Source organism: Lithobates pipiens, unplaced genomic scaffold (genome assembly GCF_037356315.1).
Source record: "Lithobates pipiens isolate NorthernLeopardFrog02 unplaced genomic scaffold, aLitPip1_a1.2 Scaffold_13, whole genome shotgun sequence".
In the NCBI taxonomy this organism is placed as follows: Eukaryota; Metazoa; Chordata; class Amphibia; order Anura; family Ranidae; genus Lithobates; species Lithobates pipiens.
This window is the reverse complement of record NW_027507718.1, coordinates 328,847,788-328,919,876: the sequence shown is the minus strand read 5'-3', so window position 1 is coordinate 328,919,876 and position 72,089 is coordinate 328,847,788.

The window sequence follows — 72,089 nt, the reverse complement described above, 5'->3', positions numbered from 1 at the left end:
CCTTTTCCTTCGATTTCCTTTCTAAATGTTTTTTTTCTTTGTCTGAATTTCTCACTTCCTGTTTCTCCTCATTAAACTTCACACCATCATCCGAGCGGTGTTTAGTCAGCCAGAACAGCTTACTGAACAGCTTACTGAGGAGGAACAGGAAGTGAGAAATTCAGACAAAGAAAACAAAGAAAAAAACATTTAGAAGGGAAATTGAAATAAAAGATAAGTGAACCAACAATGCACTAGCTTAAAGGAACCTATTTAGAAAATAAAAAATAAACTTTTACAACCCCTTTAATTTTAAAAGCTACCGCATTTCCTTGTCTAACTGATGCATTTAACTTTAAGCTTTTTCTAGAGGGGCATACATCCTGTGAAACTCAATAGATCCAAAATCCCACCTGACCTTTCTGTTTTAATGAGGATTTGATAGAAAAGATTACGTGTCTGAGAATGTTTACTCAAATTGTATCACTGTGATGAGAATAAAGGTTTAGAAAAAAAATTTAAATTAAAAAGTGTAAAAAATGAAAGCTACGCCAAAGCACCTAAACCCCCCCCATAACAAATAATTTTGAACCCCCCCATCACCACATAAATGCCAGTATGAGTGTAAATGCACATGTTGTGGATGCTTACTCAGCGCAACGTCATCTTTTATATTTTACCCAAAAATTGGGTAATGTATTGCATTAACCTGCCCTGAAATTAACTATCCTATGCTGTGGAGAAGGAGGGTGGTGTTGCGCTCCTTATAATGTATTTATCTTGTGATGTGTTACCACAATATTAAAAAAATATCAATTATATACCTGACTGTTCTTTATCACGATTATCGATAAAGTGTATAAGTGCAACATCAATAAATAATCTAAATTACTTGGCAACTATGTTAAAAGAACATAGTGTAGCTATGGGTGGTTATATCGCTGTGCAAAATATATAGAACATAGGTGAATGGTTCATAAGTGACTGGTATACAAACAAATAAAGCAAAACAAAATATAGTTAAAAAAATATATAAATGACCTATACAAAAAAATATATTTTAAATCATCTAACTAAACAAATGTTCAGTGCGGTTAGTTGCAGTTAGATGATTTAAAATATATTTTTTTGTATACGTCATTTATATATTTTTTTGACTATATTTTGTTTTGCTTTATTTGTTTGTATACCAGTCACTTATGAACCATTCACCTATGTTCTATATATTTTGCACAGCGATATAACCACCTATAGCTACACTTTTTATGTTGATAATATTTATATCACTTAGATATTGTTTATTTTGCTTTTTGCTGTTTTTGCACAAGTGAAAAACTACTATGTTCTTTTAACATAGTTGCCAAGTAATTTAGATTATTTATTGATGTTGCACTTATGCACTTTATCGATAATCGTGATAAAGAACAGTCAGGTATATAATTGATATTTTTTTAATATTGTGGTAACACATCACAAGATAAATACATTATAAGGAGCGCAACACCACCCCCCTTCTCCACAACCTACACAAATTTGGACACGAGTTTGGTCCATACGGTGGATGCAGCACCTATTATTTGAAGATATCAGAAATTCCTTTTAGCGCAGGAGTACCTACCTTACACTATCCCTATGTTACTCTGCTTTCAGAAAATATATGTTTTTGGGGTTTTCCATCATTTTCAGGCCTAAATGATTAAGTCAGTTCTTAGACTCTCCTATAAAAATCTCCCTAAACTAAGGCTCCCAAATCTTAAGGGCCGGTTCACACAGCGAGGCGAGGCGAGGCGACACGGCTCGCCTCGCCTCGCTCCCGCAAGTCGCCCCCATTCAGTACTATGGAACCGTTCTGAGAGGAGCGACTCGAGTCGCTCCGACTCAGAAAAAAGGTTCCTGTACTACTTCGGGGCGACTTCGGGGGCGACTTGCATTGACTTCTATACAGAAGTCCTCTGCAAGTCGCCGCTGAGCTCCCCGCAGGTCGCGGCGAGGTAAGTCGGAGACGCCTCGCCGCGCCTCGCTGTGTGAACCGGCCCTAAGCCTTTTAGAAGAAAGTCTTTAACATTTTGAGCCCTCTCAACTGAAGTGCCTCACTTTAACCACTTCAGCCCCAGAAGGTTTTAGCCCCTTAATGACCAGGCCATTTTTTGCGATAACGCATTGCGTTACTTTAGCTGACAATTGTGTGGTCGTGCGACACTGTACCCAAATAAAATTTGTGTCCTTTTTTTCTCTACAAATAGAGTTTTTATTTTGGTGGTATTTGATCAAACAAAAAAAAGAGCGTCAATTTTGAAAAAAAAAAATACCATATTTTTTATAAAACATATGCAATAAAAAAAGGAAAATAAAATAGAATTTCTTCATCAACTTAGGCCAATATGTATTCTGCTACATATTTTTGGTAAGAAAAAAAACAATAAGCGTATATTGATTGGTTTGCGCAAAAGTTATCGCATCTACAAACTATAGGATATTTTATGGCATTTTTCCCATTATGCGACATTGCGGTGGACAAATTGGACACCTGTCTGACACTTTTGACACTTTCTTGATTAGTGCTAAAAATATGCACTCTTAGCCCTTGTACACACGGTCGGACATTCCGATGGAAAATGTCAGATCGGACCGTGTTGTCAGATAATCCGACCGTGTGTGGGCTCTATCGGACTTTTTCCGTCGGAATGCCTGACCAACAAAGTTTGAGAGCTGGATATAAAATTTTCTGACAACATGATCCGTTCGGACTTTGTCCGATCGTTTGTAGAGAATTTCGATCAGACAAAGTGCCACGCATGCTCAGATCAAATTTTGAGACCAAAGCTATTGGCTACTAGCCTGAACGCAGTCCTGTCGTAATGAACGAAGGCCATCACGTTCCGACCGTGTGTATGCAACACCAGTTTCGGGCAAAATGCGTCTGAAAAAATCAGACGGATTTTGTTGTCGGACTGTCCGACCGTGTGTACAAAGGCTTACTGTACTAATAACACTGGCAGGGCCGGGGTTAACATCAGGGGCAGTCAAAAGGTTAACTGTGTGCCTAGCTGGTGCTTGCTAACTGTGTGGGGGATGGTCGGACTGGATGAAGACAGCTTAGCAGGAACACAAGACATCTATTTTCTCCCCTGTCAAAACGGCAATCTGCCTTGTTTACATAGGCAGATCGCCATTCTGCCTCTCTGGGGCATGATCACGGGTGGTCGGCAGACATCAGGTCCCCTGGATCCGCTGATTGGCATCCCCTGTGTCCAATTAGTGCGTGATTGCGCCTCCGGCAGTGCGCGCGTGCCCCCTAGTGTCTATTGTATGAAATAACATACAGGTACATTGTTTTGCGCAATAGAGCCGACCTACCGCAGTAAAAGTGCGGTAGATGGTCGGCAAGTGGTTAATATCTCTTAAACCTCTACCACCCCTCACTTAACCATCTAAAGCCCTCAACCTGTAAAATTTTCAACCCTTATTTCCTCCAAAACTCAAGTTCACAACCTTAAACCCCCTGAAAAAAATCTTGAGAATGAACCTTGCTCCCAGTGCCTGTGCTGATTTCTCTTGTGCAAGAAAGCACACGAATAGTATATTTGCTAACACAGCAATTCATATAGTACCATAGTATGAAGTGAGGACATTGATGTAAGTAATCAATGCCCTCAGTTTACCTTCTCATTTATTGACAAAGCTCTTCGTTGGATTTTGAATTTAAAGGTGAACTGAGGACATTGATACTCCTTCATTTCATACCAGAAATGCCTGGGTTTGCATGCACTCCAGAGATGTGTGCATGGCATTCCTCAGGGCAAGTTTCCTGATGGTGACAACTGTGAACCATGCCTGTGTAATGTACTGTATGTTCAGTGGCCACTTGTGATCTCTACTAAAACCCTATGTGACTGCATAACATTACAAGACAAGAGCACAATTTGTAGACAGGGACTGAACATTGTAGCCCTAGAACAGGAAGTGCCTGAACAGTTGGCATGATCACCAGTATTTTTTTTAAAATATAAACATTAACGGATCAGTGCAGTAAAAAATGTTGAGGGCAGTAGGGCAGTCTACAAAGGCCATTTGTTTGTAGGACAGTGTACAGTGGGTATCAGAGCAGCGGGCAGTTTGCAGGGTGTCAGCAGGGGAGTATGCAAGAGTCAGCAGGGCAGTGTACAGAGGGTTAGCAGAGGACAGGGGTCAGCAGGGTGGAGAACAGGGGTTATCAGGTCAGCAGGGCAGTGAAAAGGGGTGAGCAGGGCAGAAGACAGTGGTCAGCAGAGAAGAGGACAGGATGACTGCTGGCGGAGCACTCAGCAGATCTCTTCCTCCTATTCCCCCCCATAAAAATCTCCTCCACCCAAAAAAATCACCCCCCTAGCACTCATGCTCTTTTCCCTCAAATTTCTCATCCTAGTACAAATCCTATCCCCCAAATCCCCCCTCCTAGCATACCTCTTCCAAATTACTCTTCCAAGCACAAATGCTCCCTCCCCACCCCAGTTCCCCCTCTTAGCACAAATCCTCCTCAGCACCCTCCTCAACTCAAAATCTCCCACCCCCACTAGCAAAATGTTTCATCCCCCCCAATCCACCCTCCTAGCACATACCTCCCCCCAATGCCCCTCCTAGCACACATCCCCCCCACCCCCTCCTAACACAAACTTCCAAATTGCCCCTGCTAGCATATATCCCACTTAAATCCCACTCAAATACCCCCGCACATGGGAGAAGTAACTTATCCAGCCAGGGATATCAGAGTGATATTAGAGTTTACCTTTCATTTAAATCTTTCTGTGTATGCTTTCAACATGTTCATATTTCTAAGGTATTTTGCCAGCAAAATGAATGATGGTTTATATATGGCTTATTAGTTTAGTTTATGCAAACGTTCTGAAATTAATACCAGTGCTGATGTACAGGTGCATACAGCAGTTTAAAGTGCAAGCAAACTTTGTATTGCCTGGGGAGCTCAATGAGATCTTCCCAACCCACACTGCCAGCAAGCCCCGAATCTTAAGCCAGCCATAGATGGTGCAATTTCCTCGGGCTTTCACACTGGAGACAATGGTGCAGCAGTTTGAGGGCGGATTGCAGGCGCTATTTCTAATGCTATAGCGCATGCAAAACGCCCTTGGTGTGAAAGGGGTCTAAAGCAAAGGGTTAGCATAACCAACAGGCTTTTTCAGAACATTCAGCAACTTTACACAGCTGTCTAATTGGGACCTGCGGCTGTTTCTGTGCAGTTGCTGCATCCCAATAGACATGAATGGGACTGACTGTTTGTGGATGCACAAAACATCCATGCATTCCATGCAGGCAAAGGCGGCCCTTCACACGAATGCATAGATACATAGAATGCATTAAGGTGAAAAGCCTTGAGACTTTAAAACTTTAAGATAAAAACTTTCAGCCTTTACAAACACTTTGAGAATGTATTTATTTGTTATCTTATAGTGCCATCTAGTGGCTGTCATATATTACTGATGTATAGCGTACGGGATTTACGTATGCATTTATATTGAGTTATGGAAGTACTTGTTATTATAAGGTTCATAGAATTTCCTTTTTTATTAAAATAATGGTACATAATTGTTTAACTGTTTAAGAGTGTTATAATTGCTGGTTTTTGTATGTTTCTCAGTGTCTACACAGTTATATTAAGTGATTTGTGAACTTAACTTAGCTTCCTTCTGGGACTACAGCCATGCAGACCAATTTGATGCAGTGTGTGGTGTATGGTCTGAGAAGGGACAGGCTGACCCCCCCACCCTTCAACCTCTGCAGCAATGCTGGCAGCACCCATACATTTATATCCCAATGACAACCTCTGGATATGACGCTGAGCATGTGCACTCAACTTCTTTGGTCGACCATGGCGAGGCCTGTTCTGAGTGGAACCTGTCCTTTTAAACTGCTGTATGGTCTTGGCCGCAGTGCCGCAGCTCAGTTTCCGGGTCTTGGCAATCTTCTTTTAGCTTAGGCCAGTGATGGCGAACCTTGGCACCCCAGATGTTTTCGAACTACATTTCCCATGATGCTCATGCACTCTGCAGTGTAGTTGAGCATTATGGGAAATGTAGTTCCAAAACATCTGGGTTGCCAGGGTTCGCCATCACTGGCTTAGGCCATCTTTATGTAAAGCAACAATTCTTTTTTGCCACCGGTTTAGACATATGTGAGTTATTTTGAAGGGACAGAAAATTGACACTGTTATACAAGCTGTATACTCACTTTACACTTTACATTGTAGAAAAATTTAATTTCTTCAGTGTTGTCACATGAAAAGATATAATAAAATATTTACAAAAATGTGAGGGGTGTACTCACTTTTGTAAGATTCTGTACCTCTCACTATTGCCTCCATTAGATTTGAAGGCATAATGCCCCCATTGTAAAGTCTGGAAGAGGGTAAGTTTTATATATATATATATATATATATATATATATATATATATATATATATATATATATATATATATATATACATATATATATATATATATATATACACACACACACACACACACACACACACCTTGTGCCTTTACTAGCCACATAATGCGTAACCTTGTACCTGTTTGGCAATTAAATTGCTTATTGTCTTGGATTTCTATCTGTTCCAGACATTTCAATGGGGGTATTATGTCATCAAATCTGATGGAGGCAATAGTGAGAGATATATGTTCAGCCCCTTTATTGTGAAGTCCCTTCTCTACGATTTTAAGATTCAGCTGTTTTCCTTTTATCCCACTGCCTTATAATTATTTGAGGCTTTCTCAATACTATTTGTTTGATGGATACATAATATGCAGATGACGTCTGTATGACGAAACGCCTAGGGCGTGGCCAAGCGACGTACACCTCTAGCATACACCAGGAAGCTGAGCGGGACTTTTAAAACCGTCTTAAAGCTGTAACACAACCGCATTTGCAAACTCTGCTTTTGTAAGTAGTTTTAATCTTCTTTGAATAAAAATGAGCTTTTAAACGTTATCACACTATGGATATGCCACTGAACACGGGAAACAATTTTGGAAATTATCACTTCCCTCTCCTTCACGCACGGAAGATTCCGTCACTCACCAGAGACTTTTATTTTTATTTTTATTATTTTTATATTTTTATATTTTTATTATTTTTTTCATTGTTAGTTTTTCCTGCACTGCACATATCTTCACTTTTATTTTTTGCAGTGTGTCAGTCATCACGAAATAATTTCTGATTATACTTTGCATGATATTTTGTGCAAAACACCTTATAAACAAAATATAGTCACCATATTTTTAGTAGTTCTAAGATAACACATTTTGTTTTACTCTACTTTGTTTCCATATTTTTAATTCACGTATGATAACATATAGCTATTGGCACATGTAAATTCACTGGCATTGGCACTTTAGCAGCATACTGTTTGAGTCACTTTTGGATAAGCAATTTCCACTTTATGGTTTTTTCCATGTCTTTTATTTAATTGCCAGCACGCTGAAAATTACAAAGTTTTTATGCACAGGTCTATCACTTGCACTTTAGTATTATTAATAGTAATATTCGGATGAGCATTTCCTATTTTATGACTTTTATTCTATGATTTCCGTTTAATTGCCAGCACGCTGAAAATTACACATAACAGAGTTCTCACGTACAGATTTGTAGTGGTATATGGTATAGCGCCAGGTCTATTTCCTCTCTTACCCCTTTCAGTATCTTTCCACCCGTTCGGGTGGAAATAAATAGAGGCTGCTCTTACCCAATTTTTCATATTTATATATTTTTACCTTTTGTATTGAGTGGTCCATAGCGCAATCTAACCCCCCCCCCCTTAATCTCATCTATATTGCATACCTTATGCAAATTGATTAGTTTGTTGCAGTCTGTGGTTTCTGTAGGACCTTGTAAATGTGCACTCATGCTCACCAAGCAATGGTGGCCCTGGCGCCTCCCCGTGTGCTAGTCATGATTTGATTTTCTGAGGTAAATGCAAATATGTCTCTTTTTTCAAAGTCTTCAGTACTAATGCTATTGTCTGTATTCATGTTTTTTTATTTATTATGCTTTGTGTATGGTTCTTTCTTCTACTTACCTGTGTTTCCTCTCCTGAAGAAGCGGGTAACCGCGAAACATGTTGAGAGCGTGATATCTGCATGTCCATATGATTCTTGGAGGTTTTCCTGAAGATGAGTTATCTTCCAATTGAGATTTATTACCTGTTATAGAGGATTTACTATGAACATGTTTTATGCATATACAATTAAAATTTTGACGGTTAATAAAAAAGATTTTTAGCAAAAGTGTTGAAATGTCTTGTGATGGTACCGGAAAAATCCCACTTGCCCCAACCTTTCCCTGTTTTTATTTATATTACATTTGAACATTGTATATTGAAGTAGCACTTCAATACACATTCTCTAAACAGCTATATTTGATTATATGTATACAGTATATCCTATTTACTATGTACAGTATATACCATACCTGGCTGATGCCCCTGGAAGGTGGAATTGACTAAAGTAGGCACCGCTACGCCAGCAATCTCCACTTGCTCCCAGGTCCCTACTGCATTCTGAACACAGGAGGTCAGCTGCTACGCACAAGTATGATTCAGCAAATGTTTTGCAACTGAATGAATGCAAAGCGTTTTCTGATTGGACACGTTGTAGAGAACGTTTTATCCTTTCCTGACCGGCCGCCGCAGTTGTACTGTGGCAGGTTGGCTCCCCTGGGCGAACCAAGGTAACTGTACGTCCGTTCGCCTTTTGACCACTAGGGGGCGCTTGCGATCACTCCACACAGAGACAGAACGGAGATCTGTCAATGTAAAAAGACAGAACTCTGTGCTGTCAGGGGTGAGGAGAGCGATTTCTTGTTCATACTAAGTATGAACAACGATTGGTCTCCTTACCCAGTCAGTCCCCTCCCCCCACAGTTAGAATTACTCCCTAAGGAAAAAGAGTTAACACCTTGATCGCCTCCTAGGGTTAACCCCTTCCCTGCCTTTTTATATCACTGATCGCTATGTAAATGCCAATGGTCCCAAAAAAGGCTCAAAACTGTCCGTTCTGTCCGCCATAATGTTGCAGTCCTGATAAAAACTGCTGACCTAGTTACTATGTACAGTATATACCATACCTGGCTGATGCCCCTGGAAGGTGGAATTGACTATAGCAGGCACCACTACGCCAGCAATCTCCTCTTTCTCCCAGGTCCCCTACTGCATTCTGAACACAGGAGGTTGGCTGCTCCGCACAAGTGTGATTCAGCAAATGTTTTGCAACTGAATGAATGCAAAGTGTTTTCTGATTGGACACGTTGTAGAAAAAAAAAAGGGTCAAAAGTGTCCGATCTGTCCACCATAATGTTGCAGTCCTGATAAAAATTGCTGATCACCATCATTACTAGTAAAATAAAAATAATAATAAAAATGCCATAAATCTTTCCCCTATTTTGTAGATGCTATAACTTTTGCTTAATATACACTTATTGCGATTTTTATTGCCAAAAATATGTAGAAGAATATATATCAGCCTAAACTGAGGAAAAAAATTGCTTTTTTTAAAAAAAAATAGTTTATAACACAAAAAGTAAAAAATGCAGAAATGATCAAATACCACCAAAACAAAGCTCTAGTTGTGTGAACAAAATTATACAAATTTAATTTGGGTACAATGTTGCATGACTACGCAATTGTCAAAGTGCCACAGAGCTAAAAGCAAAAAAATTGGTCTGGGCAGTAAGGAGGTAAAAATGCCCGGTATTGAAGAGGTAAAGTTACATCTATTATGCCTTTAAATCTGAAACTGAAGCATGCACTCCAATAATTAATTAAAATATCTATTTGCGTGTTTTTACTGCTCCCCCAAACACAAGGTTGAATTTCAGGCTTATGATCATCATCATGTTTTATTTTAGCTCAATATTTGGGTAGGGGGGGGCTTAAAAAAAAAACCTGTCCCCACACCATGGGAGTCTCCTGGGGATCGCTCTCGCTATGCATCGGCGTCACGCCCCCACATGCCGGCGCGTCTGATGTCACATTGACGCCACGTGCCGACGTTGTCACCTGACCATCTGGCATGCATTGTTATGGAGGCGTCAGGCTACCTATATGTAGGCGTTGGTCGCCTGCATGTGGGCGCTCTTGATTCCTCTCTCAATAGCACGACCGAGCGTGGTGTTGGTTGGGACCTCGCTGGCTGGCTGGCTCTTGCACCCCCATTTCCACGGATTTCTTACTTCTATGCACTGCGCTCCCATCACCCCTATCCTTCATATGTTCCTTTCGATACACAAGGTAACTTACTGTTGTTGAATGGTAGCAATTGGTGTTACCGGTGGCTTTAATCCTTTCCTCCCTTTCCTGCACTGTCTTACCCCCTCACACTACGCCTTACTACACATGCCCCTTCACTCCTCCTTCACCTACACCAATATCTCATCTTTCACCTTGTAGTTCCCACTATACTACCCACTCACTCACTATTATATATTATTATTATGTTTTTACAGTTGCCCTTTTGGGTTCAAGATTCTACACTACAATGCTGAAAGTTTTTTCTCCTATCAATTTTTACACGTTGCTTTTGGGTTGCCCTGCCCTGCTGCTGCTCGGTCACCTCCTCAGCTCCGGGGGGGGGGGGGGGTGCCTTACCCACCCCCTGGTGCCTCCCTTCACCAAGATCATTAGTACTTACGTTTTACTACAATTTTACTCATTTATTCATAGGTAAGAGTGGTTGGACCAGAGTTTTTGCTCCCTCTCTTCCTATTGTAATTAATTACCATTAATTACCATATTATTATTCCTTATAGGTATTCCCTGTTTAGCAGCTCCTGATGAGTGGACAAACTTCCACGAAACGCGTCGAGCATTTACACTTGATGACATGTCACAACTATCATGTGCATACCATGGATTCTGATTGTCTGAGTCATCATTTTTATTTAATATAATTTTGGTAATATCTATGTTGGGTGTACTGCTGATACTACTATCATTAATCATGTGCTAATGTATCTACTATGCTACTAATTTTACTATGATGTGATAGACCAATCATGTTTTATTTATTCTATACCTTATTTATTGTTATAATATTTGTATCATCTACTACATTGTGCCCCAATCGGATATCGAATAAATATTAACTATACTTACAATGAATGACTCATTCTACCTTAGCGTTATGTTTCATATAAAGTCCCACTGCCCTGTCTGCCCCTATTTTCCCCATTCTTTTTAATGAATATTTTATTAACAAATACAGAACAAAAGATACAAAAGATACACATAAAGATACACATAAATACATTAAAACATTTAAATGTATTTATGTGTATCTTTTGTTCTGTATTTGTTAATAAAATATTCATGTTTTTGATTTGTGTGTGGTGTTGGTGGTCCCATTTATATAGGGGTATTTTTTTGTTCAAAATGTATCAGGGATGAGACCACCACACTAGATTCTTTTGATCCACTGAGAGCCCCCTTCCCTATTTTGCATGTAGATTAGGGACTGGACTTAACCTCCCTGGCGGTACGATTATTTTGGATTTTAGGTGCTAAAAGCGGTACAATTATTTTGCATGAAAATTTGGCGTTTTATATTGTAGTCCTGTAATTCTTAGCAATAAATCTATCCAAACCAGAGTCTAGCAGACATCCCAGGTATGATAAAGTTTGAAAAATGAAATCATAAATTATAATATAATAAATAATTATAAAAAATTGTACCAAATAATAATATAACAATAATAAAAATTATTCAATAATGTAATCAAATCAAAAACACTGAAATTTGCTCAGTTGTAGAATTGTCACTGTTATTACTTTTCAATATTTGATGACGGATCTCCCCACAAATCACTATCCCTCAATTCTGCGAGTGATTACAATTTATTATCGCTGTTTTCTAGCTGGTCTAAAATCATTTTTGATGTAAAGGGACAGTTTTGGTTGCTATGGACAATCTCCAGTTTCCAGGCATAAAGAACAGTTTATATAATATAAAACCGCATGCAGGACACTGGGCAGACCACTAGGGACAAAGGGGATGTGAAATAATTTCATACAGCAATGTAATCTGTAAGATTACATTATACTGTATGTAATGTGAGTGTTTCACTTTTTGAATTTGGCGCCGATCTCCGTCCCTGTGCGTCGCAACGCTCACAGGGCACAAAGATCGGCTCCGTGATAAATCGAGCGAGACGCGGCTCGCTCGTACAGCGTGGGGACATCGCTGGATCCAAGGGAGAAGGTAAGTAAGTGCCCTCCTGGATCCAGCGATGCGGTCCCGAGTCTGGCTCGGGGGTTACCGCTTTTGGTATAAAAATTTCACCCCGAGCCAGACTCGGGAATACCGTCAGGGGGGTTAAACTTACCTGAAAACTAAGCCTTGCAGCGATTCAATGTCATCTTCACCCATCTTGCTTCTGAGTTTGCGGACTCTGGCTCTGTGACTGGCGGAGCTGTCATGCACGCGGGAACCCACAGGTCATGGCACAGGGCTCTGAAGGAACGTCCCTTCAGAGCGTTTGCGCCAGTGATGTCACTGGCTGCATGTACAGTAAATATCTCCTAAACGGTGCACTTTTACTATCTATGTGCCTATAGTGCCTTATTATAGGCTTACCTATAGGCAAAATTCAAAGATGGATTTTTCTTCTTCTTTAACAAAGTCAGCATCCAACAGCCATGTGACGCTTTGACAGAGCCAAAGAGCACCTTCTGTGCTGCGATCATCATAATGATGATGATCATAGGCACACAGTGGGGAGTTTAGGGACTCTACCTTCCTTCTACAGTAGTCAGTGTCACTGTGTGTGCCGCCGCTTGCCTGAAGCTGCGCACTGCCACCCGCCAGTGGATTAGGCATGCTGTGTCCTTACAGTCGCCCGCCCGCCTTACATCAGTCTCTCCCTCAGTCTAAGGCACTTACCGAGGGAGCGGTATACAAGAGTATATAAAGGTATCTACAAAAAGATCAAGCATAGACAAGCTAAGTTTCCATAGAGCAGTCGGCTTCTACACATGCGTGGGTGCATCATCAGAGACTGCTGCCCTTCACTGACCTCCGTACCATTGTGTGTGTTTCTGCTCATGTGCGGGTACGCTAGTGTGCAGGCGTGTGCACAATTCCTCGGCCGCGGGTCTGAGCATGCGTGGATTTGCGCTATACATTTTTACATGAGGACGCTTGGTTGCACATTTAATTGCGTCACTCCTGACGCAATTTGTGTGTGCCAGCGGCTATTTGAACCCACCAGGCGGATGTGGATGTAGCCGCACTTCAGCCACAAGGGACCCCAGATCACACACCATTGTTTTTCCTGGTAATTATACATGCTAGGGCATCTGTTATTTTTGACCGACTGCTCTATGGAAACTTAGCTTGTCTATGCTTGATCCTTTTGTAGATACCTTTATTGAGGGATCCATATTTACTAGGAGACCGCTAGGAGCCTTATTTTGGGCTTGGAGCCATGTTGTCATGAGGGCTATTTTTACCCCCTGATATCCTTTTGGGTAAGCATTATGATCACAGTATATGTAATGAGCTCAACATTACCTTCACTTCTATTGAAGTGGTGGATGTGGTCATTTTTTTTCTTGCTTGTCTGCTGTCATTTGGACTATTATCTCTGGTTTGGGTCTATATATATATATATGGGCACTTACCTTCAATTAAATTCTTTATATACACGGGCACTTACTCTTTATCTTCCTGCAATTCTGTGTCTTCTTTTTGGGAGGTCCTCTGTTTCAGTAGGGCCACTATTATATACCCTTAGTTCGTTTTTCATTGCTTATTACCAACAGGGACAGTGTATGTATAACCCGCAATACTGATTTTGGAATATTTTGTTTATGGAAGAATACGCCACCATCTACAATCTTAATTAGAGATTTGTTACTGTGGTTGAGCTGCCTTGGTACTGATTTACATTTCCACCTCGTATGGAGGAACGGTTCTAATACAGTATGTAGTGCCTGACTATGTTGTTGATCATAGGGAAATGTTTTTGACCTGCCGCGGGCGTGCAGGATCTTGCATGCAATGTGTTCCTTTTTTTTTTTTCCACACTTTTTTGATATGTCTCTTTTTTTTCCATTTTAGAGCTATCACCATATTACTTTTTCTTACTCTCCACCCCTGATGAAAATTCTTAAATAAAACTGGAAATGCATCGGGTTATGGAATATCCAATCCACATGAGAGTACAAGTGGTCTCTGTGTATGGTTTATTGTTTGTTCTCTACTGTGTATTGTATATTTTTATTGTTTAGACATAAGCTGACTGTCTCTGCTTTTATTATTTTGTATCAATAAAACAATACTTTTTATATTTATACTTGTCTGTGTTGGTGGTCTGACAAAGTCCCATTAATGGGGTTTGTCTTTGATTCATACATAGGGATGGGACCACCACACTGCCTATGTTGACACAGTGGGAGCTTTCCCTTTTTGATTTATTTCTGTGTAATGTGTACTGTCTCCTAAAATTAACAGTGATGTGGGGTTCCCCTTAAAATTCCAACCGGGCCCTTATTGATGCGCACAGCCTTGGCCACCAGGAAAGGGAGGGCAGCAAGCATCTGACTCCCTCTTCCTGTACCATATCAGCCACATGCCTTTCAACATTGGGGGTTAGCCTTGCATGGGGAGTGGGCAAGTCTCCCTTCTTGGAAGGCACCTTGTCCCAATGTTGAGGGACAGAGGTCTGTTCCCACTTGTTCCAAGAAGAAGTAGAGTTATAAGGGGGCCCCCAGATATCCGCTTCCCGAGGGAAATGAGAATAGACATACATTAGTACCCCTTAGCCCTTGTACACACGGTCGGATATTCCGACAACCAAATCCGTCGGCGTAATTCCGACGGAATAATTCTGGAAGAGGTCCGGAAGTGATGTTGCATACACACGGTCAGACTCAGTTGTCGGAAAATCCGATTGTACACAACGTGATGACGTTATTTCGTTACGACGGGACTACGTTCAGTCTAGTAGCCAATAGCTTTGGTCTAGGAATTTGATCTGAGCATGCGTGGCACTTTGTCCATCGGAGTAGGCTACACATGATCGGAGTATGTCCGATCGGAGCATTTTGTCGGAAAATTTTACCGGAAAGTTGGAAAAGTTGGTCCGTCGGATATTCCGATGGAAACAGTCCGATGGAGACCACACACAGTCGGAATATCTGACAAAACGGTCCGACAGGACACATTCCGTCGGAATCTCCACCTGTGTGTACAAGGGCTTACACCTTCTCACAAAAAAGTTAAAAGTAAATAATGACACCCACACCATAAAGTCCATTATTGCAAAGAAATAAAAAAAAATGTTCCATAATGTAAATCCCTCTTCATCATGCTGTCCAGTGATGTAGATCCATTGCTAATCATGGCAGCCCACAGTCCAGTGATGTTTGCCTATTACCACAGCATCTGTTTACAGTACAGTGCCAGGGATCCTGGGTAATGTCTTTGACCATATATGGCCATGATCCACACAGTTTTATATATATATATATATATATATATATATATATATATATATATATATATTGTGGTTGAACTAGATGGACTTGTGTCTTCTTTCAACCTGACTAACTTAACTATGTAACTATGAGTTCTCATTAAGTTGTGGTAGTGATGGTGGGTTTTCACTGCGGCAGGGAAACATCACCAGGTGGTGGGTCATTGTGATTGATGGTAGATGTACATCGCTGGACAAAATGATTGATGATGGATTCAGGGGACAATTTTGAATTAGTTTTTTTCTGTAATTCACAGCATCCTGTGTTTATTTACATTTTCAATGTTTTTCTTGAGTAATGATACTAATACAGCTCTGTACTCACGGCACTGGAAGGTGGCCTATATTTTTACCCCCTTATTCTAATGGGGCCTACAGATCCTAAAGGACTCCCTACAAACTGCTACATCCTTTTATGAAGGACAGGATGAATAGAAGAGGCCTTTGTCTCTTAACGTTGGGACAATGCCTTGCTTGGGTTGCTTGCCTCCCTGTGCAAGTTACCCCCAATGTTAAAAGACATGTGGCTTGGTATGGTGCAGGAAGAAGTGAGTTCTCACTTTGTTTCCTTTTCCTGGCCACCGAGGCTGAATATCTGGATAGAGGTCTGGTTAGAAACCTGCACATTTATTTTCTACTTTTTTACTGTCATTTTTAAAGGATTGCATTTTACCGTTCCAAAACTTCACGTGAAGCTTTAAGTCACCTTCAAGCATGTTATGAAAAGGATTTCTGTAAAACACTCTCTGCCCACTAAACAGTTTTTAAAAACATTTTTTTTTCATTGGTACATGTTCCCCATGACAGTGGTCAACTCCCAATGCCATTTTTAAAAATAGATAGCCTATTAGCCTTGAGAAACACCAGATAAATAGCTCGTTGCACCTCTTGTAGACTTCAGTGGGGGGTAAACTCGGGGGTTCACAAACTTCCTGCTTAGTTCTGAACCCATCCAGCTTCTCTCATTCTTACTGCTGACCATCCATTTTGTAAATGCATCAGTGCATAACCATACCCAGGTAAACAGAAAAAGGACAAATCAATTTGAGGCACAGCCAGCTCTGCATTACCGGTTGATTTTTCCTCTTTCCTGAACTTTAAAATCAGAGCGAGGTATTTGATAGATGTAATTACAAAATTTCTTGCCAATGGTGAAAAATGTCAGCATTCCGGTCTTGCCAGCAAAATTCGATTCCCCACTGTGATAAACAACAAAGTTTACCTTTTCAAATCTTTGAAAGTAAGTGTTAGTACGTTTACAGCAGTCAGGCTATACCTTTGTAATCTTTCTTAGCAAATGTTTCTTTTTCATATTTGAAAAGATTTTTCATATCTTTTTGTTTTCTAAGAAAGATAATTTTCTACAGTTTCTCAAATTGATATCTTCTATATATATTCTCCAATATATTGAATATTCTGTGGTCTTTATCATCTTTTTCCTAAGGGGAAAAAACCCAGTGTAAATAGCCTTTTCAGAGTAAACATTTTTCACCAATGATATACAGGTATATCGGCATCATTATTTTCAAAAGAGGTAAGGTGAAAGAAATTTACTCAAGGTGGCAGCATTTTCCAGTTATATCAGGTTCAGGGATCTGCCACTTTTTATTCTTCATTTTTCTCACTCCAATTCTCTGTTTCTAAATATTATAAACTGAAGAAACTGGTTGATAAGCAGCTAAAATATATTAAAATACATATTTTTTATTTTATTGCAGGTACTTTTATAGCACCATCAATTTACACAGCACTTTACATATACATTGTACATTCACATCAGTCCCTACCCTCAAGGAGCTTACAATCTAAGTTTCCGAATTCACATTCATACATACACATACTATGGCCAATTTAGACAGAATCCAATTAACCTACCGGCATGTCTTTGGAGTGTGGGAGGAAAGTGGAGTACCCAGAGGAAACCCACACAGGGAGGACATACAAACTCAGAACATACAAACTCCAGGCAGGTAGTGTCATGTCTGGGATTTGAACCAGCAACCCTTTTGCTGCTAGGTGAAAGTGCCACTACACCACTGTATACTCTACTCTATAGCAGTAATAGAGTCTTTCACCATATCAGCCATTAATCAATGGAGAAAGTTTTGTGTTTAAAAAAACAGCACAGAAGACATTACTTACTAGCAATGTGATGAGCCCCTTGTGCTGCTGGCTCCTACTTTAGTTGAAATCTACCTTCTCCAATCCCCCCCCCCACTACCACTGTCACCATACTCTTTCATTGAATGAAGAATGACCTATGAATGAAGGACATGCTCTCCATTTTTAGGCATTTTTAGACACTGCCGAGATTGTAGAGGCTGATCTGCTGACAGACTTAAAGAGAAATGAAACCCTCCTATCCTTTACAGCCAAGGAAGCTGCTTCTGTTTGATCTGCAACTGCCATGGTGCTGCACATGTGATCAGTTAAGGCACCAGCCATTTGATGGTTTGACAGTTGAGGACACAAGCAAATGTTACAGTTAGCAATCCCGGCATTTCAGGAATATAACTGTTGAATCGATGGGTTTAGTTACACTTTAGGATTTACTGCTGTTTAGGGGCTCTGGGCTTTAGCAAAATGGCAGGCTTTGGCAAGAAGAAACAGAAGCAATGCTGGACAGAAGTTACAGCACACATTTATTTTGGTAGCAAAATTATTATTGTGGAATGTATGTTCCTCTCTAAAGAACATTTTTATCAAGTTGTTATGGGTAAGGTTCCGCTTTAAGCAACAGTTTTTTAAAACAAAACCTGTTAGTGGTAAATAGTTTGTCTCAACTCTATAATTGCCAATTTTGCAGGACAGCTTGGTCTGTTGAAGGAAATTTAAACTGGATCAACAGGAGAAAATAAATGAATAAGAGCTCAATAAAAGAAAACTAATGCTGCCACCTCATTTAAGGATTGGTAAGCTGCAGTATATTAAATTGTTGCTTTTGGGTTTAAATATGTTTTAGCTGCTTGCCGACCTGCTCACACTGATATAAACTGGCAGAATTGCACTCTTGCACAAACTGACATATCTGTACGTCAGGCCGCAAAAGCAGGAGAGCGGGGCGTGCCCACCATGCCCCATGGGAGCGTGCCTGCAGGTCCCATGAACTCAATGTCTGCCGGCGATCTCGGCGAGGAGAAGCAGAGCAAGGAAATGTAAACAAGGCATTTCCCTGTTCTGCCTAGTGACATAACAGGGATTTGTTATGTCTCAGGCATCACATTTGGAAGACCTCAAGCTTATTCATGTCAGGTTTGAGCAGAGTCCATGATCTCAATCTGTACAGGCAATTGGCATGATCAGTGTTTGGATGAGGCGAATTTTGATCTTGGTGAAATTGTTAACCTTCTTCCAAAGGCACCATTTGAGCAAAGTGAGTGCTACTGTTGCATGGCCAATCCTGCTGTGGAGTTTGGCTGTGGATGCCACCTTCTTTTCCTACACCTGCACCTTTTATTTGAATACCCGGTTTCCTCCCACACTCCAAAGACATGCAGGTAGGTTAATTGGCTTCTGTCCAAAATTGACCCTAGTATATGAATGGGGACTTTGGATTCTGGGCTCCTTGTGAGTGTGCAATGTACGGGGATAGGGGTAGACACCTCACTCAGGTTGAACTGGTGTCTTTATTCAACCTTACTAACTATGAAACTATGAAACTATCCTCAAATTGGACTTCTTCAAAGTGAACATAGATCTATGATCCATCTATAGTCATTGTTTTGGTCTAATCCGCTTTGATTTTTAGGCTGTAAGCTTAGGTGATGTGTGCAATATGGCACCATCACCTCAAATATCAAGTTGGTCATGATGTTGTTCACATCGTACTGCACCCTATGTCTGCCCTTGAATGTTTTCCTTATAATGGCATCAAACACAGTATTGAAAACAGGTGTGATTTGATAGCTCTCTGATAGACCCCAGTTTAGGGAATTCATTGGATAGTTCAAGCCCCACTCCAGGCTAAAACTAGATTTGCATTGGTTTAATAGCACAAGATTTGCTACCAGCCCATAACTATTGCCCTAAGTGGCAGTGACACTCAGTGGCAGCAGTAGGGTATTGCAGCAATCTCAAACATAGGGGAGAAATCAAATAAGAAAAACTACAAATTGTCCTGAGCAAACTACTATTCAGAATAAGTAAATTTACTAGACAACCCAGGAGTACAGGGTGACTACACACTTTTACCCTAATAGACTGTAAGCTCCTCAGTTTTCAGTATCTCTGCATTTTATTAGAGAAATTGTAAAGTGTAAGTTATTCCACCTTCTTTATTCCTCCTTTATACCCAAAAGACTGTAAGCTTGTCTATCTGCAATATCTGTCACCTTTTCCTTAGTAGACTGTAATTGTGTCTGTTATCCGAATACCCTCCCTTATACAGTAGCTTTATAGATTGTATGCTCTTTTACCTTGGGTATCCCTTCCATTTATAGGAGTTGTTGCTTACAGTATGTTCTCCTGTGATCATTCTAGACCTATCAGCTGATGGGGCAGAACCATTCCAAGTTTGGGAAGAATCTGAAGAATATTGTCAGGATCCACCTAGCTCCCTGGTTGACAACTAGCTCCTCCTTTCAGGGCATTTTTTTTAAAAAGTACACTCTACCAATAATAATAATATTATTATTATTAGACTTGTTCTTATGTGAGCAGATCAAATGACTTTCATTTTCTAAGCACATGATTTCAGCTAAAGCAACCTCACAAATGATTTTTTTTTATATTGTATGTTTTCATTTTAATACAAATTGTACCTATTTAACCCCCTTAGTTAACCCTAAAAATGATGGCTCCAATACTGCACAATTATGACCTACATACCACATAGTTAGAGGAGCTCTCCTGTGTTGATCTAGTTGCCAACAAAGGGAGGGCATAGGGTACCATACTACAAGCTATATGAATGTTAAATGTGATGACAGGGGTACCTCTCCTTTGGAGTTTTCCAGTTCTGCTCAGTGCTTGATACATGGGACTTAACTCACTCTGGCTCCATGCTGTGATATAGGGGTTGGTCTCATAACACATTTCATTAAAGGACACCCTCACGGACTTGAAATGCTATTTAGCCACATGTAGTGGCCCATCAACACTCTACAGTCTATCAGAGGATTGCTTAATGAACTTTGAATGACATTTAGCCATCTGTTAGTCACAGAATATATCCTAACAAAGGATACTTTCAGAAATTCTGAAGAGCACCCAGTTACATGCAATATGGAGGAGAAGTTTTGTTTTGTGATCTAGTTCATGTAGATTGTGCCCCCTACTGGGGTACACATACTTATATTGTAATTCCATAATTATTTTTCTTCCCCTCTTCTCTTTTTTTTGGGGGGGGGGGGGGGGTGATGTTTACACACTTTTCTTGAAGCTGCCATGTTTGGGTTTTTAATATTTGGCCAATTATGATTTGATTTTATGGGTTTTTGTATGTTCTACTGTAGGTTATAAGTGTTTACTAAAGTTATTTTTCTTTATCATTACATGTGTTAGGCAACTTTGCTGGGTCTCCTATATCAAGGGTGTCCAAACTTTGTTCAAAGAGGGCCAGATTTGATGAAGTGAATATGCGTGAGGGCCAACCATTTTGCCTGACATTTTTTGAACCATTAAAATTTGGTCTAAGTGTGTTCGTCCGAGCACTAATACACTGCCCAACAAGAATTATCTTTCCTTTATGGCTGTGTGTAGTAAAGAGATGAGCTTGGGGACGTGTTATTTGGATATATATATGTGTGTGTGTGTAGTGGCGGATCTTGAAGAGAACGCGCTATGCATTTTTCTAAAAGTTAAAGTTGCCAAAACTGCATTTTATTTTCGGTACAATTATCTAAACTGGGCTTCGGCATCAGTCTGACTGGACTGTGAGATGTTCAGCCTGGCCACAGGGGGCACTGTCTTCTCTGGCAGGCATGGAACTATGGTCTGCTTAGGTGCTTAAGTTACTCTCTCTCGGAGCCCGCCCAGTGGGAGTGGCGTTCTCGCTGTGCTTTCTGGGAGAGGGTATTTAAGATGCAGACGTCACGTGGTCCAGGGTTCGGGTCCAGAGTGAGGTGCTGACTTTGTGGTCCTGGTCCTCCTGACCAGCCCCCAGGAAGGCTATGGCCTGGGGTGCAGATCCACCTGACTTTAATGTCTCGGGACTGGCTAGCCGAGGTAAGGAAACTAAAAGAAGGATTCTGAGGTGGTTGGGTGCCGTCTCCGGTTTGGGAGAGACCCAGTGTTCTTCAAGCATTCCAGGGGAGGACTCTTCAGAAGAAGACAACGCACGGTTTGGTTTTCTTAGCAAGAGCCTGGAAGGGCTGAAGTAACCGAGAGAATCCGGTCTTATGGATATGGCCAAGCAGGCTGAGAGATCCAGGTATCCCACAAGTGTTCTCAAGCTTAGTTTTCCTAAGACATTATCTTGTACATTTCTACAACAACATCTGTGGCAGAGACTTGTTCTTGAGTAAGCATCATGTTGGCTGCTAGGCCTTGTGAGAGAAGGACTGTCCAACCTGAGTGATCATCCAGTTGCGAATGGCTATTCTCTGGATGCAGTCAAAATAAGCACGTTTTTTTAACGTTTTATTTCACTTTGACACTAAGCCCCTGTACACACGGTCGGACATTTCGACAACCAAATCCGTCCGATTTTGTCCGTCGGATTTTGTCCATCGGATCTTGTCCGAAACTGTTGCATACACACGGTTGGACAAAGTTGTTGAAAAATCAGATCTTGCAGAACGTGATGACGCAATTTCGTTATGATGGGACTACGTTCAGGCTAGTAGCCAATAGCTTTGATGTAGGAATTTGATCTGAGCATGCGTGGCACTTTGTCCGATCGGAATTCTCTACACATGATCGGAGTATGTCCTATCAGATCAGTTTGTCGGAAAATATTTCCAGCAAGTTTGAAAATTTGGTCCGACGGATATTCCGACGGAAACAGTCCAATGCATACCACACACAGTCGGATTATCCAACAACACGGTCCGATAGGACACATTCCGACGGATTCTCCGACCGTGTGTACAAGGGCTAAGACTACCTGAAGTTTCCTTTCCAACCCTCTGATCCCAATTTGAAAGTCTGTTCAATTGTCTGAGTTTTTCAAATAAAATCCATTCAAGTGGATCTATTGTCAGTCTCAAGTTACTGGGCCATCTACCACAGGACATCCCCTAGAAGTGCAACAAGGAGAACGGAAGGTAATGGTAAGCCCAAAAATAACCAGCAGCTCCTTCGGGGGTTAGTGCTACATACATATATCTTTTGTGGCCCCCAACAAATCCCAAGCACCACTCAGGACTAAGGATTAGTGATGGACGAACGTTTCGCCCGGCGGTCGTTTCGCGGCGAATTTCCGACATTCGCGGTCCGCACGTTCGAACGCCTTTTTCCGTCGTTCGCCGCGGCGGACTTACGTGTTTAATGTATACAAGAACTTTAACCTTTGGTGACACGTTTATCATGTGATACAGGACAGCCAATTGAGACATGACAGCACATGGACACTTGGACATTCCCCCTAACCTATAAATACACCCGATCCGGTGGCCATTTTACATTCTTTCTTCTGTTACGATAGGGACAGGTTCCTGTGTGGAGTAGGGAGAGATAAACCACTAGCTATTTGGTACACAAAAGTTCTTTTCAGGACTGGTATAGGTGTTAGGTGTTGATAGGTTTGCTGTGCTGCTGATTCTTGCAGCAGCCTGAGTGTCTTTTGTTAGTTTAGAGAAAGGGAAAGGACGGTGTATGCTACAGGGACAGCCAGATTAGTCTTTCATCATCATCATCATCATCATCATCATTAGCTGTTACTATCAAGGTCCACAAAAGAGCTGTTCCAGTAACCACTAATCGTTCTCTTTTTTTGCCAATTTGTATAGGGACAGGAAGGAAGCAGTGTTGTCAGGCAGTGAGGGTAATTTTAAAGACTTGCTGTTATTATTAGTTCCACAAAGGTTCTTTTCAGGACTGGTATCAGTGGTACAGTAATAGGCTTGTACATGTATAATATTCTTTCTTCCAAATATAGAAAGGATATTATACTTGACTGCTGCCCTTCTGCTGCAGTCTGCTAAACATTCACAACTCACTTGTTCCACAAAAGTTCTTATAAGGACTGGTAACTTGGTATAGGGTGCTACGGTACATAGGCTTGAGTGCGGTACAGTCTGCTGTTCTGTAAGGACCGCTATCGGTCCACAATAGATAGGGTTGACGTGCACCACTGCTGACCGCTGCCCTATACTGCAGCAGTCCTTCAGCGGTATAGGGACTGACGTACAGTCTGCTAATCACTAACACACAACCTGCTTGTTCCACAAAAGTTCTTATAAGGACTGGTAACTTGGTATAGGGTGCTACGGTACATAGGCTTGAGTGCGGTACAGTCTGCTGTTCTGTAAGGACCGCTATCGGTCCACAATAGATAGGGTTGACGTGCACCACTGCTGACCGCTGCCCTATACTGCAGCAGTCCTTCAGCGGTATAGGGACTGACGTACAGTCTGCTAAACACTAATACACAACCTGCTTGGTCCACAAAAGTTCTTATAAGGACTGGTAACTTGGTATAGGGTGCTACGGTACATAGGCTTGAGTGCGGTACAGTCTGCTGTTCTGTAAGGACCGCTATCGGTCCACAATAGATAGGGTTGACGTGCACCACTGCTGACCGCTGCCCTATACTGCAGCAGTCCTTCAGCGGTATAGGGACTGACGTACAGTCTGCTAAACACTAATACACAACCTGCTTGGTCCACAAAAGTTCTTATAAGGACTGGTAACTTGGTATAGGGTGCTACGGTACATAGGCTTGAGTGCGGTACAGTCTGCTGTTCTGTAAGGACCGCTATAGGTCCACAATAGATAGGGTTGACGTGCACCACTGCTGACCGCTGCCCTATACTGCAGCAGTCCTTCAGCGGTATAGGGACTGACGTACAGTCTGCTCACTTCCTTGACCCAAAAAAGCACACCGTACTATATGCCCCTACCCTCCTCTTTGAAGAGGTTGAGCGGTGTCATATTTCTACTGGGGCTGCTTATGATATCCCTGTGCTGTGCTGACTTCCTCCTGGGGGTTCTTATTATGAAGGGATCACACTATCCCTGTGCTGTGCTGACTTCCTCCTGGGGGTTCTTATTATGAGGGATCACACCATCCCTGTGCTGTGCTGACTTCCTCCTGGGGCTGCTTACGGTGCTGCTGTCAGTGCTGTATGTCACGGTGCTGCTGTCAGCGCTGTATGTCACGGTGCTGCTGTCAGCGCTGTATGTCACGGTGCTGCTGTCAGCGCTGTATGTCACGGTGCTGCTGTCAGCGCTGTATGTCACGGTGCTGCTGTCAGCGCTGTATGTCACGGTGCTGCTGTCAGCGCTGTATGTCACGGTGCTGCTGTCAGCGCTGTATGTCACGGTGCTGCTGTCAGTGCTCTGTATTACGGTGCTGCTGTCAGATGCCTCTATCACGGTGCATGTGTCATTCCGGTATGTCACGCTGCTGGTGATCATCTCCTGCACCCTCTTCTTTGCCTACCCTGGTCCCTGACCTTCCCTCTCCTCCATTGCCTTCATTAGCTCCATAGTCCTGAATTGTTAGAACAATTTCCCAAATAAAATAAAAATGCTTGTAGTTATCGATCCCAAATTCACCTCATACATGTATTATGTCATTGTCCAGATGGTGGGACTACGTTTTACCCCCTAATAATTACCACGTGGCCGCAAATTCGACATGAAGGTTTGCAAAGTTCGCCTCCCATTGAAGTCAATGGGGCCCGCGGCGAACGTTCGGTTTCGCGAACGTTTGGGTCCGTTCGCATTTCGCTTTCGCGAAACGTCCCGTCGGAAGTTCGTCCATCACTACTAAGGATGAGCTTGGGTGTTTTATATACTGTATTTATTGGCTTATAACACACACCTTCACTTTAAGAAGGAAATTTCAGGAAATTTTTTTTTTTAATAAAGAACTGAAGCAAAATAAGTGCCCATCAATGCAGCCTAATGAGTGCCCATCTGCAGCCTCTCCATTGCCATGAATGCAGCGTCACCATTGCCATGAATGCAGCGTCACCATTGCCATGAATACAGCACAGCATCAAATGCAGCCTCACCATTGTCATGAATGCAAGTTTAACATTGCCATGAATGCAGCCTCACCATTGCCATGAATGCAGCGTCACCATTGCCATGAATGCAGCATCAAATGCAGCCTCACCATTGTCATGAATGCAAGCTTAACATTGCCATGAATGCAGCCTCACCATTACCATGAATACAGCCTTAACATTGCCATGAATGCAACCTCAACTGCAGTCTCTCCATTGCCATGAATGCAGCTTTGCCATTGCCATGAAGGCAGTCTCAAATGCAGCCTCGCCATTGACATAAATGCAGCCTCACCATTGCATGAATGCAGCCTCACCATTGACATAAATGCAGCCTTACCATTGCCATGAATGCAGCCTCAAATGCAGCCTCACCATTGCATGAATACAGCCTTACCATTGCCATCAGTGCAGCCTGATTGATACCCATCTGCAGCCTCGGAGGGTACAGAGAGGGGGGCGTGACGAGCGCTAACATATTACATACAGGAAAAACTCCTGTTTTCATGCGGCCTCTTTAATACAAAGTCCCACCTTCTATGACAGACAAAACAGTCATCCAATGGCAGTCCAGGAGACGGCCTTCTTACTACAGAGGCCGCCGTGTAAACAGGAAATCACACTGTATGTATTCTGTGGGCACTCGTCCCGCCCCCTCACTGCCCCCTCCAAGCCATATATATATATATATATATATATATATATATATATATAAAAATACGGGTATAAATGTTTTGTGGCCCCGCGGCAATCAGGGATTGGTTGGGGGCCACAAAAGATATATATAGCCAAATTACCAGTGGGGTTGTTTGAACCCGGAACTCGGGCCGCAATTGGCCTACAGGCCGGACTTTGGACATGCCTGTCCTATACGTACACATCCATTTGTATATGAAACAGCCCTAATCAACACCTTCCACCATCCGTACTTAGCCTCACTATTATTTTTTTGCCCATTTTTATTTCTTTAACATTTATGTGTAAGCTTGTTTTCATTTTCAATTTGTTTAAAAGTTTTTGTTTTGAAGCATAAAAAAAAAACCACATAATTAAAAAATCTCTTTATTTTATTTGTAAAACATTTTTTAATGCTTTGCAGCAGAACACATTTTTGTGTTCTTATGAACAGGACTTTTTTTTTTGAATAAAATCACTTTTGTTTTGTTACATTTTGTTTTTTCCTTAGCTTTCTTAAAAATTAAAATGATTTTGCCAAAAAAACCATAACCACCAGTCATTACTCTACAAGAAGAGAGAATGAAAAAGAGGAAAAAGAAAGGAGGGCGAAAAAAAAGAGAAAAAAGAAAAGAGGTGAAGTCGCCCGGGCAGAGGAGTATCCATCCGGAAATGCCAGCATCAGTGGAATCATGGCTCCAGGAGCGAGGGGTATGTCTGTGGATTTCTAATAATTGTCAAGTCTCTGTGCACTCTTAGCCCTTGTACACACGGTCGGAGATTCCGACTACCAAATCCGTCAGAGTAATTCCGACGGATTAATTCCGGAAGAGGTCCGGAAGTGATGTTGCATACACATGGTCGGACTAAGTTGTCGGAAAATCCGATTGTACATAACGTGATGACGTTATTTCGTTAGACGGGACTACGTTCAGGCTAGTAGCCAATAGCTTTGGTCTAGGAATTTGATCAGAGCATGCGTGGCACTTTGTCCGTCGGAGTAGGCTACACATGATCGGAGTATGTCGAAGTATGTCCGATCGGAGCATTTTGTCGGAAAATATTTCCGGCAAGTTGGAAAAGTTGGTCCAACGGATATTCCAACGCAAACAGTCCGATGCAGACCACACACAGTCGGAATATCCGACAAAACGCTCCGATCGGACATATTCCGAAGGAATCTCCGATCGTGTGTACAAGGGCTAAGTTTAAAAAAATGCTCTTGCATTCATCTATTTGAAGGAAGGCTTGCATCCTTGATTCAATATATCTATGGGTATTTATATATATTACATGGCTTTTTTTCTCAGAGAATAGGTGCACGAACTCAACCATGCCTGCCACGCACACATACCTGCCAAATGGCATCAACTAGTAGCTCTTTCCTTTTCATACAACCCCCTCCCTCCACTGCCCTTATCTTCTCCCCCCTCCTTAAAAGCTCCACCATCTGTCATGTCTTACTTTTGTTGCAATATTAAGCTGAAACACCTATCCAGCTAAAGTACCTCCCAGCATATTGTACTATACTATACTACAGTCACTTGCAAGGGAGATCATGCAGTAGGAGCATTAACAACTGGTCACCAGGGAAAAAATGGAGACCACAGAGGGTGCAGCCTACCACGCACCCTCTACTGCCCATGACTGCACTGAACCCTGGGCACCTGTTCTGTATCTGTATCAGTGGACTCTGCACAGGAGATCTGACCTGTGGGAGCTACTGGGAGATAAGCTATCACTTGTAAACGCAGAAGCTGGACTTAGTGGTGAGCAGGAAGCAAAAGACCTGAGCCAGAGGTGGTAGAACTGAGTCCCCCCTAGTTCCTGCTGAAAAAAAGCCCTGTATATATATATATATATATATATATATATATATATATATATATAGATAGATAGATAGATAGATAGATATAGATATATATACACACACACACAAACACACACACACACAGTATCTCACAAAAGTGAGTACACCCCTCACGTTTTTGTAAATATTTTATCATATCTTTTCATGTGACAACACTGAAGAAATTACACTTTGCTACAATGTAAAGTAGTGAGTGTACAGCTTGTATAACAGTGTAAATTTGCTGTCATCTCAAAATAACTCAACACACAACCATTAATGTCTAAACTGCTGGCAACAAAAGTGAGTACACCCCTAAGTAAAAATGTCCAAATTGGGGCCAAAGTGTCAATATTTTGTGTGGCCACCATTAGTTTCCAGCACTGCTTTAACCCTCTTTACAATTCTCCACCTTCTGTTTGAGGATGCCCCACAGATACTCAATAGGGTTTAGGTCTGTCCATCACCTTTACCCTCAGCTTATCATGTCAGGGTCATTATCAGGGTCTTTATCATGTTGGAATACTGCCCTGCGGCCCAATCTCTGAAGGGAGGGGCTCATGCTCTGCTTCAGTATGTCACAGTACATGTTGGCATTCATGGTTCCTTCAATGAACTGTAGCTCTCCAGTGCTGGCAGCACCCAGACCATGACACTCCCACCACCATGCTTGACTATAGGCAAGACACACTTGTCTTTGTATTCCTCACCTGTTTGCCGCCACACAGGCTTGACACCATCTGAACCAAATAAGTTTACCTTGGTCTCATCAGACCACAGGACATGGTTCCAGTAATCCATTTCCTTAGTCTGCTTGTCTTCAGCAAACTGTTTGCAGACTTTCTTGTGCATCATCTTTAGAAGAGGCTTCCTTCTGGGACAGCAGCCATGCAGACCAATTTGATGCGACGTATAGGCTGAGCACTGACAGGCTGACCCCCCACCCCTTCAACCTCTGCAGCAATGCTGGCAGCACTCATATGTCCATTTCCCAAAGACAACCTCTGGATATGACGCTGATGATGTGCAATCAACTTCTTTGGTCAACCATGGCGAGGCCTGTTCTGAGTGGAACCTGTCCTGTTAAACCGCTGTATGGTTTTGGTAACCGTGCTGCAGCTCAGTTTCAGGGTCTTTGCAATCTTCTTATGGCCTAGGCCATCTTTATGTAGAGCAACAATTCTTTATTTCAGATCCTCAGAGAGTTCTTTGCCATAAAGTGTCATGTTGAACTTCCAGTGACCAGTATGAGAGTGAAAGCGATAACACCAAATTTAACACACCTGCTCCCCATTCACAGCTAAGACCTTGTTATACTAACGAGTCACATGACACCAGGGAGGGAAAATGGCTAATTGGGAACAATGTGGACATTTTTACTTAGGGGTGTACTCACTTTTGTTGCCAGCGGTTTAGACATTAATGGCTGTGTGTTGAGTTATTTTGAAGGGACAGCAAATTTACACTGTTCTATAAGCTGTACACTCACTACTTTACATTGTAGCAAAGTGTTATTTTTTCAGTGTTGTCACATGAAAAGATAGAATAATATAGTTACAAAAATGTGAAAATGTGAGGGGTGTACTCACTTTTGTGAGATACTGTATATATACACCACTCGCATTATGTAAATATTTTATTATATATTTTCATGTAAAATGTAATTTATATAAAATTATTAAAACTCTATAAATGTATGTCGTTTCACAACAGATCTGCAGTAGATGCATTATTGCTATGTAGTCCATTCCTAGACAAATGAAACCTTTTAATTCTTGTTTTGACCTTTTTCACTAGTCCCTCTAGGTATGAATCAATAAGCAGAATTGAATAGCCCAGGTTTTAACATATAAATGAAGGAAGAACATTTCACTAGATGGCACTATTGCTTTGTAAACGGTGTCTATCTTCTCAGAATATTTTATTAAGATCCAAAAATGGACTGGCTAACAAAATATTTTATTAGATATAAAAATATACTAAATAAAACTTTTTTCATTTTACTGTTAATATTTAATATGCAGTATTTTTTGTAAAGTCCAAATACAAAAGTCATTTTTACACAGTAGCATTTATAATCGCATACAGAGCAGGAAAATAACCAATGCATTCCTAATAAAAAAAAAAACGTTAGTGCTAATTAGGGCTCCCAAAGCACACATTGAGTTCTCCGGTATAAATCATTTTAAACATCCCAAAGGACCATAATTCTTTTCATCTTAAATATGATGATGTTAAGAAATGTATTTGTATATTAGATAGTAATTTCCTTAGGGAACTTTTCAGTTTTAGAGGGGCACATTGCCCAGGAAAATGAATAATAGCTATCAATCAATTGCATGCCTTTTTATTAGGCTTTCTTGTACACATCCAAGCTATTTGTTTAAAGTGCCACTGTCATTTGCCTCAGATTATCTTAATGTCAGTCCCTGCAATAGAAGAAATATTATGCTCAACTCTTTGGTAGTCCTTGTGTCCTATTTTCACTCCATTCAAATGATGCGGCCTCTCTCAGACTCTTTTGCATTCAATGCCTCCGTGAGTGTCATATACACTATATTGTTAAAAGTATTGGGAGGCCTGCACAAATTTTAATGGCATCCCAGTCTTAGTCCATAGGATTTAATATTGAGTTGGCCCACCCTTTGCAGCTATACCAGCTTCAACTCTTCTGGGAAGGCTATCCACAAGGTTTAGGAGTGTGTCTATAGCAGTTATGGTGAACCTTGGCACCCCAGATGTTTTTGAACTACATTTCCCATGATGCCCATGCATTCTGCAGTGTAGGTGAGCATCATGGGAAATGCAGTTCCAAAACATCTGGGGTGCTAAGGTTCGCCATCCCAGAAGAGTTGAAGCTCTTACAGCTGCAAAGGGTGGTAGAACTCAATATTGAACCCTATGGACTAATACTGGGATGCCATTAATGTTCATGTGTGTGTGTAAAGGCAAGTGTCCCAATACTTTTGACAATATAGTGTACCTGTGCCTCCTGCTGCACTCTTTTGGCCTGTCCTCCTATGCCCACACCACTGCTGTGTCTTGTAGGAGTCAGCGGATGGAACCACAGCATGTGGGGGACACAGGCATCCTACACTATTGAAAATGCCAATCATAGAATGACTAATGCCACGTACACACGACCAGAATTTCCATCAGAATAAACTCTTATGCCGCGTACACATGATCCGAATTCTCGTCGGAAAAAGCTCTGATGGTTTTCCCAACGGAATTCCAATGGAATTCGGCTCAAGCTGTCTTGCCTACACACAGTCACATCAAATTCTGATCATTTATAATGTGGTGACATACAACACGTACGACATGACTAGAAAAAGGAAGTTCAATAGCCAGTAGCCAATAGCTTCTGTCTCATAGTTGAATCTAGCATGCATGATTTTTGGCGTGTCGGAATTGCATACACACGATCGGAATTACTGATAGAAAGTTTTTCCGTCGGGAAAATTGAGAACATGCTATCAATTTTTGGCTGGTGGAAATTCGAACAGCTAAATTCTGATGGAGCATACACATGGTCGCATTTTCCGATGAAAAGCTCTCATCGGTCTTTTTCTGGCCGGAATTCCGATCGCGTGTACGCAGCATGACGGTCTTTCCGACGGAGTGCGATCGTTTAGAACGCAATGACGTAAAACGGGACTCGAAATAGTCAGTAGCCAGTATTGGCCCTTGCCTCGTTTTTGGTCCGTTTTTGGTCCGTCGGAATAACATACAGACAAACAGTTTTCCCGATAGAAATAGATTCCGGCGGAAAGATTTAAAACATGTTCTATTTCTAGGTCCGTCAGAATTTTTGAAAAAAAAGTCAGCTGAAGCCCACACGATCTGAATATCTGATGAAATGATTCCGCCAGACCTTTTCTGCTGGAAAGTCCGGTCGTGTGTACACGGCATCAGAGATTGTTAAAAGTAGAAGTACTGGAATAGAGCAAAAATAGGAGCTTCTCAATGTTGAGTAGTGTTGCATCCATCTGTTTTACTATTGACTTGATACCATCTGTCAGCTGTCACCAGCAGTACATATACTGTATTTCTTGCTAGGAATCTGTGAATAAAATCATCCAATGGGTTCCTTTTTGGGTTTTTTATTTGCCCTGTAAGTTTGTAAATTCACCCCTCCAAAAAGACAATGAAGAACATATCACTTTGTTGCAGGCAGAATTTCTACGTATTCATGTATTCTTTATTATGGCAAATGCATTAGTGGAGTGTGGCATCATCATATGTCCTTTTAATGGCTACTTTAACCACTTTCAGACCGGACCAATTTGCTGGTCAAAGACCAGACCACTTTTTGCGATTCGGCACTGCGTCGCTTTAACTGACAATTGCGCGGTCGTGCGACGTGGCTCCCAAACAAAATTAACGTCCTTTTTTTTCCCACAAATAGAGCTTTCTTTTGGTGGTATTTGATCACCCCTGCGGTTTTTATTTTTTGCGCTATAAACAAAAATAGAGTAATAATTTTGAAAAAAACGCATTATTTTTTACTTTTTGTAATAATAAATATCCCCCAAAAATATATAAAAAAACATTTTTTTCCCTCAGTTTAGGCCGATACGGATTCTTCTACATATTTTTGGTAAAAAAAATCGCAATAAGCGATTATTGATTGGTTTGCGCAAAAGTTATAGCGTTTACAAAATAGGGATAGTTTTATAGCATTTTTATTAATAATTTTTTATTATTTTTTTTTTTACTAGTAATGGCGGCGATCTGCGATTTTTATTGTGACTGCGACATTGTGGGGGACCCATCGGACATTTTTGACACATTTTTGGGACCATTGTCATTTATACAGTAATCACTGCTATATAAATGCAGTGATTCCTGTGTAAATGACACTGGCAGTGAAAGGGTTAACCAGTGGGTGGCAGTGTAGGGGTTAAGTGTTCCTAGGGGTGTGTTACTAACTGTGGGGGGGTTGGGCTGTCATTTAGTGTACACTGATCTCTGCTCCAATCACATGGAGCAGAGATCAGCGTCACTAGTTGCTAGGCAAAATGGGAAAATGTTGTTTATACAGCATTTCCTCCATTCGGCCGCTCCATGAGACGATCGCGGGGATGCCCGCGGCGATCGAGTCCGCGGGTCCCGCGACCGGACTCACGGGGGTCCCGACCAGCGCGGGAGCGCGCCGCCGGCGGCGCGCTCCCGATGGCATGGCGGCAACGAATATTGGACGTACATGTACGCCAATATGCCTGCCCGTGCCATTCTGTCGACGTACATCGTCGTGCGCTGGTCGGGAAGTGGTTAAAGAGAATTTGGGATCTCTGGGGATCTTACCACTGCAGCAAATTTGAGATAACCAGTGTGTAATTCATTGTACCAAAAAAAGCCACAACTAAAATAGAAGTTTATGTTAAATGTAGCACTCTCTCCGACCTCCAGAGGCCTGATGGTGACCCCCAGAGTCAGGTAGGGCTGACATTCCTCCTCAGGGTGCAGGTTACTAGGTATGGTGGGTGTAATGCAAGATGGAAAGATGGGCACCAGTCAATTTGAAAAATGAACAAAGAGCGTTTTATTTCTCTTAACAGGAACAGTGGGAGAGAGGGATAGGGCACAGGACACCCTTAGGCAAATGCAATAGCAACTTGACAAACTCCTTTGACAAAAATAGAACTAGGCAGAGAGCAATACAGAAAAGGGGCCTTTAAGCTAAATGCAGCAATCCATATTTCGTAGCAACTACTGTCTCCTAATAACCCATAACAATAACTTTACTCACAGTATCTCACTGTAGATCCTCAAGCTTAGCTTACAGCTACCCACTGGATTCCTCAAGCTTTCCTCACAGCTACTCACTGTACTTTTCTTCAAGCCTTACAGCTACCCGCTGTACTCCTTAAAGCTTTACTCACAGCTACCCACTGTACTTCTCTTCAAGTTTTACTTACAACTACCTGCTGTACTTTTTCAAGCTTTACTTACAACTACCCGCTATAGTTTGTGGGTGAGTCCTCTCCTGATGATTTCCCAACACTTCACAGTCCCTGGCTGATGAAGAGTCTCCTCTGGTACTCCTTCAGAACTCCATCCTCCAACAACAAGACTGATTGAACCTCTGGCAACTTCTTCTCCCTTGTCTCCAGGCAATGATCAGGCTCCCCTCAGGCCAAGCCTCTTTACACATGGTTATGCCTCAGGCTTCAGGCCTACACCTCTGCTGCTGTTCCACACACACCCACCCAAGCTGCAGCCCGGGTGGAAAGAACCCATCTGACCTTCCCCAAATAAATAGTCTATCCCAGCAGCCTCAGCAGCCAAACAAACTCCTGCTGATTGGCTGAGAAAAACATTATCACTCATAAGAATTCACTGTAATCTATCATACTAATGCCAAAAGTAACAGTGCCACCTATTGACAGAAGAGGGAAATAACAGTTAAACCCAAGCTTAGGAGAAAACCCATTTGATCAAAGACTTCAAATTAGCCAGGCTAGTTACCACCTAGCACAACTGACTTTACTAGCCGCCATATTGTCAGAGGACTAACCATTCCAGCCGCATCTGCCGTGTCCCTGTGCACATGCAGGGCCGAATGGCACTTCAGCGCATGTGCATTCGCGGCTCGGCGCACACACATGTGCACTGACGCACGCTCAATGGGACCCTTGGGCTGGCCTATAAAAGTTACTCTTGTGCTCAGACAAATTGCTGGTTTGTCTTCAGCTTCCTGTTACGTCTTGATCCTGTTTCCTGTACCTAATTGCCTGTTGTGACCCGGATTGTTCCTGACTCCTCTGCTCTTCTCCTGGACCTGACCTCTGGCCTGTTTAACGGATTCTGCCTTGTCTCCTGTGTTTGACCCTCTGCCTGTGACCCGGTCCCGCCACCTGTCTCCTTGCCTTGACCCTCTGCTTGTGGCCTGGACTTGCCTTGTGTCACCCAGATGCAATACCTCAGCCTGTGATCAAGTTTACTGATCTTCTGTGTTTGACTCTCAGCCTGGTTCTGGACTTTCTGTTTGTTCTCCTCCTGCAAGCCTTCCCGTCTGCCGGTCTCTGCACAGCTGCTCATCCCTACAAGGATCTTCATGCAAGTCTACTCTTGCCTACTGGGTAGCCTGTGCCTCTTTGTGCCATTCACTCCCTGTCTCACCTCCAGGGGACGGCCTGTGCTTCGCAAGGGTGAACCGCTCTCGGCATCTCCGCCTTGTTAAGTACTTCTCTGACACATGTTTAGGACAAGGGTGCAGCATAAACAAACACTGAAGGAAAAAACAGAAGCTTGTGAACTGCTGTTGACTTCTTTTTGAAATGCTACATTCTTGGCCGTTTCTGGCTTCAATACTTTGGGTCTCCAACCAGGAATAAGCATAAAGCAATAAAGTCAGAACTCCTGATCTGCATGTCAGTTCATGGTGTGTAACCCAGAAAGTATTGAGAACATTGGCTAGTAGGTCCATCACATTAGTATGGCAGCACGTGTTCCTCTTAGCCCAGGTTTCTTTTCATATGTATCCTAGACCATATAGTGTTTCAGATCATAAATCAAAGAAATCTGAAACTGAAAAAAAAATCCAGCATGAGCTTTGCATAGTTCATATTGCCCAAAAATATAGTAAATTCATATGAATTTAATAAAACATAACTTTAATCTAGGTCTCACTACTTTTCAGAGACACAGGAACAGTGAAACCTAATTGTCTAATAATACCAGAATAGACTCAAAAAGCTTGCAGAGCTCTGTGCTCTCAATCATATAATTAAAGGGTATATACATTATTGGAACAAAAAGATTGATATCACTGAAAGCTATCTTTTAAAAAGTAATAATACAATTTACCTAAAACAGTTTATACTGTGAAACCATTATAAGCAATGGTCTGCACTCAATATTTTTTATCTGAATACCAGAAATAGCGTATCCTATCAAAAAATAATGAATGTTTTGTAATGTGGCTGTTAGTCTAACAATAGATAAATGTGTGAATTCAAGCAATTGGTGTCTTTGCTTATTGCAGTGTTTCTCAACCATTTTCCAGTCAAGGCACCTTTTAGAATTGTGCACAATTTCGTTGTACTCCAGTGTAAGGGTCATTCCCACCAGGAGGTGTGTCCGAGCATGTGCATTTTTTAAAATTGCACTGCACTAAAACAGCACTGCGGTACCATGCAATTAGCAAACATACCTACATTTTCCTAGCTTAACTCCCCCAAAATCCACACCTAGCACAACCAATCCCAATACCCCTCCTAGCACAATTCACTCTCATCACTAAAGCAGTAGTGACAGCAGCAGGGAGCATGAGAGAGAGTAATCCTGTGTTAAATCCTATATACATACAGTAGGGGGGAGCCCAGCCCACACCTCCTCCTGGCTCTAAGATCTGACTGTACAGGATTTGATTACCACCCCCCACCCACAATTTCTTGTTTGCAGAATATTGAAATAATGCACTGGAAGCTTGTTGTTTACAGCAATAGCTTTGCTTTTCAGAGGATTCCAGATCATATCTTTACAGCCTGGATACAGGAACAGGAAGTCTCCATAAAAGCAAAGCTATTGCTGTAAACAATAAGCTTCCAGTGCATTATTTCAATACTCTGCTAACAGGTTACGGGCCCAGAGATGTGAATACTCTCATGTTTTAGACATACTTTTTCTCCCATTGAGTTGACTTCCACAAACACTGGCTCCGAAGAGACAAGGAATAGTACACCAGACAACCATCCTCTGCTTACATTTCTGCTGCCTGGACAGCAGCAGTGTGGGGAGGAGATAGAAGGTAGTAATCAACTCCTGTACATTTGGGTCTGAGAGTGATCCTGTTTCAACTCCTGTATACCAAGAGGAGGGAGAGAGCAAAGCCCATACCTCCCCCCTGACTCTTACCTCCTCCCTACTGCTATTTGTGATCCTGCCCGCAAAACAGAAAACGGATGGTACTTCAGTCTTTGCACTTGAGAAGGCACTTTAGTAGGCTGCGCTACTGAAAAAGTGCCTGAAGGGAGTGGCTGGCAGGCAGTACAGTGGTGCAGGTAGTAACCAGATAGACAGGTAATTGTACCAACACTCTAGGGTTCCTAGAGGGCGGAGCCTGGCAAAGTATCCCTGCACTGTCCCTCTTTGACCGGAACCTCCTCCTTGAGCAAAATGCTCTGTCCCTAGCCAGCGGGGATACTGTCCCTACACATACACTTTTCAAATGTGCGCCAACCACAGTGGGAAAGTGCTATATATTAGCATCGTCCCTCATTGAAGATGGGTGTGGAAGTCAGCCCGAGCAGTAGCGTCTAATAGACATGTGCACACTGAAATATTTTTTTTTTTCATAATTTCGGTTTCTTCTGAAAAATAAATGTATTTAGTTACCTCCCAAATTCGTTTTTATTTATTTTGTTTCATTAAAAAATGCATTCGTTCATAAATCCAAATTAATTAAGGTTGACTTTGTCAATTTAAGGCTTATGGTGTCTGTTGGATTTTCTAAGAAGATTTGACGAAGCAGCTAAACTGTACAACTGTGATCGTACATTTCCAGTCGAGTGTTCTGCCCACAAGCTATAGTAGAATTCCATTGTTGTTTGACTAGTAATAATTATAATTATTAATTATTATTACTAGTCAAACAACATTAGAATTCTTCTATAGCCTATGGGCGGAGCATTTGACTGTAAATGTCCGCTCGTGGCGCTCGTATGTTTCTAGCTGCTTCGTCGGATCTTCATGTCTCTATAATGTTGAATCTTTTCTCTCCATGGCGAATAATCTTGGACTAATAGAGTCAGGTTAGGCATATTCAACTGCAGGTTCGATAGACACAGATTGCTATTGTCACCCTCATGTCAAATCTTCTATCTATCTAGATCGAACTGTTGTCACAATGATACGAAAAAATAATGGATATGAATATAAAGCATTTTTTATTTCGAATCTTTCAGATTTCGGATTCCACGTGTTCATTATCGTTTGTTAGAATGAACACAAAAATCCCTGAAATTCTGACAAAAATGCATTTGAACGAAAATTAATGCACTTGTCTAGCATCTATTCAGACTACTGCTCCCCTGATGATACCTATTAAGGTCTCAGAGGAACAAAGCTCCTCTCCACTTCCATTCCTCTATGTACAGCAGCCAGCTGAACCCCACCACATACAGCGAAGAAGATAAACTGCACCTACCCACACTGGGATTGCTTTTAGATCCAAATGTACAGGGTTGGGACAGTTTGTTGCCTCTTTGCTGCAACACTCCCGAGGACTCTTCTTGCTGCACCCCCTTTGAGAAACACTGGCTTATAGATTAATTGGTTTTTAGCATATCCAGCAGACATGTCCACTTCAGTAATGATTTATCACTATCCATACTTGCAGCAGTAACCCATATTAGCAAGAATTCACCCTCTAATATGTCCAAGGATCCTCTGGATTCCAGTCTTACATGTATATCCATAAGTAAGCTTTCTTCATAGCCTTGATCATGGAAAAACAAATGATCACCATCCAGTGTTAATTTCAGTCAACTGTGTTAGTGTGTCAGCTAATATTAATCATCAACTGCATTAGTATGTCCACAAACAGAGATTTAAATTGCACACTCTATTGGCAAGAGCTTGCACTTTCAAATTTGCATATGCCTTATAAAGATAACACAAAGTTATGTAGATTTATGTATCTGCTGTACAATGTTCTCACGGAAATAAACCAGTAAACAATAGGAATAACCTCTCTAGTTAGTATTGCAGCCACGAGCATCTATTGTTTGCAATAAGAGCAATCTCATCAGTTATAGTCCAGTGACAAATATCCATTATTTGTAATCAGCTGTGATAATGTATCTAGCTTAATGATTGCTCACACTACTGCCAAGAGCTTGCCTATTGCCAAAGTTGCATAATGGCAATCTTCCTCCTATCCATAACCAACAACATTACAAAGCAAAATGGATGGATACACTTGATAACCAGTATTGTATGTATGCAGTCCAAACACATTTACTGATAATAAGGTCTGTTGACAGTGTGGTCACAGTGATCAAAATACAAAAAAAATAAAAAATTTAATTATTACAATGTAAAAAGTCTTATGTATATGTAAGCTTTGTGTTACAAATTCAGTATATAGCCCCACATAGCAGGCAGTGCACAGATCACATGGGCTTTGCTGCTTAACTGCAAACAGGAAACAGGAACTTTATTATCAGAGAAAAGGCAATACAGTATACAGTACCATAGATGCAGCTACAAACTTATAAACGCTGCCATGTACTGGCCCATGTACTTGTTGCACAAAATACATTAACAATGCATTCCAACACCCCCACTCAACAACTACTCCTTATATTAGTTCCATTTCAGATCTCAGTTCTATAAATTTGTTTCTTGTAAGTAATTTTGTTAAATACTGTGATCCACTTTTGTTTCTCATGAGTTGGAAGTCTTTGCACCTCATCCCATGAATCTGGCTCTGGTTTTAATGCTACGTAAGCAACATAGGACAGATGTTTAGCTGGGATGTCTATATTGCTTATGGTGGATTTCCTGATTGAAACCTCTTGTGTGCTGGTTTCTTTTTTTACAATATTTGGATTGCTTGTGTTAATGTCTATTTCTTTGGCACTTTGTTGCTTATTTTCATGGGAGACTGATGTGGAATTTCCCTCATTTTGAAGTGTTTGTGAGATTTTGAACACACTGAAGTCTCATTGATAATTACACTTCTACTGATGGCTACTTTGTTTATGTCTTGGTGTAGAATTCTGTATCCTTTTGAGATTCACTGTACACAACAAGTACACCTTCCTTTACACAAACATCCTATTTTGAATGTTTTTTTTTGGGATGTGCTCATAGGCTTTGCTTCCAAAAATGTTTAGATGGTTCAAATTTGGGGCTTTACCATTCCACAGTTCATATGGAGTTTTCTCCATTGATTTTCCTGGCAGTTGATTTTGGAGATAGCACGTGGTCATAATTGTCTTTCCTCAGTATGTGGTTGGCATATGGGCATCAAACAGTATGGTTCTTACCAGAGTTAGATTCCGAGGACTGGGAGGATGTTTGGGACTATCCCATGCAAAGCTTGGTCTCAGCCAGAGACAGGCTAATACAATTTAAGATTCTTCCTAAAGTTTATCTAACTCCTTAAAGGTTACATAAGATTTACCCCTCAAAATGTTGGCGCTGTATGGCAGACCCTGCCATGTTCTTGCATGTGTTTCAGGAGTGTCTGGATATAAAATTATTATGGTCAGTGGTTTCCCAATGTATCTGCACAGTTACCACCATTGCTGTACCATTATGTATTGACATTTGTATTTTAGGTCTTGTTCATTTACTGGCTACCACTAGGGCCATGAGAACTCTGATAGGCCTCATATTGTTATATGCCTGTAAGTCTATACTTCTTAAATGGAAATCTGCTCATGCCCCTACCTTAGATGGTTGGAAGACTGTTATCAACAAAATGGTCCCATTACATAAAATTTACATATGAATCTGGAAAATGTCCAAAAAAAATTCTCCAAGGTATGGGATATTTGGACAGAGTCCTGGGATACTCTCTGGTCATTGGCAGTGCCTCCATAGGATGCTCTGTTTTGCTTTTGTGTACCTTTTTGGTTAGGTCCTGTGCACTGGGAGAAAGTCTCATGTTGTCTACTATGTAAACTCCAGATACTTTTAATTAGGTCACCTTAGGCCTTGGTTACCAATCACCTTGTTTTTCTATGTTTTTTTTTTTTTTTTCCTTTGTCAACTTGTTTTCTATTTACAAGCTTGGGTATGCCCAATAGGCTTTGTTGTGTAACAGTTACCTCATACTCTTAATAAAAAGAATAAAAAAAAACAAAAAAAAAACAAAAAAAAAACAGCATGGTTCTTCCACTCACACATATAGTATGGTTCATTCTTTCTGCAACCCTGTTTTGTTCTGGGTTGTGTGGTACAGTAGTTTGAAATAATATGAAATGCTTTCTGAGAATCGCCTATGTTTTATCACCTGTATATTCAGTTCCATTTTCTGTGTGCAATATACTCAGCATTAAGCCAGATTGGTTGCTTACTTAAGCCAAATACTGTTCAAGTTTCTCTGCTACGTCACTTGTGATGCGTAACAGATATAGCGTAGTATACCTGGAGTAATCATTTAATAAAGTGAGAAAATACCTCTTCTTTCCTCTTTCCTGAAGTCAATTTTTCCATTGGTCTGCAAAGATCTGAATGAATTAAGCCCAAAGGTTTCCTAGCTCGGCTGTTACTAGGCTTTGGAAAGGCTTTTCCTGTAATTTTTCCTTTTATGCAGGCAGATAGGCAGTTAGGCAGATCTAGACCCCCTTCCGACGGTGGTAACTGTAATGTGTCTCTAGCAATTCTAGCAGGTTTACCTGCCTATGTTAATGATTGACCGCAGCAAGGAGTCAATGATTCAGAACCATTGTTTGGGAATGTAAACCAGGACATAGAGGAAGCATGACACACTTCCTCAAACATAATCTTAAACTAAGCTCATAATACGACCAACTTTAAGCAATCTTTGAAAACGCATTTCTTCATGGCAACCTTTTCCACTTCCCCCCCAAAAACTGCACTTTCTCCATCAGATCATCTCTCATAGTTGTTACCTTTTGTACCACTTGCCCTGCCTTTTGGATTGTAAGCTCCTAAAAGCAGGGTCCTCCTATTCTTATTGTATCAAATTAGATTGTTCCGTTTCCACTTATTTTGTAAAGCGCTGTGTAAATTGTTGGTGCTAAATAAATCCTAAATAATAATAATACAAATAATAAATTGAATTGGGACAGCAGCAAGGCAGATCCAGCCTTGTTTTACTACCAGATAGGCTAACAAACTGGAGAATTTATTTTACAAGTTAATTTGTTGCTGACAGTTAGCAATGTATCATTGGTGCTGAAAACAGACTGTTAATAGGGTGTTGCTACATATACTGTGCAGTATGATATACCAAGGATTGAGCAGATAAAGAAGGTAATGAACTTAAGGTACCCAAGCAGAACATGTCAGAAAATATATAAAATCAATACAATTTTATCACTCAATTTTTTTTTTTATCACTTCAAAAAATCTTAACAATCTGTTGCTCTCAAATGCATTATATCTCAGTTGAATAAAGCTCTGGTGATATATGTCAGTTGTACCCCTACTATTCTTCACGTATCTTCTAAAAATTACTTTTTTTGAAAGCAGATATCTACTGATGAACCTTTAGCTCAAGAATACTGATATCACTTGGTCTCAGTTACAGTCATGATCTTTCTATCCCCAGTCGAATCACCTCATGTAGGAAACCCACTGCACACAAAAACCCATGATAACATCTGTCCCATCAGCACTCAGATTTACCTTCTGCTATGTAAAACCCAAACAGACTGTGCACACTATTACTACATGACACACATAAAACATTCAAGGTCAGTGGATAAATTATGATAGCAAGGTAATTTTAGAGAATTTTAATTAAATAAGCAGATGCAATTATCATTAACATAAAACAAATATAACTGTGTACATCCAGTTAATTGATATTATGTCTAACATACTAACCCCATTACAAGGTTAGACATCAACACATGGAAAACTATTTGCATGTTAAATACTTAATCATTTATCTATGTTTAAATGCATTATGCCTACAATGAAATCACAGGGGTAAATTTGTCAAAACTGGAGCAGACAGAATTTTTTTTTTAATCTAGCCACCAATGAACACTTGCTGTATGTCCAGCTGCAGACCTTGGAGGTTATGGGACAGAAAAGTGAGAGCAAATAAATCATCTTAGGCGAGATAATGCATATACGTTTTATTTTTTTGTCTCTTGCTAGCTCTCATGGAAAGCATATTGCTTTTTGTAGTTCTCATTGAAAGCATATTGCAGACTGCCTTTAACTCCCCCATCCTGATTTTTAGGTCACTGATGACAGTTTGTGGCAATGTTATCCATAACAGAGGTGGAGACTTTACAAAAGGGTGTCATCATTCCTATGTGCTCAAAGTAGCATGATCCTTGTAATAAAAAACGAAACAAAAAATCTAAGAATAACTCCTGCTACTTCCTGTTAAATTCTCACTGCTCATCTATTAAAAATACATCTAACATTCCTATTACCATATAGAATTCTGCAGCAATAAAACTATACTACATCATCGATTAACCACTTTAAGACCAGCCGCTGCAGTTGTACTGCGGCAGGTTGGCTCTCCTGGGCAAATCTCCATCATTTTACGTCTGCTCCTGCAGGCGCCGTTGTGGGCATGTGCTCACTGCACGCTGCAGGAGTGTGCCTGCGGGCGGGATGGACTCAATGTCTGCAGGCAACCTGCAATTGCCTAGTACAGAGGCAGAATCGGGATCTGCCTTTCTAAACAAGGCGGATCCTCATTCTGACAGATGACATGACAGAGATCTACTGTTCCCAGTCATGGGGAACGGTGATCTCTGTCATGCCTCAAGCAGCCCATCCCCCTACAGTTAGAACATACCTAGGGAACACAGTTAACTCCTTGATCGCCCACTAGTGTTAACCTCTTCCCTGCCGGTGTAATTTATACATTGATCAGTGCATTTTTATAGCACTGATCAATGTAATAATGTCACTGTTCCCCAAAAAGTGTAATTTGGGGTCAGATTTGTCTGCCGCAATGTCGCAGTCCCACTAAAAATTGCAGATCGCCACCATTACTAGTAAAAACAATAAAAAAAAATGTCCCTAAATCTATTCCATAGTTTGTAGCGATAACTTTTTTTGCAAACCAGTCAATATACTCCTATTGTGATTTTTTTTTAACCAAAAATATGTAGAAGAATATATATATTGGCCTAAACTGATGAAGAAATTTGTTTTAATTTTTTTGGGATATTTATTATAGCAAAAAGTAAAACTTTTTTTTTCAAAATTGTCCATGTTTTTTTGTTTATAGTGCAAAAAATTAAAACTGCAGAGGTGATCAAATACCACCAAAAGAAAGCTCTATTTATGGATGTCAATTTAGTTTGGGTACCACGTTACACGACCGCGCAATTGTCAGTTAAAGCGACGCTGTGCCGTATCGCAAAAAATAACCTGGTCATTAAGGGGGCAAATCCTTCCGGTTCTTAAATAGTTAAAGTGAAACTGTCACAAACATGTCAAACTAAACCAATGGTGAAAAAAGTAGATAAGCTTGACTTTTCAAGGGCCTCTAATTCCGTGTACACACGGTCAGATTTTCCGACTGAAAATGTTCGATGGCAGCTTTTTGTCAGAAATTCCAACCGTGTGTAGGCTCCATTGGACATATTCTATTGGAATTTCCGACACACAAAATTTGAGATCTGGATCTCGAATTTTCCAACAACAAAATCCTTTGTCGGAAATTCCCATCGTGTGTACACAATTCCGACGCACAAAGTTCCACTCATGCTCGAAATCCAGCAGAAGAGTCGCACTGGCTATTGAACTTCAATTTTCTCGGCTCGTCATACATCACCGCGTTCTTGATGCTTGGAATTTCCGACAACATTGTGAGACCGTGTGAATGCAAGACAAGTTTGAGCCAACATCCATCAGAAAAAATCCCATGGATTTTGTTGTCGGAATGTGCGATCACGTGTACGCGGCATTCTTCTAAGCCTCTCTATTGACCACAAAAACTGACTGTATCAGTTGTGGATATTTTTAACTGATTCATGAGAAATGTCCCCATACATGTGCAATAATATCTCTCACCCACAGGTGGTTTAATGAGCTTTGACATTGTGTGTTTAAAGATGGCTGCCACATATCCAATTGACCATGTCATTTTGGGGGGAAGTGCAACCATGTCATGCTGACATCACTCACAAACCGACCTGTGAGTGGTCAAGAGGAACATTACATCCTGTGGGTGATCTCTGGTATACAGGACTATAAATAGAGCCCCTGCCATGGGGGAGGGGGGAAGTCTGTTTGGAGCTGTGGAAAGACACTGCATTGTCCTTTTCCGGTGTATCCAGTGTAGAGAGGCGAGCCTGTGTCACTGTGTTTATTAACAGTTTACGCCTGATTTTTGGAAAGTCAGGCATGCTGATTGTACACCAGTGGGCTGGGTTCATATTCTTCCCGGAGTTTGAGCTTAGGGCTCCCAGTTGGCGACAGCTCCACCTGGCAGACAGGAGGTCTGGCCCAGAAGTCAGGAGGAATCCACCCAACAGAGAGGAGGTCTGTACATGGGAGTCAGGAGGTATTCCATCCTCTCTAGGAGTTAGGGGCTGCAGGCGGCAGCCAAAGAATACATGTTTACAGGAAGCAGATGGTGTTTGCGACAGCACAGCATGAAGGTGCTCCTGAGTAAGTTGGAGAGAGCTTGACCGAAAGGCACTTTTTTGTTGGTCTGAGAAGCAGACCTAAGGCCTAGGCATGAGGCTGAAGCAGTCATGTGGTAAATGAGTAAGCCAGGAGGCTGAAGTAGCAAGTTACAGTAATGGTGGAACCCCCCGCAAAGGAAATTGTTCTTTGGTGAATTTTCTGTTCCTTTAAATAAAAGTGGGCTACCTTGCCCTTAAAAATGCAGTCTGGACTGGCACTACTTCTTGAAATTGCATGCACCATTTGAGTTTAATATTTACACCAGATATCCAGTGTAAGCTACTGACATTCAACTACCACAGCTAAGTATTATTGGACTTTTTGGGATATTGGAAATAGGAGTGTATATTTAAGTCTTGTTATTTTGTGTAATGTTTATGGTAATGTTTATGTGTAAGAAACTTTATATCTTTTGATGTCTAATAAAGTTTTGTTTTATGCTATTTATCAAAACCACTCTCGTTGTGTCTGTTCATTTTATATATGCAGTGAATATTTGCATGGCTGTCCAGTATACCTGTATTAGTATATTGTGCTGCAACAATTAAGAGTTAATATGCTCAAGTGTATGCAGTCTTTTGCTTTTATAAATTTTGTTGTTTCTCACTGTTATTAGAATAATATTTATAAACTAATAACAGCTTTATATTGTCCACATTTGTTACATTGACCAATGCATTAGAGGACCTTTAGGAATGCATAAGACCTAAAGTTAGCAAAGCAAATATTTTTTTTATAGGAAAAATCAAAATATGCATATCAATTCACCACATTCAGCTGCCTATATCATATAAACTACTGATCACTTGGGTTTGTGGCAAGTTAATGTGAATTTATGTTTAAAAGTGGTATCCAGCTAACTCCCTTTTAATTTTAAATCAAAATGTCACCACTAAACTAAAATAAAAAATAAAAGTCAGCTTTAAAAAGCAAGCTTTTAATATTTGCCTGTCATGTGCCCGCAGCACCAATTTTTGCTGTGTTGAAGACATGTGTTTCCTGATTTCCCACCCTGTACTGTGGTTTCTCCCTCAAGACCCTATTTCACTATTGCACATAATAAAATAGGGGGGGTCAGTGAATGGAACTACAGAGTGCAGAAGGGGACTAGGCACCCAACACTCCTGAAAGTGCTAGATAATTCCTAAGGCAGCAGTTAGTCTTCAATACAGTAAAGATGGACAATAAGGGCAGGCACATAGCTAAGTATTAGGAAGCCTCTAATACCTGCAACTTTTTTTTTTTAGATTTTCAGTTAGATCAGGTTTTTTTAACAGATAAATCCTGCTAAGATTGAAATTATAATGAGAAGGTCAATCAAGTCACATGCATGGTGCATGGCTTCTTTACCCATAGGGAATTTTTTTATAATGTTAATATTGCAATTTATAAAGAGATTGGGTTTAGGATACAGGCCGGAGACTGCTATTTAAAACTGAACAAGGCCTAAAGGTGATGTTTAATGTAAAAGCAGTGCAAATGCTGAAAGAAGGTTGTGTGGATAGTTGGTATGTAGCCTAGTTTCCAATCAAATGTATTTTATCACAAGAAAGCCACAGTTTAAAGGTATATATATAATTAACAGGACAGGTTCCTCTCAGAATAGGCCTCGCCATGGTCAACATGGTCAACCAAAGAGGTTGCATGCACATGATCAGAGCCATATCCAGAGGTTGTCTTTGGGAAATAAATGTGCGAGATAAGATTTGCAAGGGTGAGTACATGGATATTTTTTCCCTGCTACCTCTAGAGAAGTTTAACCTGGATAGGGTTAAGCCCGATGACTTGAAGAAGGGGGATGAGGAAAGGCGGTGGTACAGACTGGTTTCGAGGACTTTTGGCAATTGGCTACAGGCGTTTGCCATTATGGCGAGTGTCATAGGGGAGACGAACCCAGAGCACTGTTCCGTGCTATTTTGTTATATGGATGCTGTCGGGGAGGCTCATAGAGTATACGGCGGATCTGCTTGGCTGCGGTATGATGAACCGTTCCAGAAGCGGAGGGCCGTCCGTCCTTCCCTTCGGTGGGTCAACAAAGACATAACCCTCTGAATGTGGCTCATGTCCTCAGCGAGGGCTCCAAACCATTTTTTTCCAGGAGAGGCCAGTGGTGCAGCTTCCCCTGGACAACCAGCCACTAAAAAGTGGGGTTTCTGTTGACAGTACAACGAGGGCTCTTGCAAATTTGCAAGCTCCTGTTGTTTTAAACACGAGTGCTCTGGGGGTGGAGGTTCACATCCCGGGTCCCAATGTTTTAAGAAAAGCAGGGGATGTGCTGGTGAGTCTGCAAACAAGAGGGAAGATGCCGGGGAGGTGGGAAAGGATGCAACATTTCCTAAATAGGTATCCGGACCGTGAGGCTGCACGGTTGCTGCAGGGGGGGTTCTTGGAGGATTTTAGGATTCCTGTTCCTTGAGTGTAGTTCCGCTTATGGCGTGGAATCTGCTTTCCGCTTTACAACATCCTGGGGTAGACTCTGAAAAACTGGGTAATGAAGTAGTGCTGGGTCACATGGGCGGGCCTTTCACAGTGAAGCCTTTTTGACGGATTTAGTGATTTCACCTCTAAGAAGGAGCCACACAAGTTTCACCTTATCCATCACCTATCCTTCCCCAAAGGAAGTCCGGTCAACGACGCCATTGATCAGGAGACGTGTACAGTTTCGTACACTTCTTTTGACAAGGTGGTTGGCTGGGTTCGCGTGCTACGGAAAAGGGGGTCTGATGGTGAAAGCGGACATTGAATCCTCTTTTCATTTGCTCCCTGTCCATCCGGACAGTTTCCACCTGCTGGGGTACTGCTGGCAGGATGAATTTTACGTAGATCGCTGCTTACCCATGGGCTGCTCAGTTTCCTGCACTTTATTCGAGATGTTCAATTCCTTTGTTGAATGGGTGGTCCATGACGTATCAGGGATGAATTCCGTCATCCATTACTTGGATGATTTCCTTTGCGTGGGGCCTCCTTCTGCTAAGGTGAGTGGGATACTTTTGTCTAAATTACAGCCCATTGCGGGCATATTCAGTATTCCCTTGGCTAGGGATAGGACAGAGGGCCCGACTACCGTGCTTATTTCTTTAGGCATAGTGATCGATTTGGACACTATGGAGTGTCGGTTGCTGGAGGATAAATTGTTGGCCCTCAAGGCGGAGATCCGTGTGACATTGGATCTGCTCAAGATCCAGCTTAGGAAGCTACAATCCCTGTTGGGTAAGTTTAATTTTGCATGTCGCATTATCCCCATGGGCATGGTTTTTTGCAGATGGATATTGGCTGCTACGGCGGGTTAGGTCTCCTACACACATTATCCGTCTTAATCGGGAACATCGGGAAGACTTAAGGGTGTGGCACACGTTTTTTGAAGAGTATAATGAGAGATCGGTTTGGATGTCTGGGTCGGTGAGCAACTTTGACTTCATTGGAGTGCAGAACCTTGGCCGTGTTCCTGGCTAGACATGAGCTTTCTCTGTAACATGGTGCTTTTTCCGGTAGTGCTGGCCATGGAAATCTGGGGTGAGTTATTTCGAAACTTGAAAATTAGGTTGAATTGTGACAACATGGGAGTGGTTCAAGTCATTAAAGTGGCTGTAAACCCTTACAAACCACTTTGACCTACAGATAAACCTAGAATAAGGCTTACCTGTAGGTCCAAGAAATATCTCCCAAACCTATACGGTTTAGGAGATATTTGTCCGAAGACGGGCACCGCTATCTATGGCGCATGCGCCGTAGACAGCGGCGCGCAGGCGCACTGAGCGGGGCATCGTCGATGACGGCAATGCCGCGAGTCTTGGCTCCCGTGCGCATGCGCGGGAGTGACGTCATCGCTGCTCCGGCGAATCACAGCGCCGGAGCAGCGAGACCCACGGAGACCCACCAAGAAGATGGATGCTCGGAACTACAGGGGACAGCGGTGACTTCGCTGGCTCCTGTGTCAGGTAAGTGATACGTAATGGACTACTATGCGATGCATAGTAGTCCATTATGCTTTGCCTTTACAGGGAATGAAAGAGGAAGTAAACTCATCAGGGTTTACTTCCTCTTTAACCTCATCTCAGCGTCGCCACAACCTGTTCTTCAGCTGTTGCCCCACATGGTGCTTCGCTGCCTACAATTGAACATTTTTCTGTATGCTGTTCACCTCCCTGGGGTAGACAATACTCTAGCTGACTCCTTGTCTCGGTTTGAGTGGGACAGGTTCCGAGAGCTGGCACCAGCAGTTGAGCAACAGGGGGTTCCTTGTGTGGGGTGCCTGTGGGAGATTGCCTTGGAGCCATCGCTGGATGGATCAGGAAGTCGGTGAGTGTGGCTATGTGGACAGCCTACACCAAAGTATGGCAGGAGTGGTTGGAGATGTGGCAGCTAGCTGGAGTGGATCAGGTAAATTCGGAGGTAAGGCTGATGGTCCTTTACTTCATCTCTATGAACATGGAGCAGGGTGTGTCAGTGTCCGCCATAGAGAAGAAGCTGGCTGGCTTAGCGTTTTTTTCTTTAAATTGCAGGGCGGGATGGATTTTAAAAAAAATTTTTGGGTTCAACGGGCCATAAATGGATATCGGAAGTCACAAAATTGCAAGGATGCTAGGCGGCCTTGTTGTTGCCTTATTTAAGCCGGCTTTTTCACTCGCCTTTTTTGGGGCATTTCGGATTAGCGAGCTGGTCAGTCTGTCTAGGAAGGTTCATTGAGGTATTTGAGTGCAGGATGTGATCTGTTATAGAGACAGGTTGGGCGTATCGCTGCGCAGGTCAAAAATGAACCAGGAGGGCAAGGGTGCATGGGTACAACTGTTTCCTTTGCCAGGTACCCCTGTTTGTCCGGTGAGGGAGTATTTAGATGTTCACCTGATAGTGGGGGGGGGGGGGTGGTCATTTCTATTGCATGGGGATGGGTCTCCGTTGTCCAAATTTCCATTTATAGGCATTTTCTGGAAGGGTCTATGGGTGGTGGGTTTGGAGGATGCCTCACACTCCTTCTGTATCGGGGCAGCCACAGAGGCCGCTTGGTGTGGGTTGAATGAGGCAGCTGTTAAGCAGATTAGTAGATGGGACGCCAGAAGATTCTGTACTTACATTTGCCCCCATTTGTTGGCTGATTAATCATTGAAAAAGAGTGGGGTTATCATGCATCTTCTTCCTTGAGATGTTGACTCGACGCTCTCTCTGGCCGCAATGACAGGTACGTGTTGTGCAGTGACTTATATAGGGACAATGGGCGGGGTCACCGGATGATGTCACAGTCCCGGAGGATGTGGCCAGAGAGAGCGTCGAGTCAACATCTCAAGGAAGAAGAAGAGAAGGCTGCGGCGGCAACAGAAGAACGGGCCACTGCTAGTAAAATAGCTGGAAGAAGATAGCGGAGGCCTGGCAAGAAGAACCAAAGAGGGGGACAAGACCCCTGAAGAAGGAGACACAACCCCTGAAGAGGGGGACAAGACCCCCGAAGTCGGAAGAAGATCCCCGGACGGCAGCAGCAACGACGAAGAAGAAAGCCGGGCTCTTCGCTAGTAAAAGAGCTAGCAGAAGATAGCGGAGGAGTCCGGCGAGAAGACCCCCAAGACTAAAGACCACAGGAGCAGGGCCCCCCCTTCCCCTAAGCACCCCCCATGTTGAGGGTACGCGGCCTGGTAAGGCTCAGGAGGGGGGCGCTCCTTGTCCCCGCCCCCTTTCCTGACCGGCCGGGCTGCGTGCTCGGATAAGGGTCTTGTATGGACTTGGGGGGGACCCCCATGCCGTTTTTTTGGCGTAGGGCTTCCCCTTTAAGTCCATACCAGGTGACGGAGCCAGCAAGGTGTCAATCTAGCCCATGGAGGCGGCGACATTGACTTCCTTCGCTAGTCCCGTCTACCTGGAGCTGCGTTCAAAATGAACGAACTTTTCTCTGTGTGTGGGCAAGTCCGTTCATTTCAAAAGTACTGCGGACTCCCGCCATAGTCCGCCGGTTTGACTAGGTCCGGCGGAAAAAGTCCGGTCGTGTGTGGGCAGGTCCGCTCGTTCAGAAAGTCTGGCAGACCTCTGCGGCAAAGTCTGGTGGTTTGCCTATACTTACCTGCTCTGTGGAGTGGTTTTGCACAGAGAAGCCCTGATCTTCTTTTTCTGGGGTCCCCCGCTGGCGCAGAAAGCTGATTTTCATGGAGGCACCGTGTTGGCTCACTCCCAAGTCCTGCTGCTTCGTCCATTGACATAGACAGCGGGACCCAGCCCTCCGACCCCATGTCACAGCTATTGATTGACAGCAGCAGAAAGCCAATGGCTCCCGCAGCTGTCAATCTTTCCAGTTAGGAGAGCGACAGAAACTGGAGCCGCTGCGCTTCTGCAGATTGCTGAATCGGGCTCAGGTAAGAAAAATGGGATGGGTGGGCCTGGAGGCAGCTGCCGCACAGACATTTTTTTCACCCTAATGCATAGAATGCATTAAAGTGAAAAACCTTAAAGTGTTACTATACCCAAAACAGTAAAACCAGTCTGTATATGCAGTAAAGAATGCTTGTTATACTCACTGTGGAACCTAAGGGGTTAATCATCTGCATTGTGTAAAAAGGCTGTTTAAACCTGTCTCCTCTGATCCTTCCCTTATTCCAGAATCCTCAAACCATCTCTGCATAGTACAGAGCCTTGGGGGCACTCTGCACATGCTCAGTTTGGTGTGTATTGCTTTTTTTTTAGAGAGTGCGTGTCAGTCACAAGACTGCTCTAACAAAAGACTGCTTTTAACAAGTTATGGCTGTAGCAATGATGAGAAAAGGTATTTAGAAGTTTATATTTATTAAAATAATTGCATTTCCATGTTCTGTGTACTGTGGGAGACCAAATATAGCGAATGCAGGATCCTGGGTTTAGTAAACACTTTAAAGCGGAGGTCCACCCTAAAGTGGACCTTCCGCTCATTGGAATCCTCCCCCTCTCCGGCGCCACGATCGGCACCTTTCAGGGGGGAGGGGGGTGCAGTTACCTGGATAATCCAGGTAACTGCACCCACTTCTGGGATAGCTCTCTGCGGAAAGGGGCGTAGATCTATGCCCCTTTCCGAAAGTCCCCCGCTGCCTGCTGGGAAACACACAGATCCCAGAGGCAGCGGGTCCATCCTTATTGCACAGCGCGATTCGCGCATGCGCAGTAGGGAACCGGGAAATGAAGCCGAAAGGCTCCACTTCCTGATTCCCATACCCAAGATGGCGGCGGCAGCACCCGAGTGACAATCGAGAGAGCGCGCTGGGTGGGTAAGTGTCCTTATTTTAAAAGTCAGCAGCTGCTGTATTTGTAGCTGCTGGCTTTTAAAAAAAAAAACGGCAGACTCCCGCTTTAAGTCTTTACAACTTAAATATTCATAATGTACATTACTGTAGTGAGTTTAAACAGCACCTAACAAAATACAATAGTAAATGTACCTATGCTGAACCCAACAAAATCGAATAAATCAAAAAACAGAAATATTCACAAGATCTAGAACCTTATAACTTCAGGTCTATATATGTAATCAGAGGTTGAGATTTTGGAACAAACATCCCTAATTAAATAGATCTGCTTCCAACTGTTTTATGTATACTTCCCTAACAGTACAATCTGCTCAGTAATTGTGTGTCCTTCACATATAATTTAATTGTTGCGTGTGCCAATGGCAGATTCAATATGATTTTGGCATATTGCAGTCTTTCACTACCTCAGTAATTGCATTGCCATGCTCAGTGAAACTGATGAGGACATCATGTCAGGATATAACAACGCAAGTGTCAGTTAAGTGATGGGATGGGGCCCTGCATGTGTCACGCTCAGTCCTCATCAGTATGAACCCTTGTCCTGACAAACGCCACATGTGTGAATAAAAATAAGGTCATTACTGTCAGCAATATAAACACACAATTATACCGTGGCATTTGAAAGGTACTGTCTCACAAATGAAATTCTATAATCCTCTTATCCTTTGATTCTTGCTTAATTTATGCTTCGTTCTACATGCACTGTGTCTCTGGTATAGTCGACCACTATTATGCTTACATAATCAGATCTAGAATAGGTTTTGTGAGCTACAAACCTTCGCATTACAATGAACTCTTTTGGTATTACATTTATTTAATAAAGCAAAGCATAATTCGTAAAATGCTGTAACTCATAGCCGACCAATTAAAATGTGCCTTTCACTGATCTATTGTCATTAAAAATAGAATTTGGTTTCTATGGACTACTGCAAAAGCCAGATAACACTTTTTTTTTTTTTTTGAATGGCTTTTCCTTAAGACTAATAACGCTTGATCTACTTCAGAAGCTGCAGTGCTATTTTCCACTGGTCTGAGCAATGTATTTTGCAGTATCAGTCAACAATACACTTCATAATACTATTTGAATATTAGACTGAGCTGCCTGGGAGCTAAACAGTGAAAGGATACAGGCTGGGAATGAAGCCAGGCGACTAGAGAGAATTAACAATGAAGAAAAACATTCAGCAGAAATGATGAGTCGGAGACAGCATAAGAGGTGCTGTGCAGTCTCAGTGGTTCAGAAAAGAAAAGATATCACAAATAACATTACAGGGAAACATATATAATCCTTCTGATACACTATACAACAATGACCTGTCATTTATTAGCAAGTTATTACCTAAATGAGACAGACAGGCAGCTATTCTTGTAGCCAAGGAACTATTTATTTTACTTATAGTTTTAATTTATGATCTATGAAATAAAGGCACGTTAGCTACTAGGTAAAGGAAAATTCCTTCCAGCCGTGAAAGTGATAAAGGTAAGATAGGGTAAGTGTCACCAGCCAGAAAACACAACCATGCTTACCGGAGGATCTGGACCTCCTAGATATCCTTGCCTGTCACTGGATATGCACCATAGAGATAAATGGATAAAGGCCAGGAAGTGAAGCCCTCTCTGAACGTAACTCCCCCACCGTGATGGTCACGAGTCACCAGACATGAAACAGAAGAGTAATCCACATGGCAGGATATTGTAAAGACAGTTTATTGATAAAATAAGGAGTAACACTCACATACAGTATGTCAATCATGCATGTGTGGTAGCGGCATGTGTTTGTGACTTCGTACGTCACATTTCATCATACGCAACGTCATCAGGGGCACAAGTTTGTCTAGACATTGTGCACAGCTGCTGTATTTTATTTTATTTATCATTTTTATTTTTTACTATTTGTGCAGGTAAACATTTTGGTTTATATAGGGAAAATTCCTGGTAGATGCAAAAATCTTCTAGTCTGCATATATGTTTATGGAATTATTGCTAGTTGCTCCTATAATATATTAATGCATTTAAAACCTAAGTTTAGCTATATGTTTTTTTTTTAAATCAGCACAAGGGACAGTACTTATGTTGAATGAGAATTGTCCCTTGTGCTGGTGGTTGTTTCCTCAGTTGAAAACTTTAGTTCTCTGCCTCCTCCCATACCCTCCACAGCGGTAATCTTCTGATGCTTAATAGAGCTGCTGAACCTGTTATAGAAGTGAGGACAGGTGGATGAATCCATGGAGGGTCCATGTCCTGCATTCATAGAGCACTTTTCATTGATAGAAGCTATAGTACAGCTTCTGGGAATGTTGGAGGGGGTCGGAAAGGGCAGGCATAGTTTGTACTTTTGACCAATGCCTATGTCAAGCTCAGTGGCTGTATTAACCAATGCAGCCTTGGAAGATTACTGCTGCAGGGGTATGGGGGGGAGGCAGAGACCTAAGAGACCTGCAAGCAGCACTTCTCATTGAGATTTTTAATTTTTTTAATTTCCCCTGGTACCTGTCCACCATGGCGACATACAGCTACCTTGTTCCAGTTAAATAAAATCTTGCAAGTTAGCCTTGTACAAAAGCCAGATAAAAAAACTACAAGATACACCTCCCATAGACTTCAATATGTTTGGCACTATGTTTGGGGTTTACAGACATCCAGCCAGGTGTGCCAAATGCCCAACTTTGCCAAGTTCACTCATCCCCTATACGGTAACATTGAAGCCATGTCTGTTTTGCATATTTAAGGATTACAATACGAGGTGTGTCTAAAAAGTTTGGTGAATAGTCTGATATCTCAATGGCAAAATGGGCCAGTTGCACGCACATGAACATGGCTATACAGAGACGCATTGAGAAGTGCCACACAGCGTGGAATACACATGAACTTTAGGCTGGGTTCACACTATTGCTGCATGCAGCTCACAGCAGGGGTCCGGTGGATCCCCGTTCACTGTATCAGTTCCAATTACAGCCTGAATTTTTGGGCTGAATTTGGACCTGAAATGGACCAAAAACTGCACAGGATCCTGTGCAAATTTGCATTGAAGCCGCAGCGGAGATATGTGAACTGGCTCCTTAGAGATCCGTTCACAATCTCCTACCATGCGAATTGGATGCGGGGAAACCTAAATCCAATTTGCATAGGTGTAAACCCAACCTCAGGGTAAACCCGCTGCAGAAGGTCACATAGTCAGTGTAAGAGGTAGGGTCACGGTGCAATGGAGCAACAGGTGAACATCAAGTTCTGCAAATTGGGGAAAACAGCGACGGAGATGCATGAAATGTTGGTGCAAGTGTTCGGGTTGGAAGCTGTGAGCAGAAAATGTGTTTACGGCTGCTTTAAATGCTTTCACGATGGGAAGGAAACGACTGAAGATGATCCACGTTTGGGTCAGCCGTTGACAAGTAGAACCCCAGACATGACCGAGCGAGTGCGACAAATGCTGGCACGAGATCGGCAACTGACTATATGACTATACGATGATGGCAGGGAAACTGGCCAAGGAATTCGGCATTAGCAAGGACACAGTACATTGCCTGTGAATATTTAGGTAAGCAGAAGATCTGTTCCTGGTTTGTGCTGCACAAGCTGACAGAGGAACAGAAAGCAAAATGGATGTAAACCTCTGGAGATTTCATTACCATGTGTGACCAGGATCCATCCTTTCCTGGAACAATCATCACAGGGGAGTAGACCTATTGCTACCAGTTCGATCCCAAATCCGATGGAATGGCCGTCTTCCCAGTGACCTAAAAAGAGTCGCCTACAAAAGTCCAAGGTCAAGACAATGTCGGTGACAATCCAAGAATGTGTGACAGCGGTTCTGTGATCGATTCCTAAAGCAGACCTTTTATGAGTTTTATAGAAGAAAAGGGAAGGTCGGTTCCACATCCAAAAAATATAGATAAGATAGTACCCCTAAGCAGACTTTAAAGGCATTAATAGCTATACAAAATGTATTGAAAAGTGTTTAGAGTGTAACAATTTATTTAACAATATAAATTAAAAACATGATAATTTAAGACAAAAAAATTGTTGGAATCTGTACAAATCTGTCTATTTAGACACCAAGGCTAAAGCACACAGTCAAATGTGATCCTTCACCTTTTCAATTAAATTCTTTCTCCAGGGGCGTTCTTTAGGAAACACACATGTGCATCTATAATGTTATGAAAAACATTCAATGTCAATAAACAATATTTCAAAAAGTACATATATTGTTGTAAGAGATATCATTTTTTTGTATTAAGTACACTTACATGTGCTATAATGAAGTCACAGGTAAACATTCCATTATTCTGTATAAAGCTGTGTATATGCTGTGTCTCATAAAGAAATCTCAATGACCCCTTAAAAGGTTAGTCTCCTCTGTGTTGGGACCTGGATCGGGAAGCCAGCAATGACAGGCCCCCCAGCCTCCAGGAGAGGGAAGGCAAGAGCACTGAGGCCACAAAATTTGGAAAGGCAACATAATAGAAGGAAATAATAATTATGTGTGCCCTATTAATTAGGACTGAGATGTATGTAATACCATACTGCTACCTGCATAATAAATTGGTCCAGGATAGGGACAGAAGTGTTCCTAGCAAACGTATAAGCTTCCAATGGATCTGTGTGATAAGCAATAATGAAATTAATTAAATGAATTTGTCATCTAAACCCATATAGCAAACAATTATGGTATAGGGTTACTTATTCATATAGTGCTGAATATATGTAGACAGACTTCCTATATCTTCTTATATCTCCTGAAGCAGTGGTTCAAAAGTTCAAAATAAGTCATTACCTTGAGAGGGGTTTGAATCACGAGAGCACACAGCATCCTGACATCCAGCTGCTATGGATGATTGTATGGATGATTGTATCTGGTTGATAATTGAGTAATTAACACAGCTGACTGCTGTCAGCTGTATCAGGCTACAGTTATAGGGGCATGTGGCTTTCCTTGGCCTCCTGAGCTACACATGCACCAACCCATCCTGATCACGCATGCGTGACGTCAGCGTGGCTGAACGGGAGCTGTGCGCGCAACTCGTCGACACACAGTGCTTCACCAGCGGATCGTGCATGTCCACTGGAGTAGCAAAATGGAGGACAGCTGAGCATAAGGCTCCTGTACTCCAAGAATCCGCTGTGGGTTAAAAGGCCCAGACGGCTTTGTGTGTGGTAATTGCGTGCCCACCTGGAGAAAAGGGGGAGAGGTGAACCCACCACAGCCAGCAACTCAATCCTAAATGGGGCTGGAAAAATGCACTGTACATTACAAATAAGTACCTTCATTATACATTGTTTATCCAGAGATCATGACAGTTCATTGCCCCCTAGAGATCGTAACATAAACTACAATGTAGAATGTACAGACGTTAATTTGTGCAGAGCAGAAATGTATTGTATACATAGCAAACACATGATGATTATTCACAGATGATGTAAGGAAGAAGGCAAGCAGGTGGGTATGGTAAAAATAGGAATAGATGGCATGAAAGAGAGGAACATACGATGGTATATATGACTAGGTCCTATTTCTCCATACCTCCGCACAAGAAACCCTCCAAAAAGGATTTATATCGTAGCTCTTAGATTATGGATCCACTGCAGTTCCATTTGGAGGAGGACTTTGTTCCAGCCCCCCCCCCCCCCCCCCCCCGGGAATGGGGTGGATCCGATCCAGGTTTAAAAATTAAATTTTTGGAAATTTTCCTCTGTGTATTAGTTTTGTGTGACGATCAAGTGGCAAATCTGGATTGGAAACCTGCATACTCCTAATATGTCTGTATGCACACTTCCAAAATTCTAATTTGGTTTTACCAACATAAAAACAACCACATTCACAATATAACAAAAATATTATACTGATCGTCGGACAATTAGCAAAGTGTTTAGGTCAGAAAGTTTTTCCGTTTGGAAGCATGGGATCCTTCTGGGTGAGCATGTACTTGCAATAGTTGCAGGCACCACAAATAAAAGTACCCTTATGTTTGCAGGGATCATTACGGAATTCTCCTTTGAATTCACTGCAAACAAGTTGGTCTTTAATGGACTGTGCTCTTTTAAACGTGAACAATGTATATTCAGGGACGAATTGTTCAAGTATCGAATCCATAGTTAACATATGTCAGTATTTAGTCACAATAAATTAAATTTGAGCTTGTTGGTTAGTGTATTTTTATCCTCATAGAATCAGTGTCTTTATTAGTTTTCTGAGGGTAGAGTAGTTGCAATCTGGTTTTGGAAGTTACCTTTTTATAGGCTCTTTTTAGGGAGATGTGTGAGTAGCCCCTTTGCAGCAGTCCATCCTGCAGTTTGTTTGCCTCAATTTTGTAGATTTTATCGTCAGAGCATTTGTGTCTCGTCCTTAGATATTGGCCATATGGTATGGAACTTATCAAGGCTTTAGGATGGAAACTTGAGGCACGTAGGATTGTGTTGCCTGCTGTGGGTTTTCTGTATTGACTGCTGCAGAGGGTCCCACCGTCCTCTCTTCAATGTCCCAAAAAGCAATGCGCTTCTTGTCATGTGACATAGTAAATCCCAGGTTGAAATCATTTTTGTTCAATCTCATAAGAAATTGTTCAAGTGTCTCTATGGGTCCATTCCAGATGACAAAGATATTGTCGATGTATCGGTGCCACGCTGAGATGTGGTCCGTATACATCGACATTAGTTTGTCCGTTAAGAGCATTTTCTCCCACTCCCCCAGATACAGTTTGGCGTATGATGGGGCACAACAAGTCCCCAAAGCTACCCCCTGTATCTGGAGCTAGTGGGACCCATTAAATGTGAAAACGGTGTGTTCAAGGATGAACTCCAACAGGGAGATGATGAACTCACTGTAAGCTTGCTCATGTGTAGCCTCCCTGTGTAGAATATGCATAATAGCCGCTAGGCCTTTGTCATGGGGGATCGAACTATACAGCATTTCTACATCTATAGTGACCAAAGTAGAGTGTTCTGGGGTATAGCGATTGTCAATGATTTGTAGCATATAGATTGTATCTTTAACGTATGATGGTAGAGCAGTCACATAAGGTTTCAAGGTTTCATCAACTAGTTTGCTAGGATTTTTGCTAATTGCCCCCCTCTCAGATATTATGGGTCTACCCGGTGGATTATGGGCATCTTTGTGGATCTTTGGGAGTGTGTAGAAGGTTGGGACTTTAGCAAAGTTTTTTCTAATAAAATCCCAAGTGACTTTGGTAATGGTCCCATTTAGGTATGTAGTATCAATCAAGGTGTAAAATTGTTTGTTATATTTTTACAATGTCTCCCATGATGCATCTATACCAGTTCCGATTTTTAAGGCTCTTGTAGCACATAAGGGTGTATTTATCATTGTCTAGTAAGGCAATGTTCCCCCCTTTGTCTGCAGGCTTAATTGTGATGGAACGGTTATCAGATAGTTGTTTTAAAGCATTAGCATATTGTACATTAATATTAGAGTCCTTGTTGGTTTGTACTTTCATTTGTTATAATTTTTGGTTAATTCATTTAAGAAAGGCTACTGCGTTAGGGTTAGTTCTAGGAGCTGGACAGAGGTTTGACTTTTTTTAAGAGTTGATTTATTAGCATTAACTAGTGTTGATTGTGACTGTACCTCCACATGTTCAAGTATTCTGGGTAGATCAATGCGATCAAAGAGGTCAGTTGTGTCACTTTCCTCTAGGAGAGAAATTAATTGATCTAGAGTTATATTTTTTTGTGGGGTCTTATCTGTACTAAATTTATACAGTATATAAACCGAGCTGTTCCTTTAAAAAGTAATACGCCGCCAGCACAGCAAGGGATCAATATTGCAAAATGTGATAAGAGATAAAAAAAGTGCAGTGCTCAAAAAATCACTTATAAATGAAAATAGTGAAAAAATAAATGAATAAAAATCAATAATGAACAATGCTTAACATACAAAAGTGCTCTATAAAGTGCAAAGACAATGATATTATAATTAATAAAAAGTCCTTATAAATAAGAGTCCTTATAAATAAAATGAATTATGATCAAAACGGTAATCCAAACTTCTTAATGATATCATTCAAATAAGTCCAGAAGTAAATAATGGCGATAGTGATTCAAAACGTGAAGTAACAATATGCAGTCAATAGTGTGATATTCAGTGAGTGAAATAACTTGAGATCCACCACCGTGAGTAATGAGTAATGGGAAGCTTACCAGAGCAATTACACACAGATGGGTATACACCCACTGGGTCCAGGGCCGCTATCAGAAATTTTGGGGCCCCTTACACAGTTTTAGGCCTGGGCCCCCCCCCCCCACCCCCTGGACCTGACCATCAACTTTCCCTAGGGCCCGCCCACTGGCAGTCCCACTAAGTCTCATCCCATCTCCTCCTCTTTCAGTCTCATCTCCCTGAGCCCATGTCCTTCTCCTCCTCTTCCAGTTCCATCATCTCCATCCCACATCCTCGTCCTTCAGTCCCATCCTCTCCATCCCACATCCTCCTTCAGTCCCATCTCCTTCATCCCACATCCTCCTCCTCCTCCTCCTCCAGTCCCATCTTCTTCATCCTAAATCCTCCTCCTGTCCCATCTCCTTCATCCCACATCCTCCTCCAGTCTCATCTCCTCCATCCCACATCCTCCTCCTCCTCCAGTCCCATCTCCTCCATCCCATGTCCTCCTCCAGTCCCATCTCCTTCTCCTCCTCCAGTCCCATGTCCTTATGCTCCTCCAGTCCCATCTCCTCGTTCCCATGTCCTTATTCTTCTCCAGACCAAAATATTATAGCGCCCACATGCAAAAAATACATTTACCTCCAGCAAGGCTATTTAAAACACCTAGACATTTTCAAAAAACATTATCATAAAATATGGGGATTTGGTCACACCATATTGCTATATGGTCTCCGACCATTGAGATTATAGATGAGATTGAGATGGTTATATTGCATATTGATTTTATTGTCCATTCTTTTGTTATTTTGACCTCATTTGTATACTTTCCCTCCTTCAAATGCACTCCTGTCCATTTTTAATGAGTATATCCTTAAAGTTTTCAAGTTTTTTTTTTTAAATTTTGCTCTTTATTAGGTATTGATTTATGTGCTTTACGTTTTAGTAATTTGTAACATAGATTTGTGATGTTTTCTGAGTTTTATGAGTATTGCCAGACGTATGCCACCATTTAACAAACTTTTTAGACACGCGTCATATGCCATATGACATTGCGCTAAATGGCCCATGATGCGTACACCTTTCATTCTTCAATTGGACTCTGTTAAAGAAAAAGTATAGAAGCTGCCATTGCTAGGTGTTTTTTGAAAAAAAAGTTGTTAAAAAATAGGGAACGGGGCTACAAGCTGACGTTATGCTGCCACTTCCGGTGACGGAGTTGGCGGTCATTGGAGTAAGTGCTTTTTTTAAGTGGATTTTTTATGAATTTTATCTGCTTGTGAAGTTCATTTAATAAAATACTATAATATATCCAACCCCTCTTGGTGTTTCTGGCTCCATGCGGTGAGCGATCTTCCTCCTACACATTGTTGCTGTGATTGAGACTCCCCATAGTGGTAAAGAGTGGAAAATGTGATGAGAAGACCATGGATGGATGGACCTGAGATATCCATAGAGGGATGCAGGGCCGTCTTTAGCGCAGGGCAAACGGGGCACCTGCCCTGGGCCCAATGTTTGTAGGGGGGCCCGCACTGCTACCCGTGAATTGGGGCCCCAATGAAGGTTTTGCAGAGTGCACAGAAGACACGGGACGGGAGGCTGTATTCCGGCGCTAGCCAGCTGAGAGGGGGCGGGGCTGGGAGCTCCACTGATGCTCTGACCCCGCCCCCGTGCAGCCTGTATGGTCAGAACAGAGCGGCTGTAGTGAGAGCCAGTGATCGGCGTGGGAGCATCAGTGGAGCTCCCGGCCCCGCCCCCGGACCTCTGTATTCCCCAGCCAGTATAGAGGGGGCGGGGCCTGGAGCTCCACTGATGCTCCCACTCCGATCACTGGCTCTCACTACAGCCGCTCTGTTCTGAGCATACAGGCTGCATGGGGGCGGGGTCAGAGTGTCAGTGAAGCTCCCGGCCCCGCCCCCTCTCAGCTGGCTAGCGCAGGAATACAGCCTCCCGTGTCCTCTGTGCACTCTGCAAAACCTTCATTGGGGCCCCAATTCACGGGTAATGGGGCCCCCCTACAAAGCATCAGTGGAGCTCCTGGCTGTTGTAGTGAGATAAGAGAATGGAAGCCCCGCCCACATACCTCTAAATGTATGTCGTGTGTTTGGCTGCTCAGGTATGTCCTTGCACCCATAAAATGCCTGACTGCTTAAACCCTGAGCTGTGTTATTCACCTGTCAAGCTGTGCGTTGCTAACATTTCTCTGACCATCACCTGTAGCATGCACACAGTCTCTGATTGTCTCCTGCAGTATGTCCGCAGTCTCTGATTGTCTCCTGCAATATGTCCGCAGTCTTTGATTGTCTCCTGCAGTATGTCCGCAGTCTCTTATTGTCTCCTGCAGTATGTCCGCAGTCTTTGATTGTATCCTGCAGTATGTCCGCAGTGTTTGATTGTCTCCTGCGGTATGTCCGCAGTCTGATTGTCTCCTGCAGTATGTCCACAGTCTCTTATTGTCTCCTGCAGTAAGTCTGCAGTCTCTTATTGTCTTCTGCAGTATGTCCGCAGTCTCTGATTGTCTCCTGCAGTATGTCCGCAGTCTCTGATTGTCTCCTGCAGTTTGTCGCAGTCTCTGATTGTCTCCTGCAGTATGTTCGCAGTCTCTGATTGTCTCCTGCAGTATGTTCGCAGTCTCTGATTGTCTCCTGTAGTATGTCCCCAGTCTCTGTCTCCCGCAGTATGTCGCCAGTCTCTGATTGTCTCCTGCAGTATGTCGCCAGTCTCTGATTGTCTCCTGCAGTATGTCCGCAGTCTCTGATTGTCTCCTGCCGTATGTCCGCAGTCTCTGATTGTCTCATGTAGTATGTCTGCAGTCTCTGATTGTCTCCTGCAGTATGTCCGCAGTCTCTGATTGTCTCCTGTCGTATGTCCGCAGTCTCCGATTGTCTCCTGCAGTATGTCCGCAGTCTCTGATTGTCTCCTGCAGTATGTCCGCAGTCTCTGATTGTCTCCTGTAGTATGTCTGCAGTCTCTGAACCTCTCCTGTAGTATGTGTATTAATGTGCGCCTTTACTTGCTCAATTATTTAGGATTGCTCCACTGCTCAGTGAGAGGTAATGATGTGTATTAGCCTGTAGCAACCAATCAGCAAACAGTAGTGATCTGCTTTAATCTCTAGCAGCCAATCAGTAAGTGGTAATGATGTGCATTAACCTTTAGCAACCAATCGGAAAGCAGAAATTATGTGTTGTAACCTCTAGCAACCAGCCAGCGAGCAGTAAGGATAGGCTGTAACCTCTGGCAAACAATTGCAATCACTGCGTGATCTGCTGCAGTAAACTGATTTTGAGTCTACCTGCTATTTTTTGTATGTCTCAGAATGGAGGGGGGGCCCCAAGAAAATGTTTGCCCAGGGCCCAATCAAAATTAAAGATGGCCCTGGAGGGATGCTGTGTTGTTTAACATGAGCTGTTAGCATCTCTGTCAGCTTCGGGAGTTGGGGAGTGCGGTTACTGTCTTCAATCACAAGTGGTGGTGATTTCTTCTCTCTCTGGATGGCAGAAGAACATTTGGATGGTGGAAACATCGAAATGCCCTCAATTATTTACCTTTTTTTGCTGCATTCACTATAGCTGGTCTCCCACAGTACACGGAAATGCAATTATTTTAGTAAATATAAACTGTTAAATACATTTTCTCATCAGTAGTAGATAGCAGTCTTGTGACTTCTATCAGTGTCTGGTTAAAGCTTGTAGGAGAAGTTTTCATTCTCCTCTGACTGTCCTATGCGGCTGCAGGACCCTTGATCCTCTGTCGGGACAGTACTTATTAGCCCTGTGCTGATCACGTGCACCCTCCCAAGAAAAATATAAACTCTATAGCAATACACACCAAACTGAGCATGTGCTTCCAATGCTCCTTTCTATCAGGAGATGGATTGGGGACAGTGAAAGAATGGGAGGATTAGAAGAAACAATCTCAAACAGCCTTTTTACACAATGCGGAGGATTAACCCCTTAGGTTCCACTGTGAGTATAACAAACATGCTCTACTGAATATACAGATTGCTTTTACTGTTGTGGGTTTAGTAACATCTTAATATCATCTTTTAATAACTCTTTGATAACTTCTTAGTAATTATTTGTGCTGCAATTTTGACTTTTACTGTGTTTCTGAGGTTTGTATACTTACCTATTGCCAGCTGCCTTATATTAGTATTCATAGCGCTGATCATTTCACATACAGATTGAAAAAATAGTTGCCTGGCAATGCAGTGCTCATTTGTAGACGTAGTTGTGTGTATGGCCCTTTTGGTTCCTATGGTGCTGCGTTTAGATGCATAGAAAACAATCTGCTTTATGTATTTAAATGCAGTGTTTTAGAAGCGTGTGTGAATGAGCCCCAATGAAGTGCATTCTCCACTCATTGCTAAGGATAATACATTGACTAAATCCAGTGTCACCTGCTGCAATTTATTGGCCGGATACGCTTGTGGAGGATTCATAACACAAAATACAATCCAAAAAAATGCTGCGTTTATATTGGTTGGAAAGTAAAAAAGTTTAAAATGCTGCTTGAGTGCAGATCTGGCACAGTCTACCAAGTACCAAGCAGCAATTTTATTGTTTATTGTTTACTAACATTCAATTTATTATAATAGAGAGTTAGAGGGAATAAGGTCAGTGAAATGTGAAGAAAAAATATTACTGCTAGTTACCATTTTTATAGTTACAGTAAGAATTTAAACTGCCGCTGCTATGGTCCGTGCCTTCAGTTGAGTAGGACCGGAGCTGTCACTGGTTCTTTAAATTTAGAGATTGCTTACTGAAATATAGCCCTAGAGGGAAGCACTCACACAAATGAGTTTTATTGTTTTTGCTGTAATATATGTGTTAGTTTTATGGCCATTTTACTTCAGTGCCTTTCACAAGAATTCCTGTAATGCATTTTAGTATAATTTTAACCAGAACAAAAGGTGATAAAGATGTATATATAAATCTGTAGAATTATAATAAAGAACGGTTTTTGTTTTAACCCTTAAATGTCTTTTTTTTTACTGTACCATCAACTGTGCTAGATCTACTACTATTATACTACTTCTACTACCAAATAATAATGGATACATTTTAAAAAGTAATACTAGGCAACGAGTAAAAGCAATCAGTGAGTTGCTAGTGCAATCTAGCATACACTGCAACCATGTTAAATCAGGAATCCACTCAATCTGACGTAAAGTGTATTTATACCCCGAAACAAAATTTAAAAGTGGTTCTAGATTATTATTTTTTTTTACCGTAATGCATTCGTTGCAATACAAAAACGTTTGATGTCCAGGATTCCCCCCTTCCTCCGTACACTTATATACAATTTCGATCCAGTGCTGTGCACAAGAGCTGTGGCTCTACTTCTTTTCCCTCCCCGCATGGCAGATTGATAGCAGCGGGAGCTATTGGCTCCCATTAAGACCCCATTCACACCTGAGCGTTTTGTAGCTTGACGCCTGAAGCTACAAAACGCTGGAGGGGAAAAAATCTATTATTCTCAATAGAGATGGTTCACATCTCCACTCCAAGTCTCCTGAAGCCCTACGCCTGAAGCTCAAACAAGTTCCGGACCCTTTTTTGTCGCGCAAATCGGGCTGATTTGGGCGTTTTTCTTCTTTTAACATTGGTGACCTTTTTCCTGCACAAATTCGCGGCAAATCGTGGTAAAAAAACGCTGTAAAAAAACGCCGCAAAAAACGCTTGAAAACCCTACGCTCAGGTGTGAATGCAGCCTAAGTGGCAGGCTGCCCAGCCCCTAATCTACATACAGGACGACTGGTGCATGGATTCCAAATGTTTTTTTTTAAAGCACATGATTAGAGCCTGAGGCTGTAATTGGTTTACAAAAAGGTTTGCTCTGGGCTCAGAGCACCGCGCCCTGAGCTCACTCAGTTGTGTGACAATAGTGAATGAATATTTACTATTTTACATGGGATGTGGCTTGGACATGCAAGCGTGAGGTCGCATCTCCAGTGAGCTCCTGTTTTGACCCGGGCTTTTAGCGCTTTAACAGAGGGACTTCACCACCGCACACCTGCTACAGCATGCCCAGCCGTCGTAGAGCCTCCTCGCAGCCTGCCCGAGCTGTCACATCCCCCTCGGGGAGCCCTGGACTCTTACGTTGATAGCGGCCCTGGGCCACACAAGGAGGGTGCCAGGATGGTGCCGGATAACCGTCCAGTGTCCACAGCCTCTTCTTCCTGCTCGGACCCACAGCCCTCCCCACTGCATTTCCGGGACCAGGCACAGTGCCCCAGCCCAGCTCCCTCTCATGTCTCAGCCTCATTGTTACATGCAGACTCCTTTCTGGGAGACCATCTCATGCAGGATGGGGGTGCTGGTGGCGATTGCTTCCTTCCTGTCTGCTGCCCCCACCCCCAAAATATTTAGCACCAGCCACCACTGCTCCCGCTTCTGTCAATCAAATCCTATGACAAAGGAACAGGGGGAGGGGCAAAGCTCCTCTATCTGTGTCTATGGACTCAGCCAATGGGGCTGGGGAGCCAGTTTTTCCAACTCCCTGAAGTGAAATTTAGTGTCAGGATGCCAAAATGTACAAACTGCAGCAATTTTTCACTGGCAAAAATCATGAAATTTACTGACAGAGCCACATTTTTACTGACACAGCAAAAAGTACATATTTTCAGTGCTAATACTGAAAATACCAATATTTAAACTATAAACATTTAGCTAGCAATGTGTTTAAGTTAAACAAAAGTCAAAAATGTCTCCATATTTCCAAAATGTCCATATTTCTCCATTTACATGAAGGTCAGGTAAATATATCAGAGTGTGCAGGATTCTCCATTACAGTGTAAGGTAACTCTGACATAAAGGGGAATGATGCAGATCATGATCTAAGGTGGAGCTCCGCAAAGGAGGAGGATCAGGGCTGTTCTGTACAAAACCATTGCACCGAGCAGGTAAGTATAACATGTTTGTTATAAAAAGAAAAAAAAATGGAAAAAGTTTAAAATCACTTTAAGCCCTTGTACACACGGTCGGACATTCTGACAACCAAATCCGTTGGATTTTGTCCGACGGATTTTGTCCAAAACTGTTGCATACACACGGTCAAACAAAGTTGTCGGAAAATCCGATTGTACATAACGTGATGACGTTATTTAGTTACGACGGGACTACGTTCACGCTAGTAGCCAATAGCTTTGGTCTAGGAATTTGATCTGAGCATGCATGGCACTTTGTCCGTTGGAGTAGGCTACACATGATCGGAGTATGTCCGATCGGAGCATTTTGTCGGAAAATTTTACGGACAAGTTGGAAAACTTGGTCCATCGGATACTCCGACGGAAACAGTCCGATGGAGACCACACACAGTCGGATTATCCGACAAAACGGTCCGATAGGACACATCTCCAACCGTGTGTACAAGGGCTAAGATAGATGATGGATCTGCATTAGTTTTTCAGGATTTTTAACACAGGATATTTTCAACTAGTATTATGCTTCCTGTCCCTGGTTGGATATACTCACTTATTGTACTGTATCAGTTATGGGAACCATGGTCACCCAGGCAGGACTTCAAACATGTCTGCCTTTGTAAATCTCCATTAGCTGAAAGGAAGTTATGGGATTGATAGTTTACACAAGAAAGATGATATTGTTTTTGATTACAATTCATATCACAGGAAGTGACAAAGGTACTGCACTTCTGGCAAGATCAACAAGTATTTTCTATACCTGCTAATGTTCTTAGCCTGAAAAAAGAAAACAAATGCAGCCACAACATCCAAGCACACACTCTCACTGACAACAGCTTATTCCTACACCCAGCATAAACTGAGTTTTCAGGGTGCATGGGCTCTAAACATGTTGTGTCTTTGCTGAATATCAAATTTGATTTATTCCTGGTCATCACTGGGAGAGCATGTAGGTATGCTTCTGCATGGCCTCTGCATTATGATTACAACACAGATGTGACCCCTGATGATGTCAGACGCACACTGACAAAACACGCTGAGAGAAGCTTCTGTTGACAAGTGACTTCCAGTATTTGAAGCGCAGGTGAAGCGCATATCCGCAGCTGCAGTTTCCATTTCCATATACTGTACATATTTATATGGAGGAGAGAAACAACAATAAAGACGCAGCAGATGTAACAATCTCCTCACTCAGCGCAATGGTGCATATAAATTCTGAATAGAAAAACACACATATACAAAATAATAAAAACAATGGTTCAGGTTGCCCTGTAGCAGCCGCTTAACCTAATGCACTCCTTACCACAAGGCAGCAGTACTCACACGTATACTTAATATACTTGAATCAAGTATACGTGTGAGTACTGCTGCCTTATGATAAATAGAGGCATCTGAAACTCCAGCCCCACCCTCTTCAGGAGGGAAAATGTTTCATAACATCAGAATATCCTAGGTTGGGTCTCTTTCCAGATAAAAATGGAGAACATCTGGCGGAGCTCCTTAAAAAATGAAGAAGGGGGCATAAAGGAGTAGAGCTCTGGTGGAATTACTCAAGGCTCATTCAATCTGGAATTGTGGTGAGTTTGAACCCCAGAGGGGTGTGTGACCCATGGGTGGAGTAATCTGGTGGAAGGGTGCACATTCGACAGACAACTATTGATATCACCATCTGTGTCTGGACTCTCTTTTTTCTCTTAAAAACCCCATCTGGTGTCGTTATTAAGGGATGATTATTTTGGTTGTTTTATAATTTAAAAATATTTTTTAGTCCGGTCATTTTAATTTGACAGGAGCGCCGCTAATGATAAAAGCTATTGGATGATTTTTTTATCAGCACTTTGCATTTGTCATAGAGAGAATATACTGTACATACCCGTATATACTCGAGTATAAGCCGAGATTTTCAGCCTCTTTTTTGAGGCTGAAAGTGCCCCCCTCGGCTTATACTCGAGTCATCGCTGTCTGCCTGCTCGATCAGCGTGTCGAGCAGACAGACAGCGGACATTCTACCCTTCAAACGCCGCGCCTCTGCCTCCGCCTTCGCCTGTGATAGGCGGAACACTGAATTTCCCAGCAGCCTGTGTTCCGCCTATCACGGACATCGTCTCATCCTCGTACTACGGACGAGGATGAGACAATGTCCGTGATAGGCGGAACACAGGCTGCTGGGAAATTCAGTGTTCCGCCTATCACAGGCGAAGGCGGAGGCGCGGCTTTTGAATTTTAGAATGGCCGCCGAGGCGCCGACGAAGAGCGGCGATCCTGGCAAGGCACGGGACGGAGGCAAGGCAAGGCACGGCACGGGACGGGACGGAGGCAAGGCACGACACGGGACAGAGGCAAGGCACGGCACGGGACGGAGGCAAGGAGGCAAGGCACGGCACGGGACGGAGGCAAGGAGGCAAGGCACGGGACGGAGGCTCGGGACACAGGCTCGGGACACAGGTAGGCTGGACACACACACACACACACACACACACACACACACACACACACATGGACACACACACACAGGGATGGATGGATGGATGGAGACACACACACACAGGGATGGATGGATGGAGACACACACACACAGGGATGGATGGATGGATGGAGACACACACACACAGGGATGGATGGATGGATGGACACACACACACACAGGGATGGATGGATGGATGGACACACACACACACAGGGATGGATGGATGGATGGACACACACACACACAGGGATGGATGGACGGACACACAGGGATGGACGGACACACAGGGATGGATGGACACACAGGGATGGACGGACACACAGGGATGGACGGACACACACACAGGGATGGACAGGCATGTCTCACCCTCGGCTTATACACGAGTCAATAAGTTTGCCAGTTTTTTTGGGGGTAAATTGGGGGCCTCGGCTTATATTCGGGTCGGCCTATACTCGAGTATATACGGTATTCAGAGATGCCTGTTTTTTATCATTTGAATGTAAGCGCATTTAAAACCTTTTGGATAAATACTTTTTAGGACTTACTACACTGAGCAATTCCTATATCCTTATCCCTGGCAAGGGAGTTTCATACAGAGAGTTTTAAAGGAACAGGAGCACTGTTAGCCACACAAAGGCCAAACAACTGTTCAGGACAACAAAAGTGGGTCAAAATTTTCTGGTTTGAGCCGTTGGGGAAGAGGCAACACTTTCTTATGTTCGCTGGCACTTTTTTATTTCACTTGGCTGAACGGCTGGGTTCATGCATATGCAGCTGCAGGTTCGTGCTTGGGGTCCAGGGCATGTCTGTTTACCTTTTCAGGTGCGATTCTAGTCTGAATTTTTGCCTGAATTCGCACTTGAACTGGACCTAAACACGCACCGGACCCTTTTCCATACCCGAACGTGGCCGCCCTGGACATCTGTGAGCCGACTCCATTGAGAGCCGGTCACACTTTCCTCTCATGTGAATTAAATTTGCATATGTGTGAACCCATCCTTATAGATAGAATTAAAATGTAAGTTCACCTTTACAGAAAATCTGTAAGGTGAACTTACACTGGATCCTGTCCCCATCACACCCGGTCCCACTAACCTGGAGAGCAATAATCATCTGTTCTGACAGATCGTATTGCCGATGTACCAGTCAGGGGATTTGAAATCCCCACGGCTTTCTCTCCTCTTTCGACAGGACAGGCTACATGGGTTCTGATTGGTCGGCCGTCAATTAGAATGCTCCTAAACATACTTCCTGACGAGGTAAGTTTTGGAGATTAAGCCAAGGGTATTTCTAAGCCCCAGACCAGTGAGGCAGCTATACGAGGTGTCAGAACGGGTGATCGCCGCGATACAGGTAAGCGGGAATTGCAGGGGATGAGGAGGGATCCTGTGTAAGATCGCCTTACGGATTTTTCTGTAAAGGTGAACTTACCCTTTAAAGACACAGAGCACCTAATTTAATTTAATGAATTTTAAATTTCATTATATTAATATTTGTGTTTTCTATAATTTATAATTTTATTAGTATTTGGCACTGTTTTTATATTTTTTTGACACTATTGTTTTTTGTTTATAGAGCACGGTCTCTCTAGAACAGATTGTTCTTCCTGTCATGAAGCAGAGGATTTTTGGGACTTGTGGTCCTGCAACTAACATTTACTTAATCTTAAAGCCACTTTGAAACTACAAATCCCAGCAACCTGAAACAGGGGATCCTAGGATAGTCTTTAAATTTGACTAACTAATGGACTTACACTCTTGGCTCGGGGACATCTAAGAAGTCAGTCAGGACTTCTGTCTTGCTCACAGCTGCACTGAGATACAGTAATTCAGACTTACACCAGCAGCCATCCACAGATCGATTTGCACAAGCACCAAA